We start from the raw sequence: 72,089 nt of genomic DNA, 5'->3' as shown, positions 1-72,089 counted from the left end.
GTTACCTGACGTGGTACTTTTGATGGTATTGAAGGCGAGACAATTAAATTTAGAACTTCCACGGTAATTTATCTGTTCTTTTTTTGGGAACTTCTCTGAGTGAGTTGATTACCGGATCGGATGTTATTAAAAGAATATGTAGTAAATCTATATTCGTGCCTATACATGACTGCTTTCTGGTGTGGTGTTCGCGAAATCTACGGCTTACTACGGGCCTCTTGAGATTCCTCCGAGAGTTGCCCGATTGGAAGAATACAAGTTCTAATTATCTCCGTACTATGTACCAGGATTTTGTGCACGGTGACTGGCATATAGTACCACGAATATAAATTAAGATAAAGGGTTCTGGTTTTGGAACAAAGATTTTCGAATTTATTGCAATTAATATCGTAGCCGGAAGATAGCGTTCTCAATAAAATGCTAAAATTTTTAATTAGATTAGTATCCAATCCGGTAATCTCTCCACTCAGTTGCGGATTCATAAAGAACCGCATGGCCGTATTCCCATCATTAGAGTTCCCATATCCAGGTTTCTGTGTGTCTACTATAAGTCCCATCTGGTTTTTAAACTTTTGCCTTACTTCTTCCGAACGCTGTTTTACACTAGTCTTTTCTATATCGCTTTTAGCTTGCTACTTTTTTATGTCCAAACGATAACAAATGTGTAACATGCATTTAAAGGAACGAATCCAGGCGTGCAAAGTAAACAAACCGAAACTGTAATGCTCTTTTTTAACCACTACGTCTTTTAATTCGCCATTCATCAGTTTGGGAGTAGCACCACAGATGTAACATTTTTGTGAAGAAAGTGTACCAGTGAAAGCATTACATACTTTTCCGTCTGCCATTGTAAGTAAAAGATTATGTTTTACCGAAATTTGAGAACCGCGATTATCACAAAGTGTTGGAAGAAGTAGAGATACTTCTTCCAAAACCTTGTTAGTTTTTGATGTAGTAAAATCAGTTGTTTCCTTTGAAAAAAATCAGCTTAATTGGGCGACAATATAGTGTGGACGAAGGCCGCGGATTTTGCCATAAAATATTTTGGCTGGCATCGTCACTCAATCTCAATGGAACAATAGCATAAACAAACAGATACACATCAGTAGCATCGCAGTTCTCAAATTTCTGTTTATAAGCGCTATGGCCGGAGCTCCCGTCACATCCCCATTTGCTGATTAGTGTGAATGACGAATTAGAAAATATATTTTCTTTGAAAACTTCACTTTGCGCTTCAATTAAACGTTTAGCGGTTTTATCGAAAATGGCTTGAAGTTTAATTTCGGTGCGCGTTTCTGTTACCAAGATATGCTCATCTGCAGGGTAACACAAATTTTTAGACTTACGTAAACTGAAATAGGATGGAAAAATTTTATGTTCCGCCTTCAATGATCATTTTCGCGTCTTAGAACGACATAATAAGCTAATGCCTGATCACTTGTCAATTGCCTGCCTACGCATGTAGTATTACCAGACTTCTTTTTTTCTGTAGATTTCAAACTTTCTCTAATCGAAGTAGCTATGTTTCTATTACTCTCCAAGCGACTTGCTTTTCGTTTTAAAAGACGACTCTTAAAATTTTTTTTTGGTCTACCTTGAGGTCGATTGCTTCCAGTTGATGAGGTAGGACAGGGACGTTCCATTTGTAGGTGAAATTGTAAATCTGCTCCTTTTAACCAACTGCGATTTTTGTTTAAAAAACGTTCAATCATCATATTTGCTTCAGTCCATTTTTTGGAAAATTTTGACGAAACACTCGAAATTTTAAACTTTATATCCTTCTGTGTATCAGGCGTTACATCCATAGTACTAAATTTTGTCGAAACATAATCCATTAACCGGGAATTTCGCTCTATTTTACATTTTCGCCATTCTTCAAATAACTCCATTTTTGAAATAGAGCAAACTCGATCTGAAAAAAAAAATAATTAAAAATTATTGGGGAAAGATGTAATACTCGATCAAAGGTCATTGTATAGCTTAAGGTTGCCGTTATGTAATATTCAAACATTAGCTTGGATATATATGTTGCATACGTTAAAAACTTGAAAATAAAAAAAACACAAACATTTTTATATGAGTTTTCAAAACCCCGTACAACGTATTAGCTAAACGCAAACCAAGTATTAAATTGCATAAAATATACATACATATCATGTGTGTGTGTGTTATCATATAATTTATGTTGCATGGTTTGGGATTACTTTCAAGTGCACAAGTGCATGCGTATTGCATATAAATGCATGCATATTTATGTGTATATTTGTGAACGTTTTGTACTGCATCTGTCTTATCTAATATATGTGGAATGTATAAATTATTTACAATAGTAAGAATATTTATTATCCTATTTAACATTGGTGAAATATATAAAAGGTTTAAATATAATATTGTTGTCCGTCCTTTGGTAGCAACGAACATGTTCAATTTTGAACAGTAACAGCAGCTGTATGAATTGAAAAATACTATTTTTTCTGTTTTAGATATCGTATCTAAATGTTGAATCGACTGGAGAGGAACAATTTCCTCGAAATGCAACCTTAATTACATGTAGCTGCAATGACTTTTTCCATAAAATCTGCTGAAAGGCACCATATGATATCGTCTATTGGTTTCGAATTCGGGTAGTGAAGATCCTAGTTCTTTGGAAGGAACTTATTCTTTTAAAATATAACATATAAGTTACTACAACATAGCATAAAATTACATAACCGTAGGGAAAAGACTGTCATTAAAAGACAAATCCATAAATACTTTACTTGTATCTCATTGTTTTAATTCTTTAAAACATTGTAATATTACTGTGCCTCTAAGTTTCTGTACATTAAATATAACCGAATCACAGCAAGAAACTTCAACATCGCTATCAAAGCTATCACCATTTAATTGATTCTTTGCCGACATTAAATATACTGTTATCTCCTCATTCTGGAGATTTCACCTTAGGAACTTTCTCTTCTATTGAATTCATTGCTTTCAAAACACAATAGAAATATCGTAATAGAAATGGAAAAAAACTCGATAATTATATTTTTTTGAAACTATGTTAAAGCCAAAACTGATGGAAAGTGTCCTACAAAAACAAACGCCGCAATTCGTGCAACAGTTGGGGACAACTTATGAGGAAGGCCTCCACACTTTCGTGTCACTATTAAATTTTTTTGTTTATTTATTTTATTTATGAGAAATTTTATATATTTTATGCGGCATGCAAAGACGATGTTAACGCCAAAACTGATTGAAAGTGTCCTACAAAAACAAACGCCGCAATTCGTGCAACAGTTGGGGACAACTTATGAGGATGGCCTCCACTCTTTCGTGTCACTATTCAATTTTTTTGTTTATTTATTTTATGCGGCATGCAAAGACGTGATTAGTGTCGTGCGACGACTCATTGTATGCAGAACATAATTTGGGTACATCTATTCTGGATAAGTAGGAGTTGTATGTCGTCGACGTGGCGGTTCCTTTTCAGGCACGTGACTGTAGGGATGGTTTTTACGAAAACATCTGAGCCATAATTGCTTGGAGAGAAGAGAGTTATGCTCCTTTACCGGTAGCAAACAGACCCCTGTTATTGTCTGGAGTGTGGTATTTTGGCAGGTTTGTATCTTTCCTATCTGTGACCTGCTGTATCAAGGCCACTATATAGAGGCGGCCGTTCGGAGTGATGGAGTGCAGACTGTCGAATCGAATTCTGACTCCATCACCTTTTGAACACATTCCAAGTGTTTTAACTTCAGCATATTTATACCGTCTGAGCCGATGAATTTAGTTGTCATAGTTCCATGAAAACAAGTGGTGCGCAGTCTTTTGGCATTTTGCCCAGCCGTCGAGTAACTCATCTTTTCGCCTTGACCAGCGAATGGTTATCGTCGTGTCTTCGCGGATTGGACAGGAATTTGACAGTATTCCAAAGCATAAATAAATGACGCACTGGCATCGTAGGGTAGTATCCGTGTACTCGTGTCAAGCAGAATTAAGGCTATGTCATCACTACCATCTGTCTCGCGATATTTACCGAAAGCCTTAAAACCTGCACTTCTCAAAATATCTGAGCGACTGTTAAGCTTGATTTCTTAGATCGCAGCTATCGATATGCCCTCCCGGCTCATAAACTGCACTATCTGTTGTTGTTGTTGTAGCGGCAGAATTCTGCCGAGTTGACAGTCCTTGGCCGGATAAAAATCCGGGTCCGTTCCGGTTACGTAGACTGCACTATCTCTTCGATCTTGCTTGAAAGCCCGTTGCAGTTCAGTTGTAGAAGTTGTGTACAGTTGGTTGTTATTGCAGCTATATTACCCTCAGGGGCGCTGTCACACTTGGGTGTGATTTGAGGACGTCATGGATGGTTTCTGTGGGGGTAGACTCCTAGAACAAGGGCAACGTATGACACACTTCACTAACGTGACACCAGCCAGAGCAACAGAATTGTACATGACTGAGGTAATTTTCCGACGTATTACGGTCTGACACACAGAACAGGCGGTGCAAGGAACCAAAAGTTGTCTTGTGGCCCTCGTACAGGGATCGGATCCGTCTGAACAGTTAGACTCAATGCCAGCACAGCTCAGGAGATATGGAGCAATCCTGCTAGTTTTGCGCTAATAATGACAGTGTGAAAATATTAATTACCGATCCAAACAGCGTTAAATCGTCGAAATAAGAGCCGTTGGGCGGATAAAATCCAGGTAATTCCAGTATCGTAGAACCGGCAGTCTTGGGATATGGGTGTAGGCAGTAATTAGCCTCAGGATTCCGATGAGTTTTACTTAAATTTTAGTTGAATCATGTCAATCTTGATGTCTCAAGGGATAACGTAAAAAAAGGGTGTTATTTTTAAAAAGTACTGCAGAGAAACGAATTTTGTTAAAATATTGTGTTAAGAACATTCGCAAATAATTATAAAATAAAGTAAACAAAAAAATATCTGCTTTACATAAACTCCAAAAAAAATAGTGTTGGCAACTGCTCAACATTAGTTTCCTGATATTTTCATATAAATAATAACGAATGCTAACACAGTTGCCTGGGTAAGTATTTTATATTCAGTCATACAAGGTTTGTCCTCAAAATAACCAAACTTTTTGGACCATGTGAAACAAAATGCGCACTGACCTTCCTTTTACCGAAATCGTTAGTTAGAATCTCTTCCTCGCATTTAATTCCTCAGCCAATATTCTCGTAGTAAAATTTGTATTAATACCAATAATTTCAGGCACTTTTTGCACCACGTCAGCACGGCAACATGCTCTTGGACGACCTGCCTTTTGGTCGTCTTTTAAATTGTCACGACCATTTTCAAATCGTGTAAACCACGTATAAACTTGAGTACGACTTATACAATCATCTCCATGAATTTTTTCATTAATTCGTAAATCTCAGTGAATTTTTATACTTTCGCAACAATGTTGCTAAGGAGAGTATTACATATAGTTTTGTTCACATAACAGAGGTTGTTTGTAAGTCCTAAAAGTAAATGTCATGAACCAATCTAACGTTTCAAATAAAGAACCGATGAGATTTTGCAAATTTTATGCGTTTTTTTTTTTAAAAAAGTTATCAAGCTCTTAAAAAATCACCCGATACAATCATCTCCATGAACTTTTTCATTAATTCGTAAGTCTCAGTGAATTTTTATACTCTCGCAACAATGTTGCTAAGGAGAGTATTATAGTTTTGTTCACATAACGGTTGTTTGTAAGTCCTAAAACTAAAAGAGTCAGATATAGGGTTATATAAACCAAAGTGATGAGGGTGACGAGTAGAGTCGTAATCTGTCTGTCCGTCCGTCCGTGCAAGCTGTAGCTTGAGTAAAAATTGAGATATCATGATGAAACTTGGTACACGTATTCCTTGGCCCCATAAGAAGGTTAAGTTCGAAAATGGGCAAAATCGGCCCACTGCCACGCCCACAAAATGGCGGAAACCGAAAACCTATAAAGTGTCATAACTAAGCCATAAATAAAGATATTAAAGTGAAATTTGGCACAAAGGATCGCATTAGGGAGGGGCATATTTGGACGTAATTTTTTTGGAAAAGTGGGTGTGGCCCCGCCCCCTACTAAGTTTTTTGTACATATCTCGGAAACTACTATAGCTATGTCAACCAACCTCTATAGAGTCGTTTTCTTCAGGCATTTCCATATACAGTTCAAAAATGGAAGAAATCGGATAATAACCACGCCCACCTCCCATACAAAGGTTATGTTGAAAATCACTAAAAGTGCGTTTACCGACTAACAAAAAACGTCAGAAACACTAAATTTTACGAAAGAAATTGCAGAAGGAAGCTGCACCCAGGCCTTTTTTAAACATTGAAAATGGGCGTGGCCTCGCCCACTTATGGACCAAAAACTATATCTCAGGAACTACTAGACCGATTTCAATGAAATTCGGTATATAATATTTTCTTAACGCCCTGATGACATGTACGAAATATGGGTGAAATCGGTTCACAACCACGCCTTCTTCCAATATAACGCTATTTTGAATTCCATCTGATGCCTTTTCTGTATAATACGAGTATATACATTAGGAACCAATGATAATAGCGGAATAAAACTTTACAAAAATACGGTATTTGAAAAATATGTAAATGACGTAAAATGAAATCTCGATTATCAATTTATCATGCGAGAGTATAAAATGTTCGGTGACACCCGAACTTAGCCCTTCCTTACTTGTTATTTCTTTAATACACAATTTTACATACATACATATGTACATGCTGTCATACGTTTCCATGTAATTAGGTGTATGAAAGATTATGAATATCTTTTTAATTCTGCCAGTTTTCTATAGATAACTCTGTATGGCGTTTAGAAATATAAAAAGTCTGTTATTTTCGAGACATACCTTGTTATTTGTATTTTGGCATATGCTTGTAAACGGTAACTATATCCTATATATACTATATATTATAGATACATATACATATATAGTAAATACAATGATGTGTTAGTATGGATTTAGCGATGTGCATTTTGGGTATTAAAGTTAATGCGAAAGTGTGGCAAATATGTTAGTTCCAGCAGAATTTCACAGTTCTTGAAATTCGGAAGCAACACGGTGTCTGATTTTTAACAGACTAAAGGGCAATAACTCGGCAACATAGGACTGAAAAGTAGGCTACAATAACAGCGCGACCTTCAGAGCGGACCCGATTTGGGTGATCACACTCGTTTAATTCAAGAAACGCCACAGGTTGGTGTACAATTTCTTATTACTCATTGAAAGTGGGAAATGGAAGAGGATGTTTAGGTGATGTTTATCGACCAGGATGTCTCGGCTGCTGACAAGCATAGGTATTATAAAAATTTTTAATATAATTTCAGAATTAACCTTGCAAACAACGTTTTCATCGGGTTGATATAATTATTTTTTATTTATTAATTTGATTGATATAAAATAATCAACAAACAAACAAATAAACTAAACGTAATTTTTATTGTTTCAGCATGCTCCTGGTATTCCAAAAGTATTAGTTGGGAATAGACTACACCTTGCTTTTAAAAGACAAGTATTAGCTAAACACGCAGAGCTTTATGCTTCTCGTAATAATATGTCATGCTTTGAAATATCCCCACTTTGTGATTTTAATATCAGAGAGTCTTTTTGTGAACTCGCTCGAATGGCGCTGCACAGAAATGGTATGGAACGGATCTGGCGTAATAATAAAGGTAAATGAAAGTTTATTATTTTTATTATAGTTTTGTTCACCTAACGATTGTACATATCACCTAAACTAATCGAGATAGATATAGGGTTTATACATATATATATATAAATGATCAGGGTGACGGAAGAAGTTGAAATCCGGTTGACTGTCTGTCTGTGGGATGGGCGTAATCGGACCACTGCCACGTCCACATATCATTAACAGGAAACATAGAAAGTGCCATAACTTAGCGCTAAATTAAGATAAAGCTGTATGGTACAGAGGATCGCTGTAGCAATGGGCACCTGCGGCAAAAATTAAAAAAAAAGTGTGCGTGGCCCCGCCCTCTAATAAGTTTAATGTATATATCTCCTAAACCACTTAAGATACAGCATCCAAATTCGTCTAACACTAATATTATAGGAGTTCCTACCAACAGTGTGAAATTTGAAATCGGATGAAAACCCTGTTCACTACCCATATAACGGTACTGTTAAAAACTACTAAAAGCGCGATAAATCTATAACTAAATGCGTCAGAAACATCAAAATTTGCTCCCGGGATGGTATGAGACAGTTTTATGGGAGCCGGTGTGAAACTTTTTGTTGAAATCCCATATCGGGATCCTACTTACCGATTTCGACAAAATTTGAAACGTGGCATTCGTTTCATATTCCTATGTTACTCTGTGAAAATGAGCGAAATCGAACAACAAACACGCCTACTTCTCGTATAGCACAATTTTAAATTCCACTTGATTCCTTCAGTTTTCAGTACACAAATCAAGAAGCAATTTATATAACGGGATTAAACTTTGCACGAATAATACCTTTAGTATATGCCACCTTATGTCAAAAATTGTTCAAATCCGACAAAAACTGTTCACGCCCCTACCGAATATTTAGACCCCGGTACCTATCATGTGTGAGTTATTTCAAATAAGATTAGCTACCGTGTTTTATTGTGTATCTGCGTGCCAAAAATAAATAAATTTGAGCGAAAACTTGACTTACCCTCCATATAACTAATATCAGGATTTTCGAACATCCGGTTGACTTTGCTCTCTATGATTGCGTTTTTGGTAAGTGACATTGTATGTGGTATTAAAAAAAATAGATAAAATCTTTTCGTTACTACCCCAACTGCCTTATGCTACTTATAATGGTTTTCGTTTTTCTAATAAACCTTATGTGTCTGTCAGCATATGAGTTATATATAGTATATGTATATATAAAATTGCTTGGATTTCGAACCTCAGGTTGACGTTTTACATCTTAAGGTATTTCCCTCGCTTTGATTCCTGCAAGTTGCAAGGGTAATTTATGTTCGGTTACACCCGAACTTAGCACTTCCTTACTTGTTTCTATTAATATTTTTCTGTATGAAAATTGTTTTACATAAAACAAGTTTGTTTGAATTAACTTATAATTAGAACAATCATAGATAAATAATAAAGTATACCAGTCAATAGTAAGTATGAACATAGTATTGTGAAAAAATAAAAACTAACCAAGTCCACATAAAATCTTTTATTTTATTCCAGTTGGTAACAATTTAACCCAGTGATGTAACAATTAGCTAAACTTGTTGATGAAAATATAGAGTTCATAAAGCTCAGAATAATAGTCGCCTCTCTAGTTTTTAGTAGAATTTACCGAATTTTCTGGAAGAATTTTTTTTTTTCAATTAACCTCATATAGTCCAGTCATTATAGTAAGTTCACCTCGGAATTCGATATACCCATTTATATGTCTCTAAATACTTGTATTTACAAGTCAATAATATTTACAAGTATTTACAGACATATAAATAGGTATATCGAATTCCGAGATTCTTACCTAATTTAAGCTTAAATGACTGGACTATATATGATAGTAATATTAGGATTTCTCGTTTATTGTGCAGAATGTCGCATTGTCTATAAAACCACACAAATCTAGCTCAGGAACTGAGGGAACTTTTATCGCACTACCGATCCCTACGGTTATAATCGTTGGTGACCTCAATTCCGCAAGGTAATCGTTATTGCTACTGATAGCTTTGTTACGGCTGCAGATTCCCAGCCGAATCAGCAGTTTTTGTGATCTCTGGGCAAGGGATCTCTATGCGGAGATTCAACAACTGACAAACTATGATAAGCGGATAAATTGTGTGGAGCATTTAAAGTCTTGTAACATCTCGGTCTGTGTGGTCAGGTTCTTGTCCAATCCGATTTCAATTCGGTTGTCACGCATCCTTCAACCCACATAAAATGCGCGAGCAATTTTAGTCGGCAGGTTCCGTTTCATCTTTTAATTGACAAGGCCAAAGCGAAGTCGTCAAGATGACTTCGATGATTGTTAAGTTATAACTTGCCACCTAATCAGGGTCTGCATATCGTTACTATAAAAAAAAACCGATCAAAACTTTGGGAAATTATATTCACCAAATTTGGCAAAGATTATTGTCCAAGGCAACGTTGCAATCTTTGTTCATATTATTCAGATCGGACCCCTACACTCCTATATATTCGGTGCAGCCGAAGTTAACGATTTTTTTTATAAATTAAAACTGTATCTTTACGAGCTTAATTTATGTATTTTAAAAACTTTATATTTGTAGTTTTGTCTTTGCAAGAGCTATGCTGCCGGACAATTGTTAGATGCACAACTGTATACGCAATTGATTCCTTAAGTTTACCAACATCAGTGAAGTCCACACTAAAATCATATGCTCTAACAACATCTCAGAGTATTCACAACATCAATCATGGCTCCAGATTTAAATATCAATGTAAATATCCATTGAATCATAATCGAAATAGTTGTGCTATTTCATGATTAAATATGTAAATATTTTCACCATTATTATATAAGTTTATATTGTAATTTCAAAGAAGAAAAAAAAACGAGTCTTGTTATTATATTTAATTTATTCTGAATTTGTATCTTGAATAAATGAGTTTTGAAACAATATGTGCATCCGAATGGGAATCTAACGTTTAAGGTCGACGCTTGTTGATTTTTTAATTTTGTTTAACAAAATTTAAATATTTTTACGATTCTATGCATTTTTTGTTGATTGAGTAATGCGACCTGCACTATATTGTTTACGTGTCATATGGCTGCGATATAAGGTATTCTGACTTTTACGACGCTTCATATAGTGATAAATGAACCACACTGCACATGATGGAGGAAGGAAACGTGATCACGTCTCAATGCATGAGAGATATCACTGACAAAATCCAATTGGCCCTTCTACCTAGAGAAAAAGTTACCAGATTTTTCGAATTCATTGTGGATAAAGATCTTTTTATTTTATGTACACAATATTTTACATGTGTATAAAAATAAAACCCTATTTCGTTATGTGCCATGCCATATTAACGTCCGAAGCTTAGCACGTAATGAAGTGAAAGTTTTTTCCTGCAGAAGTTCCTAATGAAAGGATTTGACTTTGCAAAATATGTATATATTTAAACATAGGCTACTTTTAATCGTTTTATGTTAAAAGTGAAAACAATTTATGCATAAAAAAAATTATATTACAAATCATATTAATGTAAGAATCATTTCAATTTTTTTTCACTTCAAAAAAAAAAATAAATAAATAATGATAGTATCACACAGCTACTGGCAGGGTACAGTAATTTTTTGTTTACATAGGTATGTATGGGGATAATTAACGTTGTTACTGAAGAAGAAGAAGTTTAATCATAATTTGAGATGAGTGCATAATACCTTTCAAATAATGCTGAAGCATTGCACGGAACAATGCAATATTTAAATTATGTTGAACAAAACATTACTATATGATTAGTCATAGGGCGTGAGACGATCCCTCTTCTGCTCCACTCTGACACTGTTATCCACTATAACAAGAAGCATACGTATGTGTAACGATATACGATGCAGTATTATGCGGAAACTGTGACATATTTTAAGTACTATTTATTTCAAATGGTAAGTTATTTCTGAAAATGTTACATCATACGTCATCATCATCTTAGTGAAATAGCACTCCACCCTGTGGGCAACTTCCTATTGCGCCGAGACGAATCTTAGAAATCCCCTACAGAGGTTTCAATTATCTTAGTACCTCAGTACGGCTTCAATCCATATCCGTATCAGTGCTATCACATTCCTTTTCTCCAGTGCTATTGCTACGCTTTCGTGAAAGAATTTTGGCGTTATTTTTACGCTAATATGGTATTTGTATTAAGCTCCAGTGCAGATAACCACACCAACAAGTCTCTGTAGGTCATCTTCGTTATGCAGTCAATATATATGCAAGTGATGCAGTGCAGACGACCAGCCACCTCAAGAATCTAGGCCTTACTATAGGCATGGTATTTACTCGGTCTTATTGCAGAACTCTGACTAGATTGACAATTTGACCGAGTAAAGTTAAACCAATGAGAATTCTTATCAGTAAAGAAGGAAGGAACAATAGCAGTTTGGTCCACAGTATCAATGATGAAATCTTTGCATTCACCGATGAATCAAAGGGTGAACAGGAACAAGAGCAGTAGCAATCCTTCCATAAAAGGGCAGCCGATAATGCTATTCCCTCAAGCTGTTCTAGACAATTCAACCCCTTCAAGACTTGTGCGAAGCATTGGACTTTAGAGCGGCATCTCATATCTTAAACATCAGCAACACGGATAGACTAAAAAGCTGTTAAGAGAGAACTTAGTAACATTGTAATATTAATGACGGGGTTATTAACCTCTAAGGTCCACTTAAAATAAAAACTTGGTAATATATTATCGGTAAGAATGCAGACCAATGTGAACATGACAGCTTAATGTGCCCAGTGATGGCGTTACTGCGGCTGTCAGTGGTCAGACGCTGATGTGAAAATTACAAAGGTTTTAAAGAATAAAGCAAGATGGACAATAAGGCAATTTTTTCTCCACTATACCTATGTTTCCCTAGATAGATGTTAAAATACCTTCTGCGAATCTAGCAAATTGGTTGTAAGTGATATTAGCCAAGAAAAAAAATTGTGTTATTCTCACAATTCTTATCAGTAAAGAGGGACTTATCATAGCCGTTTCATCCTTATTAAGGAGTTCTTGAAAGAACTAATGGACACAGCCATGCGACCGGATGAGTCGGGTAACCTAACATACAATGTTGAAATAAACTAAATGCGTATTAATTCAATGTAGGTTAATGTTCATCTCTGATGCTCTCTTGGCTCAAGAATTAATTTTGAAATTAGAAGATAAAGAATAATAAAAAAATAATATTAGTTCTCTAGAAAGCTCCTTTTTTTACGAACATTAATAATTAACCAAAGAATCCAGCACGTTTTGGAATGTGTCGGCTTGGAGTAGCAGCCTTGAGTCATACCATCGTAGTAGGTGCCGTCAGAAGTGTGCAACGTACAGAACGTGTTCGACATCTTTGTGTAAATAACCGCTCCATAAGCGTGTGGACTACGACGCTGTTGTTTATGAAATTGTCGTCATGTCAGTGCCTAAGAGTTATGCATTTTAATTGGTTTTCGTCGCCAAGGTTAGTTTACGATATGGCAGCGGTGACTGACTATGAGTTACTAAAACGTTGAGATGGTAGCAGAAAGTGTATGTGATTTTTGTTAAAGCAATTCATTCATATTTTGACGTTGTTCCTATCAAAAATTCTTAAAGCAATACTGTCCACATTACGAGTACTATTCAATGCAATTCACCATACTACAAGTGTAATGAAAAAAGTAAAGGACAGCAAAAAGAAATATCAATAAATACATTAGCTAATGCTTTACTATAATTCTGCAATCAAAGGCCGCTAAAAAAAACCTTCTCAAAAGCAACGTACTATTAAAAGGAGCACACCCACAACATTGAACTTGTCTTGTTCGTGTCAATTAACACCCAGTTTATTGTTTTGTTAGTGTAAAAGCAACAAGATGTACTGCGAATTTGCAATTGCAAATATGCAAGACCATTTTCACCAGATTGTGAATTGCCCTAGTATACTTTGATCGAATACGATATTCGACGTGGCTAATGCGGAAGGGACCATACATTTTCCGCAGAACCTTTCTCTCGATAACTCGTAACGTCGACTCATCAGATGCTGTCATCGTCCATGCCTCTGCACTCAATTGCCTACTAAGTCCGAAGTAGCAGCTGTTGGCAAGAGTAATTCTGCGTTTGATTTTGAGTTAACATTAATGTTGGTGTTGGTATCGGTTTCAAGATAGATGAAATTATCTACGATTTCGAAGTCATGACTGTCAACAGTGCCGTGGGAGCCTAGACACGAATGCGACTACTGTTTGTTTGATGACAGGAGATGATTCGTCTGGTCATCGTCTGGTAGAGTACGATTTGCTTCTCTTCTTTATTCATTCTGGAGAAAGCAGAACTAACAATGCGGTTGTTGAGGCCAATGATATCAATATCATCGGCATACATCAGCAGTTGTACACTCTTATAGAAGATAGTACCTTCTCTATTTAGTTCTCCAGCTTGAATATTTTCTCCAAGAGCAGATTGAAGAAGTTGCACGATAGGGAGTCGCCTAGTCTGAAACCTCGTTTGGTATCGAGGTGAGGTCCTTCCAGATTCTAACGGAGTTTTGGTATTGCTCAACGTCAGTTTACACAGCCGTATTAGTTTTGCATGGATACCAAATGCAGACATCGCGACATAGAGGCAGCTCCTTTTCGTGCTGTCAAAATCGGCTTCAAAATCGACGAAGAGGTGGTCTGTGCCGTTCCTCTTTTCATATCTGGTCAGTTATTGATTTTCCAGGCCTAAAGTCACACTGATAAGGTCCATTCAGTTGGTTGACGATGGGATTTAATCTTTCACACAATATGCTCGATAGAACCTTATACGCGATGTTGAGGAGGCTTATCGCACGGTAGTTAGCGCAGATTGTGGGATCTCCGTTTTTATGGATTGGGCAGAGCACACTTAAATTCCAATCATTGGGCATGCTCTCGTCGGACCATATTTTACAAAGAAGCTGATGCATGCTCCTTACTATTTCTTCCCCGCCGTGTTTAAATAGCTCAGCCGGCAATCCATCGGCCCCGCTGCTTTGTTGTTCTTCAGACGGGTGATTGCTAATCGAACTTCTTCATGGTCGGGCAATGGGACTTCTGCTCCATCGTAATCGATTGAGGAATCGGGTTCGCCTTCTCCTGGTGTTTTACTTTCACTGCCATTCAGCAGGCTGGAGAAGTGTTCCCTCCATAATTTTATCGTACCAGCTGTTACGTTGCATTTTCCGAAAACCAATGGTTTTGGTTGCAGCTTATACTCAGTTGTTGACGAGTGCTCTCAGAGAGCAGGAGTGCAAGTCAAATAGGAAATCGTTCGGCGGTCTGTTGTGATTACAGCTTCTCGACGTCGAATCATCCTTGTGTTGGTTGACATGCCTTTTTGTTACACAAAAGCGGGTGCGTATCTTAACTGCAACAAGATATTGGTTCAAGTCGATGTTAGGACCTCGGAGAGTATGCACTTCTTAAACACTGCAGATGTGTCTTCCACTCTTTTATATGGCCACTATAGTAAATGCCACAAGGACCTACTTGTCTCAGGCTTTGTCCCGTCCATTGCCCTTCTTGGACGGCGGTGATGTCAGCATTTATTTTCACGAGGACATAAAGCAGCTGGGCAGCGGCACCTTCCCAATTAAAGGACGGGATATTCCCATTGCATGACCTCGAATCGTAATCCGTTAATGCGTTTGCCGTGTTCCTCATGAAAAGGGCGTCTCTCGCCCAAGGCTGTTGTTTAGCTTTCATTGGGAGCGTTATTTACTTGGCGATTTCCAAACCCAGCGCACAACCCTGTGAAGGGGATTTTTCGCCTTCAAACAGGTGTTCTTTGGCTACCCAGCGGATACTTGGTCTAATACCGGAAGTCGTGAGCTTTTTGAGCCGTACGCAAAAGAATCGTTTTTGGCCAATTCCAAGTGAATGGCGATCAGAGAACTTTCTTTACTTGCGTGGCTAATTAAATCGAGGCAAATGTAGTAATGAAAGAAAGTGTTACTATCATACTAATATTATGCGAATGTAAGTTTGTTTGTTACGCTTTCACGCAAAAACTACTAAACGGATCATTGTGAAACTTTGTACATATACTCCTGAAGGTATTAAAAGTAAAATGGGGTACTTTATATTACCCTTTCTTTAAGAAAGATAAAAAATTGTTTCTCAAAAAATGATCGTTTAGCTACATCAACGCCATCTAGCATTACAGTAATGAAGTTTCAACTAAGAATACTATAATACCGTCCCACTGTATTACCGGCGGGGACGACAATATCTAATTCAATAGAATATATATAGTTTCAACTGTTTCTTATTTTTCTAAATTTATTGTTATTTTCTTCTGTCGTTACATGCCGTATAAAACTATTAAAATTTCTGAGGTAATCCGTAATTTTTCTTGTTAGCTGTCACTTTATTATTTTAGATCTTACTCGCTGATGTTAATTCTTACTATGCTTTTCTTAGAAAATGCCTCGGAAGCGGAAATCTGTTATATCCAAATCATACTCATACTAATATTATAAATGTGAAAATGAAGTTTCAACAATGAATGCTGTAATACCGTCGCACTAAATTACCGTCAAGCTTAGCTTTGCTGTTACATAAAAAAGTCACAAGGACAAACATTACAGGGGGCAGGAGTGCATTTAGAAAACCCATGCTTCTCTCATAGTCAACTTTATGTAGCCTGTTAACGTCTATCTAATGTACAGAATTTACACATAGTTGCACCCGACGGGAAAACTTATAACATTGTCTACAAAAATATCCTAGATTAATACTTTGTATTTTGTTTTTTTAAAATGTTAGAATTCAGAATTATTTATTTTTGTTACGGTGAAATGTATTTTAACATTTGTTGTTGCATTTAAATACGCTTATTTTAAGGTGTTGAAACTTCATTGTCTGTAGTAATTTTTCAAAATTGTTGATCTCAGCCAAGCAATAAAATTTAGTTTTCATTTTGACTCATTTCTATTATTATATCCTTACCCTTTATCTCTCATACTTATTTAATGACTCCACTGCAGGCGAAGCCGCGGGTAAAAAGCTAGTAGGTCATAAATATGATTGCAGTCCTTGATAACACCTAAATGGCGTATATTCCCGAATGGTGTAATAAATTTACCTAAAGCAGGAAATAAGAACTATTCACTGGCTAAATCTATTAGTCCATTTGGTCTTACTCTTGTTACGATAAAAAATATGGAAAGATTGTAAATAATGAAGTAATTGTAAGCTTAGAAGCATAGAAGTATACTTTCAACGTTGAAACTAAAAAATATTGATAAAAACCAGTTTTATTATAGAGTATTATGAGGTTTTCAATTTTCTCTTCTATAGGAAACATTGCTTTTTAGACATAGCGTCAGTTATACTGAAACAGCGCATAAGAAGTCAGCTATTTCTTAATATTTGAGAAAGCACGGAAGCGTGAATCATCCATGAGAGTATCAGAACAGAAGCTCTTATGTGAAATGTCACAAAGCATTGTGCAAGCAAGTCATGAGGTGGTTTGGTAATCAAAATGCAAACCTAATAAGACTGATACTTTATGTGACAGTGCTCATGTGTGGCAATATTTTGATACGTTCAACCATGTACATGCTTAATTTCTACTTAGTTATGTTCTACATGGGTTCAACCCACATGTACGAGTATAGACAGTTTTTTACAGTAAGTTTAATGGTTTACTCGGCTGAGAGATACCCATTTTCTTTATATAGGTCAGTGGTCGGCATGCGAGGATCTGTCACTGTGTTGGTGAGCACGAAAAAAAAGTAGTCCAGTGAGAAATTGGAATTAAAATAAAGCAAATTTTATAAATAATTAAGAGTATAATGAAAATTAACAAAATGTCTTTTAAGGATTATTCCCTATTATCTTTAAAAGACTTGGAACATAAAAGGCATTGTATGGCACCAAAGGCATTTAGAATCATAAAATATTTCTTGCATGATGTTAATTCGTTGCTGGCTCGACAACGACTGAACGGTAGAGCGTAAGCGTACGTGTGAAGTTAGTATGCACAATTGTGCTAAGAAATGCCGACCACTGATATAGGTAAACCTGTTAAGTCGGATGCATAAACGACTTTAGATTTAAGATGAACGTCAAATCAGCTGTTTTTTTGTGCCGGTGTATATATTACAAACAGTTTTTTTTTTTTTATGCCAAATAAAGTCTCGGACAGACGAACGATTTTCCAATTCGAACTTAGGAAGCAATTGAGAAGCAAAATCCATTCTCGACGAATTAAGATCAAATTCCCCAAGTCACTCATCATCCCCGTTTTTAAAACTGGTAAATGAGCATTATACACAAATTATTTTAGTCCAGAATAATTTAATAATTTAAATCTTATTTTTCAAAAGACTTTTAAAATATCTCGTAAACTAGAAGTTTCCTGCGGCTATAACACTATATATTCTTGATCTGCATAACCTCCTCTTTCTGACTATACCTATTTTATTCCCGAAATTCTAAAATTAAACCTACAATTTACTCAGAATAATAACTTTTTGCACTATTTAACTTTTTGTCAATTATTTTCGTTCACACAATAACAAAAGTGGGCACGATTCCGATTACTTTGGCGGAGGGGTAAAAAAACCGAATTTCCGTATAAATGGGGTATGTGCGGATTGGGGAGCTTCTCCAGAGAAGAAATATCGAAAAATAATATAAAACTAACTTTTATTTTTTAAAATATTCACGATTAAATGTTCAAAAATTTGCACTAATAACACATGGTATTTCTCTATGTTTCACTAATTTTTTTCACGTTTTTCACTCTGTATATTTAAATATACACTCTAAACATTGAAATAAGTTCACATTTCATTTTTATTTTACTATATTTTACCTAAATTTATTAATTTAAAAATCACTTAGCACTCTCATCGTTGAAAAGGTTATATGGTTTACAATTATGAAGAAAACGAGCCTTGCCACATCTTAAACAGCAAATATGTAGGACTTTTAACAATTTTTCTTTGTTTGCTTTTTCGCGTGATTCTTTTTTCTATATTAACTATAATAAAAATACTTCCTACATATGTATATGTGTAATATGTGATTTATGTTACTGAAGTACTTTCGCGTAGTACTCCATTCTGAGTTGGCGGCCTTTGGCCGCGCTTTAAAAAAATAACCCTGGTCGAGCGAATACCCGGGGTGACCGTAGTACTTCCGGATAGTACTCCTTTCTGCGTTTAAATAATAAACAAAATATATTGAGTTTCGTTATAAAGTGGTTATATTTTTTGGTTATCTTTCACTGATATTGAAACAAAATTTGAATTTTCGTCATAAAATGGTTAAATTTTGGTTATTAAATCTGTCAGCGCTTTCCATTTATTTTTGATAATACGATGTTTTGTATATTCGTTGACAATAATAATATTAATAATATTATTATATAATATTACTTATTTGTTTATTAAATTAAATAAAGAAGATATCCACATGAATGGATAGAGGAATTTTTGGGAAAAAAAGGCATTTCAGCGAATTTCCTTATTATCACATGGCAGCGCTCCATTTCGTCGTAATTTTTAGCACACACATGATGTTCATTACGAGTGTAAAATATAATTTTTAAAATAAAGATTTCTTCGGTAAAAAGACTGTTAAAAGTGTAAAATGTGGATTTATTTAAAAGTTTATAGTTTAATTTAATTAATTTGAAATGAAAAATGTGAGTAAAGTGTGTTTAATGTGGTAAAATAGCTTGTTGAAATGTTCGAATTTTGGGAATTTTTGAACTTTAAGGTCGAATATCTCGTAAACTAAGCGTTTGCGGTACCTATAACCCTATATATTTTTTAATCAGGAGGACTTCCTTTTTCCAACGATAACTTTGCCCATAAGTGTTGCATCCTAACTAATAATCACTGTTACCTTACGTACATATTTTACCGAAGAACGAAAAGAAATCTGAAATCGGGGATCCTATTCTAAAATTTACGAAATATTTTTACCAACAGAAATATACATATATATATTTCACAGTATACAATTTTTTATTGTATGTGTACGTTGAAACATTTCGATAGCAATTACTTGATCGTGTAACATTCAGGTTAAGGTTTTTTTGGAAAAATTAGCAAATAATGTACATTGGCATCCCTTTTCGAAATTTGTTTTGGCGCAAGAGTTGTGCAAATGTTTGAATGGTGATCACATTTTCGAGCTAGTAAGCAGAAAAAGAAATGGATAAGTTGAAGTGTTGTAAACAAAGTCCAGAGGCATTTTTAGGACCAATGGAGGATTTGTGGACTCCTTATAAACATCTAAATACTATAATTCAACGAAACCTGTGTAATCCAACAGAACAGTCTTTGATTGAATTGGAAAGTCATTTTAAGAAATATAAACAAAGTTTTACATCGTTGCTCCTGTACCCGGTAGGTTCTAACAAATGGTCATTATTGCGGTAAATATTAGTAACAATTTTGGTTGTTATTGAGCGGAATATTCGCAATCAATTTTCAGGAATACTGCCGAGTGGACATTCATTGGCCCGATGTAATACAGGTCCGTTCCGGTTAGTTAGAACTGACTAACATGGGAAGAGGGTTATTCAATGACACTGGCTTTTTATCTGAAAATTTTAAAAGCGTGTTTTAAGAAAAGTACGAACTTTGAAAAAGATCCAAAAGTTATTTAGCCTCCGCAGGAATAAAAGAGCAAGGTGTAGCGATGTGAATTAATCATCGTATATTAAGATAGACACCTCGATGATCTTCCTACGACAGACACTAAATAACCGGAACGGACCAGGATTATCATCCGGCTAAAGACTGTCAACTCGGCACCAATCCTAGGAATAAATTCAAGAAAGTTTTCTGCCGCTACAATATTTGAAGTTTATTTGGAATTTGTTATAAGTTCGTAATAAGGAGGTCCAAATAAAAGAATAGCTTGAATAAAGTGTTATATAGAAAAAATAATTTCCGCTGAGCTTTTTGAAGCTCTTTCATTAGACAACAATAGCGTAAATTTTAGAATAGCTTCCCCCTATTTTGGGGTTAAAATGGGTATGTATGGATAGAGGAGGTCCACAGATTAAGAAAATAGGCTGCGATTTAGAATAACATCCCACGATTTCGGGGTTAAAATGGGTATGTACGGATAGAGAGCATCCTCAAGATGAAGAAAATATATATATATAGTTGCTGCTGACTTATGGTTTTTGAGATATTAGCATTTAAAATTCAAAAATTCAACTATTTAAAACGAGTGTTTTCTGATTTATAATGAATTTTATACTTAAATTTTTAACTTTTATATCCACTAACACTTCACTAATTCGTTTCTAACCATTTATTTTATATTATATAGTGCAAAAATAACTTTAATTCAATATTGATCAATCACATAATAACAAAAGGGTTGCATTCTAACTGATAATCAGTGTTACCCCAATGACAGGAAATCTAATCCTTTCTGCATTGGTGGTCTTTGGCCACGCTTCAAAAAAATAACCCTCAGTGTTTTGCTTTGTACTCCTTTTTGCGTAGGCGGCCTTCGGCCGCGCTTCAAAAAAATAACCCTCGGTCGGACCAACACCTAGGCATGCTCAGTTCCTTTGCGGTCAACTCCTTTTGCGTGCGTTGGCGCTTGAAAAAAAAAATAACCCTGGCCGATCCAACGGCGGGATTTATCAAGGTAATGAGAATTCTGAAAGATTTTACATTACTCATCACACGATAATGAATTTAGTTACGACGTCATAATCTTTCTGTTTTCTTATTTTTACTCCATTACAAAATATGGTAACACGAAGTTTTTGCTTGTTTACATCCATTTTCTTATTTTATGAATAAATAGGATTTTAACTAAAGTTTGATTATATATAATAATAAAATAATTTTCAACGTCGGAGTCTACAAGGTCAGACAATTTTTCTGAATCAGAAGAGAATTGCATTTGGCATTTTGTTTTTAAACCGTTTTTTTTTTTCTTGGAAGTATTCTCTGTTAATTTATTTTTGAACAATGGTTACTAATAGTTAAAACAATAGCCTTTTATTTTTTCCCGCACATGTTATCGCACCAACCTGGAAAAGATAAGTGGCGATGTACCATCAGCCCTCCTCCCGAGGGACAGCACTACCAAAATAGTTAACTTTAAGAGAAAGTTTAAGGTCACCCTCGGCACCAAGGATGAGTGGAATGAGTCCAACCTCGAACTGATGCTGAGGAATAGTACGCTAAGGTGGTACACCGACGGATCAAAAATGTCGGAGGGGATCGGTGCGGGGATTGCTGGCCCACGCACTAAGCTCTCCATACCCATGGGAGAGTTCCCGAGCATTTTCCAGGCAGAAGTTTATGCCATAAGTCGGTGTTTAGAAATAAACCTCCACCGCAACTATCGCAATGAGAGAATAGCCATTCTCAGTGATAGCCAAGCGGCGCTAAAAGCGATCACTTCCTACGAAATCAAATCGCTATTAGTGCAGGAGTGCAGGGAGAGGCTGAATAGCCTTGCAGAACGTAACCAGGTACACCTAATCTGGGTGCCCGGTCACAGAGGTATAGCCGGCAATGAACTGGCGGATGAGCTAGCCCGCTCCGCAGCCTCCACCAAGATGGTGGGACCGGAACCCTTTATTGGGGTAGGTCCACACACCATAAAGGAGCTACTTCGTAGGGAAGAAGGAGTGGGCAGAGAGGAGCATTGGCGGCAAACGCGTGGTATGAGACATGCCAAACTGCTAATGTGAGGATACAATCTAAGCAGGTTCAAGGTTATAATAAACCTTCCCAGGAACAAACTCAGGCTGCTGGTCGCATGGTATACCGGCCACTGTAAGCTGAATAGGCACCTGTATAACATGGGCCTATCCTCTTGCATCAACTGCCGGTTCTGCGACCTGGAGCCTGAAACCCCGGAGCACCTGCTGATTGACTGCGCAGCAGTCTGTAGACGCAGGACTAAGGCCCTCGGAGCAGTGCTTCCGGATAGGGATAGCATAGCCTCACTAGCGCCCAGAAGGCTACTGAACTTCATCGATGCGCTGGGGCTAGGTGAGTCTATGTAAGTTAGGAGAGGGCACAATAGACCAAAGGTCGCAGTGCATTCCTCATATTAATAAATCAATCAATCAACCTGGCTTTTTTCTTTGAATGTACCTTTGAAGAATCTATGAAGCCAACCCAAGAACATTGCTTGAGGAGAGAAAACTTGTTTGGCACATGTTTTTTCAGCCAAATGAAACCCAAAGGAACATCGCCTATTGTAAGATCTCAAAGACATCATTTCTAAAGAATATTGTACTAACTCTTTCTCATTTCCTGGTATTTATTTCTCACAGAATAATAGTTATATAGTACAGTGAATTTTAAATAACTTACGCAATAGGAATTAAAGTGTAAGGTTTTTCTTTTGCCTTTACAAACAATACTCTCTTAAAAACTCACCGCATAGCTATTATTATGTGAGTAATAAATAAAGGTTATAAAATAATCCTTATACTTTGGTAAGCGAAGAAATAAAAGTCGAAATATAACAATTATTTTGTGAAGAAAAATATCAGACCTTTTTAATAATTCTTTTAGTCAAAAATTATAAAATAACAGAATATAACAACTCTCAAAAATTATTATTGCCTCTCAAAATTATTTATTTTTGTCGACAGCCCATAAGCAAAAAAATACAAATAAAATAACTCACAAGTAGGCATACAGTGCAGGCATCTTAAAAGGAAATTACCCGGTTTTACTCTACTTAAAATCGTTCAGGTTTTATAAAGGAATATTATTAAAAAATATATTAAATTATAAAAAGCAAAATAAATATTTTTTCACAATTTATTAATTTTAATTATTAAATATATGTTTGTTAAGCAAAAAAATGATAAACATCGGCAACTATTAAAAAATGGCCTAATAGATGGTGTGCCAATATCGAAATATACTAGAAGTGTAGCAATTTCCAAGGAATTGCTGGATGAAGCCGTTATAATATCGGATATGTTCAATGTGGATGAAATAATGGCATTGGAACTTCTTTGCACTGCGCAACGAGAAATGATCAAACACCCTGGGCTATCAAGAGGATTAGTTGCCGTTTTACTTTACTATGATGGGAAAAAAGCTTTAGTGCAATCGCTTAGAGATCTTTTTCGAGCAACTAATGGCATTTCATGGGTAACTGAAATTCCCAAAGAGGTACGTTTATATATTTTTCTTCTTCAAATAATAGTTTGATTATTTTATTATTTTTATTTATAGATATCCAATTTGATTACTTCTTTCACCCAGAACTTGGTTAATCAGTACAACATCCTCGAAAGAATTGTTGGCCTATTAGATGAGCTTGATATATCGAAAGAGGTAAGTAATTTTTATAATTAAACGTTTTCCGCTATTTTCAATTTCTAAATGTAAATATTTTTGACTTTTACAAACTTTGTATTTGATTTTTTCCATCCATGGTAAGTCGGTATACTTATACTTGTATTATTTTTATATTTCCTCAAAGCAGTTTAATATTTAAGTAGCTGTAGTATTAAAATGTATGTAGTATTCCACTTAAATAGTAGTTATAAACCTTTAAAAGCGATGTATTAATCAGAATCGACTGTTTATACTTAAGTTTCATTGGAAACCTGAAATGATTTTAAAGTGTTTGGTTTTATTTTTACATTTTACCATGTTTCTTTACGAAAGATTTAAATTTCTTATTTTGTCAAGTGACATTCACTTCCCGTTTTTACTCACTATCACAGATTTTCAAAATCCTATAAAATTATAACTAAATTCGGTTCCCAATATTGCCATCCCTTCCAGAAAAGAGTGGGAAGGAGTGAGGTAGACAGGGACGCAGGGATTAGCACGCTTGGGTCCAAACTAAATGGAGTAAATCCTTGACTTGCGCAACAAGCATGCAAACGTGACATGAATGGAGCAAGGGCCGCGCATGCCGACTATTAAAATTCAATAGGAATGATATAAGAACTCTGGTAGGGGTGCTAATAGGTCACTATCTAACGCAGGTTAGGCGCATGATGCAGCAATTACTATTGTAGAAGCTGTCAGAACGTTGAAGAAAGGAAAGACAGTAAACATCATTCAGAGAGGAGACCATATAGACCGATTGTCTTGTATGTTGCCCACAACGTTTCTTTGTCTTATCCCCATGTGCTGCCGGCTAACGACTTGAGGATTTTGTTGCGACTCTGTACCTTGGCGATAATAGCGATCGTATGGGGAGTGAAAGAGCATTACACTATCAAAAGTTACACCTAAAATCTTAGAATTACTTTCGAACAAATGAATCCGATCCCATTGCCCGTCGTAAATATTGTGTTATCATCAGCGTAGGAGGTTATAGAAACTCCCTCTGGTGCCTGTGGTAGTTTCGAGATGTAGAAGTTAAACGGTAGCGGAGAGGACACCACGCTGCGAAACCCTCTGTTAAATTTTTCTCAGTTTAGATGTTTCACCTCGAAATAGTGCGGATGATTGTCGACCGCTCAGGTAGTTCATGGTCCACCTCTTCAGTCCTGAAGGAAGTGTAGTTTTTTCGATGTCGTGCAGTATCGTTGTGAGATTGACTGTGTCGAAAGCTTTTGACAAGTCCAAAGCTACGAGGATCGTTCTCTCACAGGGTGGTTTTTGGTTGAGGCCACGAACTATCTGAGCGTTCATAACGCTAAGTGCTATGGTGGTGCTGTGCACTTTTCGGAATCCATGCTGATAGTTGGCTAGGCTCAAGTGGTGACTGAAGGCGCGAGTACCAAGACCTCAAGTGTCTTCACTACTGGGGAGAGGAGAGTTATCTTTTCTAGGCCTAAAGTCACACTGAATTGACTTTCAGTTTGTTGACGGTGGGCTTTCATCTTTTACACAATACGCTCGATAGAACCGTATATGCGATGTTGAGGAGACTTATCCTACGTTAGTTGGCGCAGATTGTGGGGTCTGCCTTTTTGTAGATTGGGCAGAGTCCGACCATATTCTACAAAGAAGCTGATGCATGCTCCTTATCAGTTCTTCGCCGCCGTGTTTGAATAGTTCGACCGGCAATCCATGGCCCCGCCGCTTTGTTGTTTTTCAGACGGGTAATTGCCATTCAAACTTCTTCATGGTCATGCAATGGAAGGTCTGCTCCATCGTATTCGATTGGGGGATGGGGTTCGCCTTCTCCTGATGTTATACTTTCACTGCCATAATTTTAGTCAGTCACTAGATCATCTCTGGGGGTTCTATAAGAGTATGCTCCGGTCTTGAACCTTCTGTTAATCGCCGCATTTTTATAGAATTTTCGAGCAATACCCCTTTCGGCCAGCTTGTCAGCTCTTCATACCACGCATTTCGGCTTCACACTTTTTTGTCTGCAAATGCGTCCCTCTTCAACTCTCGGTATCTATCCCTAAATTCGGATAATGAGTAGCAAAGCGTTAAGTTGTTCGGATTAGAATAAAAGGTAAGTCGGTAGCCATTATATTTGGACATTTATACAATAATCCAGTCATAGAACTTAAGAGTGTGTTACCAGGTAGACAATTTATCGAGAAATCCGTTAAAATATTTATCTCTAATTGACTGCTTAAGTTATAAACAAAATATGCTTTATTTCTTCTAGCTCATTATCTTAACGAAAAATCGAGCACTGGGATCAAAAAAACACCAAAACCAAGTTCAGCAAATTTACAATGATATTCGAATGGGATTAGCAACGGCATTATTTTATTGGTCAGCGCAAAGAGGACTTTCCAAGGACATAGTTATTAAGCTAATTAAAAATATATCAAATTGCGCCCAAATTCAATCATCAGGAATAGTAGATGATATTACATTAAAAGTTATTTTTTCATTGATGTACGCCTGTGATACTAGTGTTTTGATGAAATATGAAGCTGTTAGCAATATTTGGCAGAACATTCCTATATTTTCCCAAGGGGATTTTTTACAAACTGTTTATGACGTATTAATTCCCACTCAACAGGATGGTCTAATTGGAACCATCAAACTTGCTTTTGGATTAGCATTAACTGGTTTCCGACACGCATCTATGCAAGTACCGAATTCTTCATCGAAAATTATAGCATATGATGAACAACTTATTGATGCTGCGATCAACAGCAAAGTGTTTGAGTTTTTATATTACTATGTTTTAGAAAACAAAGATTTATATCGGTAAGGAATTCCTTACATAATTAGGAAAGTATTTAATTATTATTTTTGGATATTTAGGCACGAATTTTTCTATCGTCGTATTCATATGCTATTAACGGACTTTATAGAATTTATGCATTCCAAAGTAACTGAGTTACGAGGAAAGGCAGATGAAACTGCGAGAACCGTTATGGGATTTATAAAGGAAGGACTGGAGCCGCCATTTAACTTAGACCATAGTTTTGAAATGTTGATGTTATGTATATCTAAATTTTATAAAGATAATAGAGCAGGATTAGCATTGTGCGTTGAATTTTGGGAACCACTCGATTCAACGTTCACTTCTGTGAAAGCCACCACTCGCTCAGTTTCACTATTTAAATTTATTCGCTTGGCTGGAGAATTATTGCCATCTACTTTGTTTGTATCATATTTAAAAATGATTGCTGGTTTGACTAGTTGTGAAAAGTCTGCGCGTAATACATTCAATCTTCTGAAGCAAGCTTCAGGATTAACTGGAAGTACAACTCTATCTTGGGAACATTTTTTCGGATCTTTGATTCAATACTACTCGTAAGTAGAGTAACGTATTACATTTATATACAAAAAAGCTTAGTAATAATACGTCTTCTATATTTATAATAATAATTTCAAGTGCTGGACATTTTTTATAAGAATATCTTATTAAGCCAAAAATACGTCTAGTCAATACTACAAATAGCTGCCATAAACCTAGTTTCATTTCCTTTTAGAAATTTGCGCCAAGAACATGGTGTAGGTAGTGAAATATCTTACAAAACGCATTTAAACAGAAGTATTAACCCTCAAGAGATTGAAGCTCTTCAGTCAGTACTCGAAGTGATAAGAGCCGTGGCTACTTATGATGAATTATCAAGAATAGCAATTTGTGAAAACCCAAATTGGGCCCCATTACAAATACTTCTAGGTAATTAAATTTGCTACTATGTACTATTTTCAAAATGTAATTTTTGTCATATTTTCAAGCAATATCTTTGTGTTCATATTTTAATTTTGTGACATTTATATTTTAGGTTTATTGAGCTGTCCGGTACCACTCATGTTAAAAGGAAATATATTGCAAACGTTAGCTGCGCTAACCAAGTCTAAAGAAACAGCAACCATTTTTTGGAACATCCTTGAGACTTCTCAAATTATTCCAACATTACCTGTTATAAGTTCTAATAGTAAGTATTACATCAAATAGTACAATTCACTCTCCCTTTGATTTAACATTTAACATATTATTTTAAATAATTTTAAATAGAAAGTGGGGGAAGGAAGGTTATAATACTTGTAAAGTTGGTTTTAATACAATATAGAAGAGATGACGAAATTTAAATAAAATTAAAGTACATTGATATCAGAATAAAAAAAAAAATTAGTTTATAGCTTTTTATTTTTTTAATTCTCGAAACATTTCTTCGATCATCGCTGAAAGTTTGGCAAAAAAATGATTTTTTTTACTTTTTATGCGTGTTTAAGACCGTCCCTCAATTTACTATTTGACTAATTTAGAGTATTATCCTTCTTGTGCACATTTCCCCATAAGCAACAGAAGTGTATGCTCGACTTTTATGCCAATTACTATTATCTATTATATAGTTATATTACAACTTCTTTTTATTCTAGAATCATGCAACCTTCTAACGGAAATATCGCAAAATGAATCTCGTCTAGAATGTTATCCCCTTTCTCAAGGGATCTTAGACTTGATATTTTCTTTATTAAAAGCGTGTATGCCTAAAAACTTAGGAGCGGACAACCGAAAACCAGGACTACAACCTTATATAACTTTTGTTGTTGAAGAAATTTTCTTCAAATTCTATGATCGGTAAAATGGCTAATATATTCAGCTAAAGCATACTTTATTCTTGCTCAAAAATTGAATCAATTCGATTTGCTTTACAATTTTACAAATTTTAATATTAACATTAACAACAAGTATTCTATTTTTTATCTCTCTAACAGACAGTATAAAAATTTGACAGAAAAATGGGAAATCTGTTTGAAATGTTTGAAAATATTGAATTATTTAGTTCAAACATATGAACCTGCGCCAAAAGATTTTGAAGAGATCCAAGACCAAAGTTCGCCTATGGGATATTATATAATGCTGCAGCTGCATAAAAAATCTCACTTTTTAAATTTGCTTCTTCTAATAATTGATGATGCACGACAAAAGCTTGATGAATACGAACAATTCAATGAAAGAGAGATGCTTGAAGAAAGTGCCCTTCTCTGCCTCTTAATAATAGAAGAAGGATTAATTAAACAAAAAGAGTTTTTGAATTCTCATAACATTGCGAATACATCAAATATTATTTTTGGTTTAAGCAAAATAATTTTAGATGTCAATCCACGCAGCCAACGTCCGGATCATCTTTTGAACATAACAAAATTTGTCATGTACTGCAGTTGGCTACCCAATCACTCCTTTGCTGCTGTAAATATTCTTAACATGGTTTCGAAGATGCCTAATATTTCAAACCAAATCTTGGATGTGTTTATTTCAAACGGATATATATATGATGAAATTCGTCAAGGGTTTGTGGATTGTCTAGATATGGATATAAACGCAACTAATTTCTATGGAAAATCTATCGAGTTTCCAAAATCACATAAAATTTATTTAAAAATTAAAACCTCTATATTAGAGTTTCTTCGAAATTGTATATCACAGCCTTATCCAAATATTGGGTATTATCTTCTCGGATTTGAATATTCTACTGATTCTATCGAAAAACGAAAACTTAATATTGCAGATTCTACCAATCATTGTTTAAAAGCAATAATAGCTTTACTGGATGAACATTTAGAGGTGAGAGTTTTTTATATAAATAATATATTAACTTAGCTAATATATTTTACCACTGGATAGGCAATGAAAATTTCAAACACTTACGATGCAGATTTGGAGCAAATTAACAAGAGCTCATATTTCATCTTATATTTGTTGTGTTCAAATACGCGTACGTCCGAAGGAATTTTGCGATATTTACGAGCATCAAATGATTTTATTTGCCGCCACTTACATGAACTGCCATTTAAAAACATTAAATACTCCCATATTCTGTATCAGACAAGTTACTTGTTAGAATGCACTGCCATAGAATTAAAACTAGCAAGTTCTTATTGTCAAATAAGTAGAGTTCAGCAAATTTGTGAAATTTTGTTGGGTACTGCTACTAACAAGGCTGATGATCAAATTTCTATTAATTCTACTCTTTTCTTCTCTCACTCATCGCCGGTTTTAAATGAGCATTTCATCAAACCGAAATCTGAAAAAGTGCCAAATTTTTTGCTTAGTAACATTCTGGATTTTTTAGAGTTTGAGGTTAAAGAAGTAATTACCTTTAAATGGGATTTCTTCGATATCTCTTTATCTAAACAAATATTCGATGAGTGTGAATCCATAACAGAGGAGGGCCATTCCTTAATTAATTTGCAAAAATTGCACAGAATACTTCACGATGAGCTTTGCAATGTACAAGGCACTATAGCCGGCGGACAACGAAAATTAATTTTGCAGGAAATTGAGTCCATATTGATATATGCTCTCAAAATAAATGAAATGCGAAATAAAAACAAGGGAACAATAAAAGTGATGGATGCCTGGGCACAGGTATTGTATTCATTTGTATAACTTTTTTGGATTCTAGATAATTATATTGAAATTTTAGGTTTCTGAAATTATATTTATATACGCTTCGGAAAATACTCTACCATACACTATCAAACAAGAACTTTTATTTGAAATGTTACAAAAACTTCTTAACAAAGCTGTATCCATACAACCTCCTCTGGAAATATCAATTTTAACATCTGAAGCAATTTTTATACTCATTGTTTGCTTACGACAATGTTTCTCCCGAAATCTAGAAAACATGGGTAAGTCATTTAATTACTTCAAATACTTATATACAAAATATTTAGTTTATCCTAAACATAGTATAGAATATCTGGTCACTAAATTACGAACGAGCTAAATTTCGTAGGAATTAAAGTTCCAAGTATTAAAAAACAGTGACATGACAAATCTTTGATTGCTGTTTAAATTATTAAAATAGTCTGACCAATCAATGACTATTTTAATAATTTAAAAAATAAAAACAAAATACCTTCAACGAAAAACACCTGTTTTCCAAATTAGCCATTAAAGTTTTGAAAATATTAGTTCATTATCGTATGTATATCCTCGGTTTGAATTCATGCAACAGTCCCTACCTTCTTTGAAATGAAAATGTTGTTTTTTGAACGTGATGGTACAAAATTCAGAAGCTTTTTAAGCTGAAGTTAGTCAGTTCTAGATAAAGTCTTTCTGATGTTTTTACAATTTCGACTTTTATTATTATGGATTTTTAATCCTTTACTGGAAACATATGCAAAGCTTACTATACATTTTTTATTTCAAGAGCATTGTCAAAGAAAAGAGATAGTATAGAAATAAATTTGCTCGTAATTCGATCAGTAACTATTAAAATAATTTTTAAGTCTTATCAAGTATGCTGTACCGTATTTAATATTATCTTACTGCACAATTACAGGAAACGACAAAACTAACGCTGCATACTACGGAAATATGAAAACTATTAATATTGTAAGCTCAGATTCGAACATATTAAATCTAAAGTCAATATTGAAGCGACTTTTAGAGTGGATTGTTGTAAGCGATGTTAAGTCTCAAAAGCTTCGAATAAACTTATACGCTGCAACACTGAGTTGTCTCAGAATGTTAAATGGGCATCTCTTAGAAAAAATAACATCCCGTAATTATGAAACGTATGTATATCGAATATTTTTAGTTCTACAAATTGAGTTTAACTTAAATTGAATGTTATTTAGTTTTAGTAGGATTCATTGTTCATGCTATTAGAATGAAGAATTTATTATTGAAATCTTACATTTGAGTTGGTAACATGGTAAAAGGAGTTTTTGTTTTCGATAATCGTATGTGAGTGTAGTGGAAATCACTCTTCCTGTTGTTTACTTGGGGTCCTGAGTTATATGAAAAACTGTTTAGGTGGAAATGAAGAAATTATAAATTGATGCCGACTTAAAATTCAAAGTTTGATAGTTACTCATTAGCTCTTCAAAGTTTAGAAAGTAACTTTTAATGTAAACAAATTCATTCATACTCTGTTATAGGTTCTGCAATATTTGGGTATTTTGTATTGTAGTTTGTCTAGTACCATTTTGAACTTTTTGATAGAATGGTCAGGCACATTCAGTGTCAGTATAATTTCTGATCACAAAGCCAATTATCTTCTTTTCTAAAGCATAAAGCTTAAGTTCTTGTCAGAAGTCTTTCATCGATCAAGTAGTTTTGTTTTAACATCTAAACCCCTATTATTATCCGACTGCATTTTGGTATTATCGATATCAACTGAATTCGTAAAAAACGGTTGAAGTGTTGTCAAGCTTCAACTTTTTTGTGGTGCTATGGTTTTCAATACTGTACGCTAGGGTAGTTGTGGTTGAACATTCTTGTGATTATTGAGAAAAAATATTAATAGAAAACGAAAAACGGGTAAATAAACGCAACGTAAAGCTAACACAACCTTTTTTACAACTTTTCGGGTAATGTTCTCATACTTTGATTAAAAAACGAGAATTCAGCGCAACTCGTAATACAATTTTCAATAATTACAGATCGTCATGCATGAGGAACGACACTCTTCTGAAATCTCCACATAATAATATAGTTTTTAGAGAAAAAATCATTTGTTTTGTGAATCGTCACATAAGTTTTTCAATAACGTATCAATACATTTTATCACTTGGTACGGACACAAAAGCTCATCAATGATGAATAATGCCGCGGAATTAATAAATCTGGCATAACTACTATTTTTTTCTACAATTTTGACATTTTTTACATAACATTTTCAAAATGTGAGCATGGGGCAAAACTCTTTTTTGAAATTCGATTGTATAAATAAGAGCCTCAACGTTGCCAAAAACACCTTTATTCTAAATTTCAGATATGAATTCTTTTAACTTCGATTTAGATACACTCCCAACTATTTCAGCCTAAAATGAGCCGATTCATTTGTATCAATATTACTTACAATCTCCGACCAATTCGGATTGCATGTTATTGTAACACAAAGCGATGACTTGCCGAAGTGCTGAACAATTAGCATTCAGCAAAATCACTACGAACTAATTTAACATATCCTACTTGATTCGTTTGCAAATAATCAGTAATAATGGCATACGCATTTGCCCTCAAATTCACTTGATTCTGTCTTATAAATGCAGTCGACATCCTTCTATTCTCACATACATATCAACAATATACTGCAAAAATAGTTTTTGGGATTTAAATTCATCCTTTTTGCAAATCTGAAACATGCAAATTATAACATGGTCGTTATGCGATATATTAACGTACCAACCAAAATCCCCATTTGGGAATAGTAAAAGATATGCCAATGGGTACAAAGCAGATACTGATACATTCTTAATCACACCATTTGTTGTTTTGAAAAAGATATCATGTTTCTTTTTTATTATTTTATAAAAATATATCGTGAATTTTGAAATGATAAATTTGTTTTAAAACTGTGTCAGAAATATTAGCTTCCGAACTGACCCTAAATTAGGCCGAATATCGTGTAAATAGTTTGGATTTTTTCTTATGTTTCTATTATTTCATGTGAGACCGTATAAGATGAAGGAAGATGGACTTTACCCATATGACAACACATAGCAAAATACTTAGCAATAAAGCCAAGTTCATAGAACCAATTTGATAGGAATCAAAATTAGGCAGTATTTCAACCAATGCACATTGGAACGGACCTTGCAAAGGAACTGAATTATTATCAACATTATCATAAACTTCAATTAAATTTAAATTAGTGGTATTAATAAAATTTCGTATTGGATTCAATTGCATATTTTCTCTATTTCTCTATACTCCCCTGTAAGTGGTTTACGCGCAAGTTTAAATAGATGTACATATGTGTGCGCATCGACGATACTACACTTAAAAAAAAAATAATTAAAACTTTTTGGTTAGCGTAATTATATATAGATTTTCATTATAACTCGACATAAAATTTCACTTTCATCTATCAGAATTTTAAGTTTCTACCATTTGGTAAACAGCCTAACTTCAATTCAAGTGAGTAGACTTGAAACCAGTAATAGGTGTATTAATGTTACCTATTTGCTTAGTTTTTCATTTTTTCTAGTGCTACTTTAACTAAAATGGTTTTTTTTTCAATCATCATATTTTTATTTTCTTATTGGTATATATATTTATTATTAAATTTTTTTTATATTTCAGATTTGTTTCTCGTTTAGATAAAAATCTCGCACCTTCGGCAAACTCCGTCGTATCGCAAGTCCCAGTGGAATTATTTTCGCTATTTGGAGATAAATTGATTGATATAATGTGTCGTGATTGTGTTATTGGGCATGATATATGTAAAATGCTTGCTATGTCGTGTTTTGTTTCAGCGTTAGAATTTAATAATATTCCGAGTGTTCTGCAATTGTTTGCAAATAGGGGTTATTTAGCTAATGTCATCGAAAATTTAGAACAATCCGATCAAGATTTGTGCCTTATCGTAAGTGATTCAATTAAAAATATAAAAGCGTTGTATGTTTACGAATCACACATGGCACTACTGTTCAGATTTGCTAATTGTTCTACGGGTGCTGAAATGCTGTTATCAGCTAAACTATTAAGTGTTTTATCAAAAATGAGGGTGTTTGATTTGCATCCAAATTTCCAAGGGTTTGTAAATAGTCAAAATACCGTATCGGAGTTTCTGCCTGCAGTGGATAATCGCTTTCGTCAGATATTTTTCCCAGCTATACAGCTATGTAATGCTATTATAACAACTCTTGGAACGGACAATCTGTCAGCTATTTCCCACATAGCGAATTTTTTATTTTCGCATTTTGAAATCATCGAGTTCATACTAAGAACCGGATTGTCCCATTCGGATATAGGTATAATGAATGAACTTTCTGTGGTTACCGGTATTATTGCGCGAGTTATGCGAAAGGTACAATATTTACATGAACAATTTTGACTGCTGATTTATGGTGTCTTCTTTTTCAGGATATATACTTACCAGATGATGTAAAAACGAATCAATATAAAATCTACTCTCACAAAATTAATAGATATATGTTGCATATATTCTGTTATTTTGTATTAAATAACGATATTTTGAAGCGAAACACAAAAATGGATGCTCAAATTAACGAATTTTCTGAACCTAATTGCATCAAACACTTCGTGGACATCGCCGCAAATGTTACCATTTTCTTCCGATACAAATTTACAAATACAATAAACTTGAGTGATATCCTATTCACACCGAAAAAAAATACATCACTTAAAAGGTAATTTTATAATTTTTAACACATTTCTATATTTTTTAATTTCCGTGCAAATTCCGTAAAAAAAGATACCACTTTATAGCTCAATAGTTGCCAAATGGTGCCAGGATTGAGCAGTCAAAACACAAATATAAAACATCTACATACAAAATCTTTCAAAAAAGTAAGGATTAAGTATTTTAATGTTTTTCCTTATAAGCGCGCGAATTTATCGAAAAACAGGAAAATACGTTTAATTCGGCTGCAACGAAGTTATATTATTCATTGGTGCATTTTTTTTTAGGATTAAAGGGTCTGTTTATATCAATTTTGATCGTTAAATGTACACTCTTTGCTATTGTGGTTCGATCTGAACAATATGTTTGGAGATTGTAGTGCGCCTTAGATTATACTCTATGCCAAATTTCTTGAAGATTCCTTGTCAAATAAAAAAGTTTTCCATACAAGGACTTGATTTTGTCCTTATAAAAGGTAGATCATTTAATTGATTACTCATCGTCGATGATGCGAAATACCATAGTATACAAATCGAAGACTGAAACACGTGGACGACGTCCGGCAATGGCTTATAAATTAGCAAAGCTCATAGTAAGATACGCAAAGCATAATCTATTATTTTACAATTGTACCTAGTACACTGCTGGTCAATAGGTTAGACGCACGTTTACTTGCATTACAATTGTTTAAATATTTATTATTTTAATGATGATTGAAAAAAAGTTGAAATGCAATAACATGGATAAATTAATGATAATTTAAATATAATATTCAAATATTTATTAAAACTTAACAAAATTGTGTTTTTCAAACATTTTCTTAAAGCTATTCAAAAAAGGTGACTTTTTCTTGGTCATTAGAATAGACGCTTTTAAATTTTTTATAAGAAAAGAAATGTTTTTTTTTAAGTTAAATTTTTAGTTCGTATAACTATTTGATTTATTAGAAAAAAAAAACAATTATTTCAGTAATGAGTACTTCCTCCTTTGTTAGTAATAACTTCATATATCCGGTCATTCATAGAATGATACAGGGAATCTATGTATGTAGCTCAAGGAAATTTCCCTCCAAGCATCTTTAATAGCTGCAGTTAATGTTTCCTTATCTCCGTATTGCTTTCCTCCTTATATACCTTCCGTGTTAGCCAGCCCCAAACATTTTCAATTATGTTAAGATCTGGAGAGTATGGTGGCCAGGTCATGACATTAACGTTTTGACTCGAAATAAACGACTTTACTACCCGGGTGTTATGAATGGGAGCATTGTCTTGTTGAAAAATCCAAGGAATTGGTCCAGATAGATCTCTTAATTGTGGAAATACGGACTCCAACAATGTTTTGAAGCGAGAGCCGTCCATCTTCTGATCGAAAAAAACCAAGTCAATCGTTCCATAAAACGTGATGGCACCCCATACCATGACTCCACCTTCTCGGCTGTGGTGGCGACTTAAATATAACTCATCTTTTCGCAAATCGTGATAATAGTATTGAAAGCCATCAGGACTATCTAAATTAAAACGTTTTTCATCAGTAAAGACCGCTGAACGCCAATCATTAAGTCGCGTGCCAGATTGAACAGTCCACATCATGTATTATTTCGCGAATCGAAGCCGTTTTTCTTTGCGTAGTTCATTCAGAGAGGTTTTTTTCTTGATTTTTAAACGCTTTAGGTGTTTTGCATTTCTGATTGTACGCTGAACAGTTGAAAGGCTTGTTTTTACTCCGGCCAATTCCTTAATCTTAGCTACAGACTTAGTCGAATTTGAAGCAATTCTAACAATTTTGCGTACTGATTGTTCAGAGAGAGCTTTCTTTTTTCCTTTAAAGTTTTTTCCATATTCTTCTGGATCCTTTAAATATCTATCAACGGTACTGGAGCTGCGCTTTATCTGCTTGGCGATGTTTCGATTGGATAGTCCTTGGGAGTGAAAAAAGTCTACTTTTTCACGTTCTAATAAGCTCCGAATAGTAGCTTTTCCCATTATTACTTTATATGTAGCTCGAAAACAATTTATTTGTTTATTTTAGTACTTTCTCAATAAAAAAACCTGCACTTGTTTACGCAAGACAAAGAAATGTAAAGTGCGTCTATTTCAATGACCAACCGCAAGTGCACGTGATTGCCATAGACATTTCTGGAATCTTCGAATGTACAGTTATTTTTTCGCAAATCAACTATGAGCAAATATTTTTCGGACAAGAAGCGTGATTATAAATATAACAATTTATTAAAAAAAACGTTGGTGCGTCTAACCTAAGACTAGCAGTGTATATAAAAATAAAATACTAACAATTCTAGTCTAATTAATTAGGAGAAATACAATTTGCTGCTACTGTTGTCTTACTAGGTCGGAAGGCTTCTTGCGTTTCCACCGGATTTCTCGAGCAGCAGTTTCGAAGAGTCTGGAGGCTTCCTCATTAATAGCCCTGACAGACGAGCAAAATTAATGCGCCTTAAGCAACGCTAATGCGCATTGCTATTTTATGGTGACAGACGGCAGACTTGTGCATTTAGACAGCTGATAGTGAAATTTGTTTATTTATTAAAAAAAAAAAAGTGAAATAAAAGTGTGCGAAAAAGTTAAGAATTTTGGAAAAATGGATAACAAACTGTGCGTTGTTTATTTTCTGCCATCTAAAAATATTAAAATTTGTTTTTGTTAATATACTTGCACATAATTTAATTAGTAATATAAAAACTGTTTACCTCTGAAGCTGTAAACACAAACAAGGTGGCAGATTTCAAGCGACATCTGTCAAAAATAGCAGAAACTTTTGTGCTTTACTAACTTGCATTAACATGGGTCAAATGCGCAAGTAAATGTAAATTAAGCCCGCTAATGCATATTAGCGCTCTCGTCTGTCAGGGCTATAACGTGCTGTCTAAGCCTCAGTTTGTGAGACTTTGGAGAATTCGTTTACCACTGAATTCACACCTAGATCACGGTGCAGGTCAGCAGGACTAGCGTACCAAAGAGCTAAAGTCCTTAGTACCTTACTTTAAAAGCGTTGAATGCCGACGATACAGCTTTGACTAGAGCAACCCCATAGTTGGGCTACGTAGGCTCAAACTGGCTTTAGAACTTGATTCTATATTAACAGTTTGTTTTGAATTGATAGAGTGGATGTGCTGCCAACTAGGTGGTAAAGTTTAGCAAATTTGATATCAAGCTCACTCCTTTTTTTTGACATGCTCTTTCCACCGTAGTGTATCATCTAAAGTGATACCTAGGTACTTGGCACTGTTATGATGTGATATAGGAATATTATTTATATAAATCGAACGATAGTCGACTTTTTCAAGGCAAAGTCGCGTGAATTTATTTGGTGTCGTTTAATTTGATGCGCCACTTAGTAATAGCGTTGACTGCTGTCTGTACTCGTCGAGTAGATACTGAAGTTGACTCTCCAGTTGCTAACAAAGTTGTGTCATCGCTGTCGCTGTCATATATGAAAGTCAGATGGGAGGTCACTGGTAAAAAGCAAATAAAGCATTGGCCCCAACACGCTTGACTGGCGAACACCCGCTTCTATCGGTTGTAAATTTGAGTTTTTTAAGTAGGAAGCATTTATTTCGCAATATTGTTTGGGTAGCATGTATTTCAATTTGAGCAGCAGACCCGAATGTCAACTTTGTTAAAAGCTTGAGGCGTGTTCAAGAAGGCGGCCGTACAAACGTTCTTTTTATCAATTGTATTTTCAACGAAAATACCAATTCGGTGTACCTGGTCAATGAATGAATGAACTGCTAAATGGTGGTCACGGAAGCCAAATTGATGCGTTGGTATGAGGTGTTTATGAGCGATTATTGATTTGAGCATATTTATGAGTACATTCTCAAAGATTTTAGATAAAGCTGGCAGCAGCGAAATTGGTCTATATGATTTAACATCGTGTACTGGTTTACCTGGCTTAGGTATCATTATGACATTAGATACTTTCCAAAACGGTATAACGTATCTTAGGCATAATGTAGTGTTTATAATGTTTACAAGTTTTTTTTATATAATTCTTTGGTAAATTGCATAATATTTCTCCGGTTATTAAATCGTACCCAGGTGCTTTTTTGAGTCTTGTGTTCCTGATAAGATTTTTAATTTCTTTAATAGTAACATGAGAAATGCTGATGTGTGGATCCAACCAACCACGTTTATCTCATATCCATCGATAGGCGTAAATGTGTTTCTCAAATGATTTGCAAACACGGCAGCATGTAGTTTCATTTAGTTTTAATGGTACGACATGTTTCATTTGTTTATTAATATTTCTTGCAGCTTTCCAGAGTGAATAGTGAGTGGATTTAGTAGTTTAGTCAGATAAGCTTTGAAGAAAAAATTTTTAAACTGTTTAATTTGTGTTCTTAGTTTCGCTGTACATTTATTAAGCTTAGTTTTGAGAGCAGAGCACCTAGTTTGCTGCCATCCCCGTGTTGTTGTTGTTTTAACGGTTTATCAGTCTCCGTTAGGATGGTAAGGGTTATCTATGTTGTCATCGACGGCATCTAACGGGAGGCCCAGGGAACGTGCTGTTTCGAGGGGGTCGGACCAAAGGGAAAGGGTGTTAGATGGGTGGGGTTGTTAGAGCATGCAAAGAGGTGGTCAGTGTCATGCGGAGACTCGTTGCATGCAGGACATACGTTGGGTATGTTCTGGATAGGTAGGAGTTTAACCTGCTATAATATCCAGAACGAAGCTACGCTAAAGTCACTCGCGTTTCTCGCGGCAACTCCAGCTCTTCGTCTACGATGGGTGGTGGTTTGACTCCAAGAACGCCATTCACGGGAAGGGAGTCGGTGAAGGTGTTAATGGCTCCACCGTGATTGGCGGTCAGTACCTGTCGGAAATCAGTTGCGTCCGAAGTCCGGGTGGCGTACTGTACGACGTCGTCGACGTAATCTAGGAAGGACCTTTTGATGCTCCGAGGAGGCGGTTTCTCTCCAAGCAGATGGCTGCAAGGATGATTTCTGCGAAAACATCCCAGCAGGAACTGCTTGGAGAGAAGTTCATTATGCTCCTTAACCGGGAGCATAAGCGCCTCTCTGTGTAGGTGTTCGATAGGAGACATCCCCGTCGTGGTCCGGAGTGCAGTATTCTGGCAGGTCTGGAGTTTCCTCATCTGCGTATCACTGCATCCAGGCGACCATATACATAGGTGTTGCGTAGTTGAGGACCGGCTGGCCGATTGCCTTGTATGTTGCCAGCAACGTTTCTTTGTCTTTTCCCCATGTACTGCCGGCTAGCGACTTGAGGATTTTGTTGCGGCTCTGTACCTTGGCAATAATCGCGATCGTATGGGGAGTGAAGGAGCATAGACTATCGCAAGTTACACCTCAAATATTAGGGTTATTTACAGTCGGAATTTTAACGCCATCGACTTCAATATTAACCTCAAGTCTCTACTCTTTCGTCCAGTTCGTAAAAATGGTCGCTGTGTTTATTTGGTGGGGGAAAGTGTGAGGTTCCGTGCAGTGAGAAAACGAGAAAGGTCGGTGATGTAGTTGTTTACTTTTTAACACACTGTACGTTAATATCGTACAATCATCTGAGTACGAGGTTATGGAAACCTCCTCTGGTGGCTGCGGGAATTTCGATATGTAAAAATTAAAAAGTAGCGGGGAGAGGACACCACCCTGCAGAACCCCCTGTTTAATTCTTCTCAGTTTGGATGTTTCACCTCGAAATAGTACGGATGATTGAAGCTTTTGACAAGTCCAACGCTACGAGGTCCGAACTATCTGTGGTTGAGGTCACGAACTATCTGAGCGTTTATGACGCTAAGTGCAGTGGTGGTGCTGTGCACTTTTCGGAATCCATGCTGGTGGCTGGCTAGGCTCAGGTGGTGAGTGAAGGTCGGGAGTAGCAAGACCTCAAGTGTCTTCACTACTGGGGAGAGGAGAGTTATCGGTCGATAAGATTCCTCTTTGTTGGCGGGTTTCCCAGGTTTCAGTAGTGGAACCACTCTTCCGACTTTTCTTGATGAGATAGCCTACTCCCGTCGGGCCTAGATGCTTTAGCATTAGCATGTTGATTCCATCAGGGCCAATGGATTTGGAAGATTTTGCTTTGTTGATGACACCCTGAACCTCCTCATCGGTGAAAGTAAGTGGCGCGCGCAGTGGTTTGGCATTTCGCGCAGCCGTTGGTTAACACACCTCTTGGTTTTGTCTACCGAAGGGTGCAGTGTAAACTGCCGGCTAAAGTAGCTCGCGCACTTCTTCAGGTCCGAAGAGGCATGACCATTGAATTGAACCTCAACTCGGTCGTCGTGTCTCTTCGGACCACCGCTAGCAGTGGTAATATCGGGCGAGCTATTGCAGGTGCCCATGACTCTGGTGGGGGCTTCGTCATTCATTGTGCAGAATGTCGAATCTCAATCTGTTCCGCCAGCTCCATCCCCCTATGATCATTTGACAGGCAGAAATGCCAAAGATCGTGGTGCGCGTTAAAGTCGCCTAGTACCAAACGGTTTTCACTACGAAGAAGCGCTCCTATATTCGGCTGATATCCTGTAGGGCAACATGTAACTGGGGGGATGTATGTATTAAATATTTCGAGCTCGGCATCGCCTGACCGGATAGCTATACCCTGACATTATAGGATAGTATCCCTGCGGTCGATGTCCTCATCGATTAGACGATACTGCACGGTGTTGTGCAATATGAAGGCTAGGCCACCACCATTATCTCGCTCGCGATCTTTACGAATTACGTTGAAACCTCCACAACTCAGAGTTACGTGGCCCCATGTTGCTTGCGCAATACTACGACACCAGCCTCTACGGCTGTGCAATCTGCACATTGTTCGCGCGCTGCGCCGCCGTTCACCCTGAGTGGCCAACAGAGGACTTCCACAGGCCCCAGGAGCTCACACAGGCAACATAGCTCCCACTTACTTAGGTGGACAATACAGAGCAATAAGATACAAATGGTGATTGTGCATTTTTACTGAAAATGTTGTAGCTTTAATTTCTTCGCCTTAATCTGATCTTCCTCGCAGTGTTCAATATTGCTTTTGATTAATATAGCGCTGCCTCCTCGTGCTGAGTTTGTCGGGTGTGGTATGTAATAAAATTCATAATTATACCCTAAACAGGGTATATTAAGTATATCACGAAGTTTGTAATACTCCGAAGGAAGCGTCGGAGACACTATTAAGTATATATGTATATAAATGATCAGTATGTTGAGCTGAGTCGATTTCCGTCCGTCTGTCAGTCTGTCTGTATATGTACGAACTAGTCCCTCATAAACGTCATTTTCTCTTCAAGATGCTGTTAATTTGTCGGAACTGCCGATATCGGACCACTATAACATATAGCTGCCATACAAACAGAACGATCGGAATCAAGTTCTTGTATGGAAAACTTTCACATTTGCCATGTATCTTCACAAAAGTTGGCACAGGTTATTTTCTAAGATAATAACGTAATATACGAAGAAATTGTTCAGATCGGCTTACCATAGCATATATCTGCTATACTAACTGAACGATCGGAATCTAGGTATGGAAAACTTTTGCATTTGACAAGATATATTCACGAAATTTGGTATGGAATATTTTCTAAGGCAACAATGTAATCCCCGAAGAAATTGTTCAGATCGGTTAACTATAGCATATACAAACTGAATGACCGGAATCAAATGCTTGCATGTGAAACTTCCTCATTTGACGATATATCTTCACGAAATTCGGTATGAGTTATTGTTCTAATGTAATGTTATTGTTGTAATGTAATATCGGAACAAATAGTTCAGATCGGCTCACTATAGCATATAGTTGCCATACAAACCGAACGATCGGAATTAAGGGAAACTTTCGCGATTTGACATGGTAGAATAACTTTTAATTCATTTTTACTTTTGGAAATACCATTAGCGTTCCATAGCATTATTCTCAAAGAGTAACTGCTTATCAATTTTTTTACTAATCTACTTTTTTTTGACCGCCTTTGTATCTAAAACCTTTCAAAAATTTGAAATTTTAACAACATACGTTATCTTTTAGGATACTTCTAAATAAAATACATACTTCAAAAACCGTAGTTACGTATTTCGGTATCAAAGTTTTGAAAAATGATACTCCGATTTTTAGTTGCAAAGTTTTACTATTTCGATATTTTCATTGATGCTTTATTTTTGTGGGATCGCCCATTGAACGAAACGTACTTGTTAATTAAATTACTTGTTTTGCTATTTCAAAGTTTATAGGTTTTCTTGTTACGCGCGCAGTGACAGTGCTTATGTCCCACAATCGGTCATCCTGCGCTTTAATTCTACCCGAATGAAGAAATCCATTTTTTCATGAATTCCGCAACGGTGGTAGTACGTCAGGGTCGTTCGTGGTCTCCAACTTTCGCTGCTTAATGATCTTGTACGGTTCACGATATTTTGGTTGCAGCTTCAGCCCAGATCCATACTGTGTACGTTTAAATTGCTACCAATTGTTAATATTGTATTCAATTTCAGCTTTGCGGCAAGCATTAAAAGTTTTTCGATTTTCCTCTTTTAGTCGAGCTACGTTCTCTTTCCATTGAAGGCGGCTTTTCTCACGCTCTGAATCGATGAATCGATCTTCTGTAGCCAGGTTATTTAAAAGCTCTTGCAGATTCGGCATTTCAGGCACTGGCATTTCTAATCCAGTTAATAATATCTTAAACGGCGATAACGAGGTGGTGTGTAATTTATCGTCTGTTGTACGCGTTCTACTTGCTTATACCAAACACCTATACTTTCGGTGCATAATTTCGATATCATAGGTCATGATTTTGTATACTCGCTCAACATGTCCGTCCCCCCTTGAAATACCCGTGGCAATTGCCCTTCCTTTTTTCCTACTTTATTTTCGTTCACCAAACATTCGTTACAGCTTTCTACTACGCGAGATGCTTATCTGTGTGGCATACCCACCTCTCGTATACTGGCTCTTCGTCTTTCAATATAATTTTCATCTCCAAAGGTAATTTCACTTTCTTCATTGGTCGATACTCCCTTATAAACTTATTTATCTTCACTACATGTGTAATACTGATATGCTTAAAATCGTTGTGTGGTGTTTCATTTATACTAGAAGCCAGATAAATATCTCCAAATTCTCCGATCAACTCACCGATACGATTCTTATTTTGTTCCATACTGGTCTCATTAACGGCCACTCCGTCTATATCGACATTTCCGTATAACGACTTTGATGCCTCGCCACACTTCATGGTGTCAGCCCGTTGGGCTCGCTAATGTACCCATGGTTACTAATTCGCTGCTGCCTATGTCAACTAAACTTTTTCTTTCCTTACTTAATTCAATATCAGACCGTAGCTTTGACAAAGCATCATTCCAAATCAAATACATGTCGGAACCAGTATCGATTCATGCTGACATCGTTTGCGGCATCATACAATATTAGGTGCCGTAAGAATCAAATCTTTAAATAGTAAACGGACAATATTAGTCTTCACGCAAATCTTCACTCTACAGTTTACGTCGATTTCTCAATGTCCGATGTACATCAATTGCCGAAACGATGGTACCGAACTTGCCCTTCAATGCTGATTTTAGCGAACTCCAGTTACAAATTAATGTTTGACTTCGAACATACATCTTTGCCGTGTCCTTTATATATTATATATGAAATAGCTTATCTTTTTGTTAATAGTATATTTTGCGTTATTAGTGCTAGTGCAGATTTTTAGTTATAACCTGTTACAATCGATGTATTCACACTACCGTCGTCATCGGTCTCATCATCGCTTACATTCAGGCCGAAGTGTTCCAGCAATCTGTCCTGCAATACGGCTTTCCGCCCACCAACTCCTAACCCCAAATATTCCCTAAGTCCGTCCACTGTCAATGCTAAAGTCTGTTCACGGTCCATTGTTTTACAACGCTCTTACAAATTCAATGTCAATACAAAAAACTATTAAATATTCTTCTTCTTATTAATTGGCGTAGACACCGCTTACGCGATTATAGCCGAGTTAACAACAGCGCGCCAGTCGTTTCTTCTTTTCGCAATGTGGAGCCAATTGGAGATTCCAAGCGAAGCTAGGTCCTTCTCCCCCTGGTCTTTCCAACGGAGTGGAGGTCTTCCCTTCTTCTGCTTCCCCGGCGGGTACTGCGTCGAACACTTTCAGAGCTGGAGTGTTTTCGTCCATTCGGACAACATGACCTAGCCAGTGTAGCCGCTGTCTTTTAATTCGCTGAACTATGTCAATGTCGTCGTATATCTCGTACAGCTCATCGTTACATCGAATGCAATATTCGCCGTGGCCAATGCGCACAGGGCCATAAATCTTTCGCAGAACCTCTCTCGAAAACTCGTAACGTCGATTATTAAATATTATAATGCAAAAATTGCAAAATTTTAATTTTATATACGTTTATTAAAGACAAAATTTAGAAAACTCTTTTGAAATATTTCAAGACGAATGTGATTACAAAATAAACTAAAAGTCGATGGAATTATATTAGCATATAATGAATATAAAGTTATGCGGCCTTATTTTCTTTGCCTCAATTGTACCGTCTAAAATTATGTAACAATTGTCTTTTTTTTGGTTACCGCAACTGTACTATAATAAGATTTTGAGCATCATAGCGGAATCACTTATATATAACTTATGTGCTAAATAAATATCGCTAGGTGCGACGCCTGTTACTCGCGTTCTTACTGCTACTCTACGCTTTGCTGCTACAGTGACTGTTTTCACCGGTTGCTTTGCTTTATAAAAATTTTATAGAAAAGAAGACTTTTTGATGCACGTTTTTATAAATCTATTTTACTGAAGAGTTTTTTATACTCTTGCAAACAGTTGCTAGAGAATTATATATGTATATATAAGGATAACGAGAAAAGTTGAATCCGGTAGGAATGTCTGTCCGTGCATGTTGTAACTTGAGTAAAAATTGAGATATCTCGATGAAACTTGGTATGTGGGTTCCTTAGTACAAAAAAATGTCGAGTTCGTAGATGGGCGTAATCGGAGGATAACCCCGCTCACTCCCCATATAACGGTACTGTTAAAAACTACTAAAAGCGCGATAAATCAATAAATAAATACGCCAGTGCCAAAGCCTTATGAGAGCCAGTGTGAAAATTGGACCATGGTCGTGGCGCCGCCAAAATTGAAATGAAATGAAATTCCATATCTCGGGACCCGACAGACCGATTTCGACAAAATTAAGTGCGTGGTATTCTTATTATATTATGTCACATTGTGTAAATGGACGAAATCGGACAACAACCACGCCTACTTCCCTTATAACACAATTTTAATTTTCTCTTGATTCGTTCAGTTTCCAGTACACAAATCAAGAAGCAATTAATATAACGGGAAAAAACTTTGCACGATTAACGTATTTAGTGTGTGCCACCTTCTGACCAAAAATTGTTCAAATCCAATAAAACTGTTCAAGCCCCTAGGTACCGAATTTTTAGACCCCGGTAATTATAGTTGACTTGTGATCGAAAATTTCAGTGATAGTGTGATATATAGAACTAAAATTAAAGGATATTACTTCTCTTATAATGGTATGTCTGTAATGTCAAAAAAAATCGGACTTTCCCTTAGCCCCCATATACTCAATATACTATAAAGATTTTCGAACTTCCAGGTGACTTTGTACCGCATATATCGACCAATATGTGAGTTATCCCAATGAAAATAAGATAGCGTATTTTACTCATAACAGTGTATCTATGTGCCTAAACTAGATAAATTTGAGCGAAGACTTGGACTAACCCCTATATATAATAACTAATATCAAGATTTCCAAACATCCGGCTATACTACTCTACTCTATATGATTAGTTTTACACCTTAAAGTATTTCCCTGGCTTTGATTCTTGCAAGAGTATAAAACGTTCGGTTGTATCCGAATTTAGCCCTTCCTTACTTGTTTTTTTTTTTACGTTTATTTACGTTTCCTTCAAAAAAGTCTTTAATTAGTTTACTTCACACACACTGCGCACTTTCCTTTCCAGATTTAAATTGGCAAATTTTGTTAAAATATGTTTTCTCTAAGTTTTTCGCGGGGATACCATAACTGTTATGGGATGTTAATTAAATTAATTGTTTTATTATTTCAAAGTTTATAGGCTTTCTTGTTACAATTAATCCGTTCGCTTAAATAAGTGCGTGGCGCGAGTTAATACTTTAAGCTTTAACCACAACCTTATGTTTCAGTAAACATTAAAGAAAAATCATCAAAACAACTTTATCTTAGAACAATAGAAGCGCACTATCAGTACAACAAACAATAACAACCCAAATAGTTATTTACTAGTAAACAACCAGCATCTCAATAGTATGAGCAACGATAAGCATAGCCTATGTAAGCAACTGGAACAATAGCCTCGAGGCCACTATCATTATCGACTGCCGAGTAACAAGTTAGCACTTGTAACACTTGTACAGTTAAAGTGTAATATATTCAATATTGAAGTACATGTGTATACGGTGAAATATTATACAAATAAAGGATCAGTCAGAACCAATCTCATTGGCTGACTTAAAATTATATATTTATTTTATTCCTAACGAGTAAATAAATTAACTCGCGCAATTACTGTTTGAAGACTGCGTACGTCATTAGTAAGTGTGTCTACTACTACGTTTTGTCTTGTCATCGCTTCCCACATTTATACATTACATTATACATTATACAAAACTAAATAAAAAGTGGGCTTCTTTCTTTTCACAGTAATGGCTACTAGTTTTCCCAGGGGTTGTACCAAATTTAAAGTTTTTTTTTAGTGTGGTTTTATTCGCTTAGATATCTCAATAATATCGTGCAAATAAGAAGAGGAACTTATCCTATCGAACTAATTCAAATTATAATTTTGTATACTCAGATTCAAAGCGCTATAAAACGGTATACTCGGGTTTTTCTTAAAATTTTTACAAATAATTTTGACAGTTTTAGGATAAATTTCTGACTTTCTTGATTTATAATAAAAAAATATATGTATATAAATATACATATATGTAAGTATAAAATGAAATATCTTTTACTAAAAATTATTTAGTCATAATAATCAAAGATATGTGCAAAATAAAATATTTTCTAGTAATCGAGGCAGTATACTATATATGTATGTATATATAAAGATTACAATAATTTTTTCAGAATAGATAAATTGGAGAGAAGTGTAAATGAATCGCTTGATTTCACGACTGTGCTGAATCACCTACAAGGATCGGTAGAATATTTAGAGATGCAAAAACGAATTACTGACAATATAGTTTCCCGCAGATCTTACATGGCTGATGCTAGCATTGATAACTCTGGTAAGTAATATGATTTTTTAGCTTCATAAAAAGCAATGTTATTTTTGTCACGTCGTTTGCCGCACATAAGGAATTGCGTAACGACTTGAGAAAGCTGAAAACCTTCAAAACAAAGAACTTTTTTTATGTCAGCAGTTATTATTTTGTAAGCACATAGCCTAATTATTGTGAAATTAACCCGTTATGGGAACTTATTATTGTTCAAATTGTAAAGCTAATAAAGGAGCAATGTCATATTAGGAACGCAGATGTTAGCTTCAATCTCAACGGCCAACTTTCTTAGATGATAATATAGTATAATGAAATCTTAAAAGGTTACCTCAGCGAGTTTCCAGAACTTAGTCAATTGACGCGAATTTAAAACACATTTTTTGAGTTATTCATTAAAACGCCTCGTAAAAGCAGAAATATAAAAGATATATGAAGACATTTCGCACTTCGTAAAAATAAAACATGTAGTATAGCATAGTATCCAGCTCTCAAGAAATGTGAAAACTTCATACAAAAAAACGCTTAAGAAACGGTCAAGAAAATTTCCTGCAATTTCTATGCAATTTTTTCCTGCGGTAAATTTTCTTGTGCTAGTATGCAGCTCTAAAGAAATCTAGTATTAATTTGTAATAAATTTTTTCAATAAAATGCGTATTTGGCAATCCTGGTTTTGCGAAGTTTAATCAAGAATTGTTTCTTGAAGGAAATTCAAAGTAATCACTCGTCATCCTAAATAAGTTGAAATCAATATTATGAAGTATAGTTACTTTTGAAATGTTGTATAAAACGACAATCCTTAAATCGCAATGGAAATGTTATTACACACATACATACATATTACACACAAAGTTTATTTTCTTTATTTACTCTCTCTTGCTCTTCTAATGTGAATCATTCATAATGCGTAACCAGCTGTCAAAATTACTTGAAGAAATATTGTACTTTTTTTGAGCAATTACTTACGAGCTGGATACGGACCATATGTATGTATCTATTTAAATGAATCGTGGTGTAGTTTGTATTCTACTAATCCAAGACTTTATGAGTTGTATTTATGAACTCGTTTTACTATCCTACGTTCATATTTATTTGTTTGTAAATTTATATTATTTAACGCTTAATTTATAAATTATAAAAAATTTTGCATATTTTTTTTATTTCAGCTCGTCTCTCCAATATCGAGTGGGCTAAACAGTATGAAAACAGACAAAAGGAGCTTTCGTTATACGTTTTTATCATCGAACAAACTTTGTATTTATTGTGGTTACACTTGGACTTTTACGTGAGATCGACTGCTAGTGCAACTGGACAGGGTTTAGCACTTACCATTGAAGGTAATGATAACACATAATAATATACTATATATATTTTCTCTCTAACTTGAATTTTTCAAAAGTAGATCGCAACAAGAAAAATGATAACTTCAGTAGCTAAAATACCCTTCACAAATAAAAAGTTTCAGAATTTGATTTTGACCGTTCTGTTTGTATGGCACCTATTTGATATAATGGTTCGAACTGGAAAATTTATTCGAAGATTGAAATGTTTCTTTAGATAAAATTTTTTGAAGATATCTTGTCAAATAAAAACAGTTTTCCATACCGGAACTTTACTTTGATCGTTCGGTTCGTATGCAAAATTTCAGCACAATATTCAAAAACAATTCGCGATACAGACAAACGGACATGGCTAAATCAATTCAGCTCATCACACTGATCATTTATATAATGGGTTTTCAAAAAAGACTTGCGGTATTTTTATTGATTTTTTTTTTTATTGAAATTGAAATGAGTTTTTGATGACTCATGCCCATCTCTTGACCGATGCTACGGCTGCTACTATGCCGGTCTCTTTCGACCAATTCAGCGATTTTATCGCAATTTTCGACGACAGGCCTTCCGGGGTGTGGCGCATCTTCGACCACCTCTACACCAGAATGAAAACGTTGAAACCATCGTTGTGCGGTGGAAATGGAAACTGTATCGGGTCCAAAAACTGCACAAATTTTATTGGCGGCTTGAGATGCATTTTTGCCTTTATCGTAGTAGTACTGTAAAATATGCCGTATTTTCTCATTATTTGTTCCATGTTTGCGACGCTATAACTCACGAACGACTTAAAAGAAACGACAATCAATCAAACACGTGTTAGCGCATGAAATAAGCTTTCCAAAAAGGTATAGCATGACCCGATGCGACGAATAAAACTAGAACTACGCGCTTTCAGCGCCAACTAGCGAAAATACTTTTTTGACAACCTATTATTACTTAATATACTCCGTCCAGGGTGTAAAAGTTAAAGATACCTCGAAAATTGTTTAAAGACATTTAACATTTGTTGAAAAATAGTTTAATATAAGATCGTAGTAGGTTTGATATCTATGCAATTTTTTGTTTGAAATATCTGTTGGAAAAATAAAAAGAGCTAGGAATAATATCGAGCTTATACATATATGGGCGAAATCTCGTTTACCGATTTTCACTATAAAATATAATCACAAAAAACTCTTGAGCAAAATTGTAATAATAAATTTACACATTTACAGAATATCTTCCGAATGCCACAACCATTGAGGATTTCGGCTTATTGAAGCAGAATATGATTTCAGTGTTCAATGAGACATTTTGCAACCATCTCTCATCGGCTTCTGGTTCGGATTCTGCGAATTACTTTAATTGCACATTAGTACGACGGATAAAGTCATTAATTCAGCTCCTTCCAGGTGTTTAAAGTAAGGTTTTGTACTAATTATAAGCACGTACGTGAGAATATAAAAATAAATGACTGAAAATTAAATACAAATAATGTGTACTTCAGTAATATTATAATAACTACATTGTCGAACAAAAAAATAGGAACCAGTACCAGTAATATTCGATTAAAATTATTGTTCAGCGGTATAGTTTTTTTTTAATTTTTTGTTTGAATATGAGGGTGTATTTTATGTGCAAAAATTTGGTTTTCACCTCCGCAGCTAAACCTTTTTGAGAATTCCTCGACTGACGGTGAAGCGTACAATAAAATAAGAACAGAAGAAAAATCGATTATTTACTGTAGAGTATGGCCAAATTTATTTGTTATTTCTATCGTTTTAATTGAAATGAAGTAAAGAAAATTTAATAGCTTAAGTACATATCGTCACCTGAAACGCAAAATAACGTATCATCAAAAAATTCGAAATTGAGTGTCTTCTTAATTACGCTTCACTACTTCAAATTACATATATAATATTACATATGTTCAACATTTTCAGGTTCTGCGGTCAGATATAAACCAGTTTTAACCAATATTAAAATTTTGTTTCACTCATGTTCCATTTTATTTCGTGTTTCATTCATGCCACTGTAAATTTCCGAAAATGTTGTTACGTTATTTTGCATTTCAGGTGACGATATAATTTCACACTTTAGGAAGTGCGAAATAATGCAACACGGAAGAGTGAGAAATAGTAAACAAATGAAAATTGAGGTATTCGGCAATTGCAAGACTTATTGAGATGAACTTCCACATTTGGCCACCAAACTCTATTATCACAAAAAAACTACCAGCGCAGATGGAAATTTCATGAGAATTATATTGTGGGATCAATCAGTTACTGCAATTCTGGTAGAAAATAAACTTCATGGAAGAACAGTTCGTATAGTGTCGAAGTGGACACAGTGCCATCGAAGCTGCCGCATCGAGTTCGCTAAAGCTTATGTCCAATGGAATGGCTTGACAATTCAAAAAATTGCGGAAGTACTATGAACAAACGAAAACAATGTACATTTAGTTAGAAGTGATGGACCCGCTTTAATGTACAAAAAACACATTTGTACCTGAAATATGATAATGAAAATACTGCTGATTACAAAAACCGTAATTTACGGAGACCTACTATTTTAATTTTATTTTAAATATTGGATTTTGATTAGAAACAATCATTTAACATCTAAATTCAATAAAACAAACCAATTTCAACTCAAAAAAATAGGTACATTTGTAAAAATAAAGTGGAATAAAACTTAGTATTTTGTGGCAAAGCCATTACTTTCAATAAGTGCTTTGTATTACCGCCGTATTGACGTTATAAGATTATCCACTATCGTTTGGAGAAAATTTCTCCAGAAAAAACAGAGCAGCATTTGCCACATTACCAAAATTTTCTATGGAGTTAAGGTCCACTTTGTTCCTCAGGAATCAAGATTTTAGGACCTTTGCATGCTCACGTCAATACTTTATACCAAATTAAATTTGGACTCATCACAGAAACTAACAGTTTTTTTTGCTATTAGGCCATTCTATATAATCTTAATCGAACTGCAATCGTCTTAGTTGGTTATGTTTGCTAATAAGCGGTTTCTCCATATCGGCCTCCACGATGCACTATTTCGACCGTTTTGTTACTAATATAGCTCGAAATGATTGGTGGGATAGAAGAGGATCATCAAATAAAAACGGGGCTTGGAAAAAAATTCAACGTAAAAATTATGCTAAGTAAATGTTTCAATTTCGGAGGATGGAGACATGTGTAGAAGTTCACGCAAGTGAGGAAAGTTCTCTGATCGCCATTCACTTGGGAGTGGCCACAAACGATTCTTTTACACATGGCTTAAGCAGCTCACAACTTCCGGTCTTTAACCAAGTATCCTCTGGGTAGCCTAAGAACATCCGTAGGTGAAACATCCCCTACGTAGGGTTGTGCGCTGGACTTGGGACCCGCCACGTAAAAAGTCCCCCCAATGAAAGATTACCAACTGCCTCGGATGAGAGACACCCCTTTTGATGACGACCATGGCAAATGAAATAAGGACTACGATATAAGGGCATGCACCTGGAATGTCCGGACCCTTAATTTGGAAGGTGCCGCTGCCCAGCTGGTTGATGTCCTCCAAAAATAAAGGCTGTCATCACCGCCGTCCAAGAAATGCGATGGACGGGACAAGACACAGAGACGAATAGGTCCTTGTGACATTTACTACAGTGGCCATATGAAGGAGCGCAAGTTTGGTGTTGGATTCGTGGTGGGAGAGAGACTCCGTCGCCGAGTACTATCATTCACTCCGGTGAATGAACGTCTAGCCACAATCCGCATCAAAGCGAGGTTCTTCAACATATCGCTGATTTGCGCCCACGCCCCGACGGAAGAGAAGGAGATGTGACCAAAGGTGCCTTCTATGAGCGCTTGGAACGCGCTTATGAGAGCTGCCCCCGCCACGATGTCAAAATCGTGCTTGGCGACTTTAACGCCAGAGTGGGCAAAGAAGGTATCTTTGGCACTACGGCCGGTAAATTCAGCCTCCACGACGAAACATCCCCAAATGGGTTGAGGCTGATTCACTTCGCCGGGGCCCAAAATATGGTTATTTGTAGTACTAGATTCCAGCACAAAAAGACACATCAAGCTACCTGGCTGTCTCCGGATCGAAAGGCCACCAACCAGATCGATCATGTTTTGATAGACGGAAGACACGTCTCCAGTGTTCTAGACGTGCGTAAGCTCCGAGGTCCTAACATCGACTCGGACCACTATCTTGTTGCAGCCAAGATTCGCACCCGCCTCTGTGCAGCAAAAAAGGCACGTCAACAAACACAAGGAAGGTTCGACGTCGAAAAGCTGCAATCACAACAGACAGCTGAACGATTTACTACTCGGCTTGCACTCCTGCTCTCTGAGAGCACTCGTCAACAACTCGGTATAAGGGAACTGTGGGACGGCATTTCAAACTCCTTACGTACAGCTGCATCCGAAACTATTAGTTTTCGGAAAGTGTAAAAGAACAGCTGGTACGACGAGGAGTGACGTGTCGCAGCGGAAAGAAAACAGACTGCCTACCTCGCAACGTTACGATCGACCACAACACTCGCGGGATGGGATAGATACCGAGAGTTCGAAGAGGGAAGCGAGACGCATCTGCAGACAGAAAAAGAAAGAGGCCGAAATGCGTGAGTACGAAGAGCTTGATGAGCTGGCCGACAAGGGTAATGCTCGAAAATTCTACGAAAAAATGCGGCGGCTTACAGAAGGTTTCAAAACCGGAGCATACTCTTGTAGAACCCCCAAAGGTGATCTAGTCACCGATGCCCAGAGCATACTAAAATTATGGAGGAAACACTTCTCCACCCTGCTGAATGGCAGTGAAAGTACAACACCAGGAGAAGGCGAACTCTATTTCCCAATCGATGAGGATGGAGCAGACATTCCATTGCCCGACCATGAAGAAGTTCGAATAGCAACTGCCCGCCTGAAGAACAACAAAGCGGCAGGGGCCGACGGATTGCCGGCCGAGCTATTCAAACACGGCGGCGATGCACTGAAACTTTGTAAAATATGGTCGGACGAAAGCATGCCCAACGATTGGAATTTAAGTGTGCTATGCCCAATCCATAAAAAAGGAGACCCCACAATCTGCGCCAACTACCGTGGGATTAGCCTCCTCAACATCGCATATAGGTTCTATCGAGCGTATTGTGTGAAAGATTAAAGCCCACCGTCAACAAACTGATTGGACCTTATCAGTGTGGCTTTAGACCTGGAAAATCAATAACCAACCAGATATTCACCATGCGCCAAATCTTGGAAAAGACCCGTGAAAGGAGAATCGACACACACCACCTCTTCGTCGATTTCCAAGCTGCTTTCGGCAGCACGAAAAGGAGCTGCCTTATGCCGCCATATCTGAATTTGGTATCCCCGCAAAACTAATACGGCTGTGTAAACTGACGTTGAGCAACACGAAAAGCTCTGTCAGGATCGGGAAGGAACTCTCCGAGCCGTTCGATACCAAACGAGGTTTCAGACAAGGCGACTCCCTATCGTGCGACTTTTTCAACCTGCTTCTGGAGAAAATAGTTCGAGCTGCAGAACTCAATAGAGAAGGTACCATCTTCTATAAGAGTGTGCAGCTGCTGGCGTATGCCGATGATATTGATGTCATCGGCCTCAACACCCGCGCCGTTAGTTCTGCTTTCTCCAGGCTGGACAAGGAAGCACAGAAAATGGGTCTGGCAGTGAACGAGGGCAAGACGAAATATCTCCTGTCATCAAACAAACAGTCGTCGCACTCGCGACTTGGCTCTCACGTCACTGTTGACAGTCATAACTTTCAAGTTGTAGATAATTTCGTCTATTTAGGAACCAGTATTAACACCACTAACAATGTCAGCCTGGAAATCCAACGCAGGATTGCTCTTGCCAACAGGTGCTACTTCGGACTAGGTAGGCAATTGAAAAGTAAAGTCCTCTCTCGACGAACAAAAGCCAAACTCTATAAGTCGCTCATAATCCCCGTCCTGCTATATGGTGCAGAGGCTTAGACGATGACAACAACCGATGAGTCGACGTTACGAGTTTTCGAGAGAGAGGTTCTGCGAAAGATTTATGGTCCTTTGCGCATTGGCCACGGCGAATATTGCATTCGATGTAACGATGAGCTGTACGAGATATACGACGACATTGTCATAGTTCAGCGAATTAAAAGACAGCGGCTACGCTGGCTAGGTCATGTCCGGATGGACGAAAACACTCCAGCTCTGAAAGTATTTGACGCAGTACCGCCGGGGGAAGCAGAGGAAGAGGAAGACCTCTACTCCGTTGGAAGGACCAAGTGGAGAAGAACCTGGCTTCGCTTGGAATATCCAATTGAAGAAGAAGAAGAAATGTTTCAATAAACACAAACTCAGTTCAATTAGGAAAATAAAGTGTTTTACGGTTATATGGCAGAGTTACAATTGTTCTGTCGCGACGGGTTGCTATACATTTGAAACAAAAAATAATTCGAAATAAATCGGAGTTGTAATAAAAACAAACTCGACAACTTCGCTCTAGTTGCAATTGCTTTATCGGATACCTATATGTACATTTTGGTGATAAGATAAATCAGTTTTTGTGTTTAATGCAAAAATAATGTTAATTGGGGCTTTTCGAACCCCATCAGTTCGAAAATAGCAAATATGACGTCTTTATCAAAATTAAAAGTTCGATAAAAATGTCTGTTAGAAATTCGCGCCAAAACGCGGAAAACTGACGACTTCTGAAAAATTATATAGAAACCATCTGTAATTAGTTTAAATGTCAATGCAATTGATTTATTGATTTTGACCAATCTGAAGCCGTATAAATACCGGAATTCTGTACTGTGATACAGTCACAAGTCTACATTTTTTGTAATTTTAAATTAGAGACAAATTTCGTGACTTGAGACGATTTTGCACAAAAATCTCTCAATTCAAAACGAACAGGTTTAAGTAGCTATTACACTTCGTTATTTAGAGAAGTATAATATATAAACTGGAATGAAAATAAATATGCGATAACAAATATTAAATTTTCTATATCACAGTCAAAATGCATAATTACCAATTTTAACTTTTTCGTGTTAGAGTTGCTTACAAAATATAAAAAAACGACAATCGATTAATATCTATGATGATCTCTATTCAGTATATTCAAAATGGCAAAGAAGAGTTATTTTTAGTTTTGTGACCTGCTAACTATCAGGCCGCAAATTAGAGACAATATTTTGTGACTTAGCGTGAAGTACAGTTGATAAAATTAAGTTCTGAATATAACAGCATCCAAATGGCCTTCATGACTTTTGCAGGAACGAATTCGATGAACCCAATTTTCGAATACTTTTTCCACTAAATCAAGTCGTCTACGGTGGTCCAATGGCTGAGTGAGAACAATTTTATACGAATGCAATCCAAAATCCTTTCTCAAAATCCGCCAGGTTGTGATTAGAAACAGTCCCCATTTTTGAGAACATCTTAAAATCGACAAATTAAGTCTTCAAGCAAAACAGGCACAGTGACCCAGCCCACATATTCTGCATGACAAATTAAGTTGCACGCCCCATAGTTTTTCACATTCCTCTCGTTGCAGTTTTCAGTTCGAACACAAAATATTATTTCCATGAATTGTTTTGCACAAGTAGCAAGTATTCGGTTTTTTATTGTTATTAATATTGTTTTTTCTTTGAAATTTTGAATTTGATTTTTTGTGTTAAATTTATTGGTTAAATCAACGACGATATATATGTACATATGTATTAAAAAAAAGTAAAGAAAAATTAAATGTCATATACTTATTTTACTTTGTTGAATACACTTTGAGATAGACGAAGAAGAGATTGCGTCAAGTGCTCCACTTATAAGATACCGCCGTTTGAATTTAAAGCTATATGCAATTAATAAATTTCTTATTTTTATACGAATCATTCTCCTGTTGTAGTTTTCTAATAGAAATAATTTTTGGTATTCAAACTATCAGTGAGAATTACACGGTTATTATTATTAGATGTAAAATAGTAATACAATTATTATTTTACATTTTGATTGGAAAGAAGCACTAGCTACTGGGGCTTTCGGCTTAAGTTTACACGGTTATAGCCGAGTTAACAACAGCGCGCCTATCGTTTCTTCTTTTCGCAAGGTGCCGCCAATTGGAAATTCAAAGCGAAACCAGGTTCTTCTCCATCTGGTCCTTCTAAGGGAGTGGAGGTCTTCCCCCGGCGGGTACTGCGTCGAATACTTCTCTCTGAAGCTGTAGTGTTTTCGTCCATTCGGATGACATAACCCAACAAGCGTAGCCGCTGTCATTTAATTCGCTGAACTATGTCAATGTCGTATATCTCATACAGCTCATCGTTACAACGAATACGATATTCGGTGTCGCCAACGCGCAAAGGACCATACATTTTTCGCAGAACTTTTCTCTTGAAAACTCGCAAAGTCAACTCATCAGATGTTGCCCATGACTCTGCACCATATAGCAGGACGGGAATTATGAGTGACTTATAGAATTTGGTTTTTGTTCGTCGAGAGAGGACCTTACTTCTCAATTGCCTACTTAGTCTGAAGTAGCACCTGTTGGCAAGAGATATTCTGTTGGTGTTGATTCTGGTTCCAAGATAGAAGAAATTATCTACAACTTCGAAGTTATGACTGTCAACAGTGAAGTGGGTGCCTAGTCGCGAGTGCGAGACCTGTTTGTTTGATGACGAAATATCTCCGTCTTGCCCTCGTTCACCACCAGACCCATTTGCTTTGCCTCATCCATTCTGGAGAAAGCAGAACTAACGGCGCGGTTGTTAATGCCAATGATATCAATATCTTCAGTATACGCCAACAGTTGTATACTTTCTCGGTTTAGTACTGCTGCTCCAATTATTTTCCCCAGTAGTAAGTTGAGGAAGTCACACGAATCCTCATTTGGTATCCAATGGCTCGGAGAAGTCCTTCCCGATCCTGACGGATCGAAATGAGTGTCGATTCTCTTTTCACGGGCCTTTTCCAAGATTAGGCGCATGGTTAATCTGGTTCCCGATTCTGACAGAGCATTTTGTGTTGCTCAACGTCAGTTTACACAGCCATATTAGTTTTACGGCGATACAAAATTCAGACATCGCGGCATAAAGGCAGCTCCTTTTCGTGCTGTCGAAAGCAGATTTGAAATCGACGAAGAAGTGGTGTGTGTCCTTTCACGGGTCTTTTCCAAAATTTGGCGCGTGGTGAATTTCTGGTCGGTTGTTGATTTGCCAGGTCTAAAGCCACACTGATAAGGTCCAATACCTTATACGCGATGTTGAGGGGGTTTATCTCAAGGTAGTTGGCGCAGATTGTGGGGTCTCCCTTTTTGTGGATTGGGCAGAGCACACTTGAATTCCAATCTTTGGGCATGCTTTCGTCCGACCATATTCCACAAAGCATCGGATGCATGCTCCTTATCAGTTTTGCTTGTTGTTTTGTTTGTTGTTTTTCAGACGGGTAATTGCTATTCAAACTTCTTCATGGACGTGCAATGGAACGTCTGCTCCATCGTAATCGATTAGGGGATCGGGTTCGCCTTCTTCTGATGTTATACTTTCCCTACCATTCAGCAAGCTGGAGAAGTGTTCCCTCCATAATTTTAGTCAGTCACTTGATCACCTCTGGGGGTTCTACAAGAGTATGCTATGGTCTTGAAACCTTCTGTTAGTCGCCGCATCTTTTCAAAGAATTTTCGAGCATCATCGGCGAAGTAGATCAGATTCAGCCCATTTGGGGATGTTTCCTCTTGAAGGCTGAATTTACCGAGTGTTGCGCCAAAGATACCTTCCTTACCCACCCTATCGTTAAAGTCGCCAAGCACGATTTTGACACCGTGGCAAGGACAGCTCTCACAGATGAGCTTCGAGCGTGGGCGCAAATCAGCGATATGTTGAAGAACCTCGCTTTGATGCGGATTGTGGCTAGACGTTCATCCACTGGAGTGAATGATAGTACACGGAGACGGAGTCCCCTTCCACCACGAATCCCACACCATACTTGCGCTCCTTTATATGGCCACTGTAGCAAATGCCGCAAGGCTCGCCTCAGTCCTTGTCCCGTCCATCGCATTTCTTGGACGGCGGTGCTGTCAGCCTTCACTCTAACGAGGACATCAACCAGCTGGGCAGCGGCACCTTCCCAATTAAGGGTCCGGGCATTCCAGGTGCATGCCCTCAAATCGTAGTCCTTATTCCGTTTGCCATGGTCGTCATCAAAAGGGGGGTCTCTCATCCGAGGCTGTTTCAACTTTTTCATTGGTATTATTTTTTACGTGCCGGGTCCCAAACCCAGCGCACAACCCTATGTAGGGAATGTTTCGCCTTCTCACATTAGCTCGCCTTCGAACGGATATTCTTAGGCTACCCAGAGGATACTTGGTTAAAGACCGGAAGTAGTGAGCTGCTTGAGCCATGTGTAAAAGAATCGTTTCTGGCCACTCCCAAGTGAATGGCGATCAGAGAACTTTCCTCACTTGCGTGAACTTCTACATATGACTCCATCGTCCCAGTGAGAATTTTAATAGGGAATATTTCGTGCATTTTTTTGTTTGAAAATACAAATTTTAAATTTTCAGTTTTTAACAGATTTGTTAAGGTATCATCAACCAGCATAAAGTCAGCAAAGCAAATTGCGCAGAGTCGCTAGTATTTTCTGCATTACCGGAAAAGCCCATATCCATCAAGAGTTAAGGATTTTTTTCTGCCGCCAGGGTAGTCGAAAAGCGATGACAACATCGGTGGTGGTGGCGTGCTACTACCAGGAGGGGTGCTAGTTTTCAAAATTTTCTTAAAACATTTACCATAGTAGCCAGATCGGACAAAATAAAAATTTTTAGACACTTAAATTAAAACCCCCCACATTTATATAGAAATTTAGAATAACGAATCACTTATTTTAGTTACACTTATTTCCACTTTTAAATTCTTTATTTATAAATAGCATAATTGCGATAATACAACGCTCACTTTAAACTTTACAATTTAAATAATTAAATTTGAATAATTAAATTCTCTTTAAACTGAAACGGATTGCCTTTCGCGAGGCGGCACGTCTTAACACTATTTTTGAAGACAATTTGTTTGTATTTATAGCAGTGGTCGGCATGAGAGGATCTGTCACTGTGTTGGTGAGCACGAAAAAAAAGTAGCCCAGTGAGAAATTGGAATTGAAATTAAGCATCTAATCTAAATAATTAATAGTATAATGAAAATTAATAAAAATGTCTTTTAAGGATATATTCCCTATTATCTTTAAAAGACTTGGAACATAAAAGGCATTGCATGGTACCAAAGGCATTTAGAATCATAAAATATTTCTCGCAAGGCATATTTGGTTTTGCGCTATAATACTGCGTGATGTTAATTCGTTGCTGGCTCGACAACGACTGAACGATAGAGCGTAAGCGTACGTGTGAAGTTAGTTTGCACAATTGTGCTAAGAAATGCCGACCACTGATTTATAGTTATTTTAATCTGCAAGCTGCATAAACCTAAACGTATGAGGATAGACTTAAAATACCGAAGCTCAAGATGCCGACCCATCAAAATTCTGACAATATTCATAAGTATATGCAGCTAAATAAAACAGCGACAAATCAGAATATGAAAAGTCATAGTACCGACAATCCAAAATGCCGATATATCAAAAATATTTTATTGTGTCCGCATTTTTTAATTTGTAAACATTTGTAAACAGAAAAAGGGGCGGGCCCCTATTTCTACCGATGCACAGAAAAATAATTCTTCTGATTACGTCTTATGATTCGGAACGTGTTCGTGGACAAAGGCCCTAGGCTTATAGTAAATGTTGAGTATCAAAAATGTTCTAATATATGTACATGGTACCTTTACGATGATGAGAAGACTGCAGTTGTACAGTGCTTATCACCAAAAATATTTATAATTTGAAGCCCAAATAAAAATAAATTATAACTAAATGTTTTATTTCGGTAGATTTTATTTATTGTTTTTTTTACATATTTTTGTGCCTATATTGCATTTTCCACACCACCATCAGGTATGCAACTAGGCGCATTACCGATTTTTTTGGGTGCTCGGTTCCCCCGGAGGCCTATTTGCACCTATATACCTTAAAACTAAATAACAACTATTTACAGTTGTTTACTTTGCTGCCCAAATTTGCATACAAAGGTGTTAATCACTTTAACAATTACATATGTAATAAAAAATGCACACAGGTTAAAAATTACAATCATTTAATATATAGTAATTTAATGTGTTCACAATCATTATTATTGTTATTAAATTCTTATACAAAATTATAAATTATTTGTATGTGGACGACGAATGTATGTAGGTGTCCGGAGCGGGGTGGATGTAAGTAGCACACCGGACCGATGAGGGATCGTAGCGCCGCGTATGATCGAAAAAGCCTTTATAAAAGGAACGAAGGTAGCTGACGAATGTTGAAAGCGAATATGTATACGAATTGAGCTGTCGAATTGTTTAGGACGAATTGTGCCTGCTTTCCCGTTGCTCATCCTTTTTGTTGAGTGGGTTGGCGTACAGATGTGTTGAGTTGTGCTGTAGTGTCATCAGCTGTGGTGAATTGCGATGTAGCATTAGGATGCGCCAGTTTTACCGAGTAGAGGGGGTGGATGCTTAACTCTTTTAAACATCAGTAAATAAATTTAAAAAAAAAAAATAAAAATTCATTTGTAAAAAAATACTTGTGCACATATATATGTATACCAACAGTGGAGATCTAACAAAAAGCCTGAAAAATTCCAAATGATATAGAGTGGGTCCTATCAATAAAAAGTGCGGAATGTATGGAATAGCAAGAATATATGAATGTGCATTTCTGTCGTAATATTTAATTGAGCACTTTCTAAATATCAAAATTAAATTATGTCAATAAATTTTAACTCGGACAACCAAAGACGATTTTTTCAGACAAACACCCGGAAAAAGGACTTTAGAAAATTTTACATGTGTGCAACACATACAAATTTCACATGCTTGAAAGCAGTTGTGCTTGTCTGTTTGATAAAAATTTTAGTTGAAAAATACATTCTTATCCTTATGAAAAGACATTTAAGAACGTCTGGTCACATTTATTCAAATAAACATTTTGAAACCCCGCGCGACAGCAAGAATCGAAATTGTCGCAAAATATTTCCTCTAATTTTTCGAGGAAGTAGAGTCTGAATATATTCTTTTACCATGGAGAAAAGAAAACGAGAATCAGTTTCTTCTTCAAAAAGGGGGTATCGGACTCATACAATTAAGAAGTTTTAAAAACTTTGAATACATATAACCGCAAAAATAAACAAAAGAATTTTGCTTCAGAAAAAACTTTCGTTCAAATCAATTTCCGCAATTTCAATATTTTGAAGTCGTTCTAAGGGCGGACTTGAAAAGTTTACCAAGAAATATCATTAACCAAAGCGTCGTTGCAAACGCTTTGAAGGGCGCTAGAACTAGAGCTTCCCTAGGCAAAGGTTCGAAAGTTCCGTTATTCACATAATTAACGGTCCTAAGGCCCTAGGATTTTCGGAAAAGACATGAGAACATGTACGGAGTAGTTCTCACGTTATTTCCTCCCTACGAATCTGTCCGAAATAATGCTCAAGTCTGTCTTGACAAAGATTTCTTGTCCACATTTATCGAATCCTTTGGTGGACAAGATCTTCAACAAATATTGTAAACCTTTTATGTGTAGAAGTCATCCCTTAATAAATGAAAATGTGATGTCATGACCTATACTATCATTGACTTTCAAGGACTTAAAAAATTTTGAGAAAGTTAATTTGTTCCGTACTACCGAAAAAAGGATCATTAAATTTTCGTAGTGCTCCAAGTCTACTACTATTAAATATATTAAAAATTTTATAAACAAGTAAGGAAGGGCTAAGTTCGGGTGTCACCGAACATTTTATACTCTCGCGTGATAAAGTGATAATCAAAATTGCATTATCCCCCATTTACATATTTTTCAAATATCGTATTTGTGTAAAGTTTTATTCCGCTATAATCATTGGTTCCTAATGTATATATTATACAGAGAAGGCATCAGATGGAATTCAAAATAGCGTTATATTGGAAGAAGGCGTGGTTGTGAACCGATTTCACCCATATTTCGTACATGTCATCAGGGTGTTAAGAAAATATTATGTACCAAATTTCATTGAAATCGGTCTAGTAGTTCCTGAGATATGGTTTTTGGTCCATAAGTGGGCGACGCCACGCCCATTTTCAATTTAAAAAAAAGCCTGGGTGCAGCTTCCTTCTGCCATTTCTTCCATAAAATTTAGTGTTTCTGACGTTTTTTGTTAGTCGGTTAACGCACTTTTAGTGATTTTCAACATAACCTTTGTATGGGAGGTGGGCGTGGTTACTATCTGATTTCTTCCATTTTTGAACTGTATATGGAGATGCCTAAAGGAAACGACTCTATAGAGTTTGGTTGACATAGCTATAGTAGTTTCTGAGATATGTAGAAAAAACTTAGTAGGGGGCGGGGCCACGGCCTCTTTTCCAAAAAAATTACGACAACATATGTCCCTCCTTAATGCGATCCTTTGTGCTAAATTTCACTTTAATATCTTTATTTATGGCTTAGTTATGACACATTATAGGTTTTCGATTTCCGCCATTTTGTGGGCGTGGCAGTGGGCCGATTTTGCCCATCTTCGAACTTAACCTTCTTATGGAGCCAAGTACCAAGTGTACTAAGTTTCATCATGATATCTCAATTTTTACTCAAGTTACAGCTTGCAGGGGCGGACGGGCGGACAGACAGACATCCGGATTTCAACTCTACTCGTCACCCTGATCCCTTTGGTATATATAACCCTATATCTGACACTTTTAGTTTGAGGACTTACAAACAACCGTTATGTGAACAAAACTATAATACTCTCCTTAGCAACTTTGTTGCGAGAGTATAAAAAAAAACAAATTCGGCGGCATCAAGGAAAGTTGGAAACTGTGAAATATTCAATTTCCCGGAGCTATATAATGCGAACATTGCACTAGCAACCGTGTTGCTGAAAACCTGTGTAGCTAAATGCACACTCATTTTTTTAAAAGTTGAGGGCCTTAGATGAGCCGAAGTTATCTTAGGCACACACCTAATACTTTGTTGAGCGTCTTGTTGATGGACACTCCATTTCACAAGGCGTCCATTAAAACTAACTAAGTTCTTGCTATTTTGCAAACAATTTCGGAGAATCGTAAAAAATTCGATTTCCTCTCCATTCACTATAAAAAATGGTCTGTCTTCTGTCACTCTAACAACCCGAGGACAATGCTCAAAATTTGGGGTGGAAATTTCAGAGGCGAAGACCTATCCCCTGAAGTTGTGTCACAACTTCAAATACATATTTGGGGTACTCACAACGTGTCATAAGGCATCGTAAAATCATAAAATCATAAATTTTTATACTAGTTTAAAAATTTGTTGTTGGATTGCATACTAAAATAAGTTTACGCAAATACAACTCTGACCGCTTTGGTTACGGATGGTTATAACTTAAAACTTTATGAGACTATGTGAAACCTCTAATTGTTTTAAAATATCTTCTTTGCATGATTTTTGCCCAAAAAAGTAAGCTAGTGGTTGAGACCAAGGCTCCCCACCTATTCCTTGAATCATAAGTGTTAAAACACTTGAACCAATTCTGGAGGTACGATTTTCATCATTTCTTTAAAGGCATTTCATCGCAGCAAATTGATACGTATTTCTGGTCACTCGTAAAGCCACGGCTTCGAAGTTTCAGAGTCTTTATGTTACGATACGTGCAACCAGGACTTTGTGGCCAACTTTGAATAAATTATCAAGGACGTAGCCAGGTAGGTGCAGGGGTGGGCTCACTATTATCACAAATATCTGTGACGTGTGAAAGCAGCCATCATAATAGAAAACATCTGTGTTTGTTTTGTTTTAAATCAATATTTTACATTTTTTAAAAAATTGAAAATTGACTGTTATAATTAGCATGGAGGAACTATTATTTGTATATGCGGCAATTGTTGAGGAGGAGGAATCGAGCGGTAGGAGGAAAGTGTTAAAGGTTTTGCGAGACAAAAGCGATTCTTTTAGTATGCAAGACGCAACATTTATTAATACATTTCGATTCCCAAAATCGCTATGTAAATTACTTATAAGTGAATTGGTGCCGCATGATGTTCAGAAGTCAAATATACCTTTTGATCTGCGTTTCCTGGCGTGTTTGTATTTTTACGGGCATAGCTTTTATCAAAAATGCGTTGGTAATAGTTATATGCTCTCTATGAGCCAGCCCTCTGTGTCTAGAGCTCTGCACTTTATTTCGAAATTAATTGTGGATATTAAGGGCAGTGAAATTTATTTCCCTTCAAGCGCGCAGGATGTTTCAGATACAAAGAAGGGGTAAGATAAATAAATAAAAATAAATTTAAATAAATAAATAAATTTTCTCTTAAAGATTTTGCAAGAAATTTGGGATCAAGGGCACAATCGGCGCAATCGATTGTACCCATATTGGGATTATTTCACCCTCAAGCACAGACGCATACATATCTTTATTATCCATTTGTGTTTTTGTTTGTTTATTTTTATTAAAACAGCTGTTTGACAGCAAAAAGCTTTTTGCCTCACGTGGTGACTTTTTTAAGCTTTTTTCTTAAGAGGTTTGAGCAAGAATATCCTCACAAAATATGTCTCACAAGAAATCTCTCAAATTTTTCCTCTCAACTCAGTTGAGAGGTTTTTTCAGAATAGGGCTGTAAGTTTACATGTTTACAAGTTTACAAGTGCAAAATTTATGGATATGAGAAATTTTCTTCAAAAAGGTAAGCATTTATAAATGGGTTATAAACTTTTGATTGTCTTCTATTGCTATTACTTTCGAGGTATCTCTTCTGTTAAGAGGAAACATGTTCGTGACAGCAGCAGTGGAAGTGAAGAAGCTGTTGTGAGCGCTTGTTCATCACAATCGGCTGTGCCTGTTGCTGAGGCGCAAGCAAATAAAGCTTATTCTGTGGAAATAGATGTCACTGAGGAAAGCCATGTAAATGATGTGGGCCGCTATGTTGGGCGAGCTTCGCAGCTGTCTGAAAAAAAAGGAGATTCTACTTCGTCCGTGGGTTCCAAATGCTGCTAATGATTTTAAAACTGATGCAAAAGCTTTGCAAAGAAAATTCAACCATGGGTGGTTGGATATATATGCGCCATGGTTGGTGCACTGTGTAAGTACTGTGTGCTGTTTCCGCCTGTTCCTGAATCGGTGCAAGGCGTATTGGGTTCATTCATGATCCGACCATTCACAAATTTAAAAAAAAAAATGCACAAGTTCTCCAAAAAGCATTCTCAAACAAGTCTCCAAAAGACAAAGACGGCAAAGAGCAGCTTTCAATTGGCTTGCGCTTTTTCGACGAACAAAAGGAAATAATAAGAGAAGAATTTGTGGGATTTATTGAGCTCTCAGCCCAAAATGCTTCTAACATTGCTGAAGAAATAGATAAGTTTTTGGTGTATCATGAACTCTTAAAAGAATCTTGTGTTGGGTTGGGCTTCGACGGCTGTTCTGCAATGGCAGGAAAAGAAGGTTGCAATTTTAAGAAGAAAATATACCCGCGCAGAATATTTTCATTGCTTCAGCCATAAACTGAACCTGGTTGTCAATGATACAAATGCAGTTCCAGAAATAAGAAATGCCATATCAACAACAAAGGACGTTATAAACTTTTTTCGCGAATCAACCACGCGAAGGAACTGTGCGCCTACTATACACGTTTGTGTGAAACCAGATGGTCGGAAAAATATAAGGCAGTAAGAAAGTTTTCTGAAAATTTTCCTGAAATTTTTGAAAGACTGGAAAAATTATCCATAGATGGAAACTATAGCAAAGAGTGCATACCAGCTTCATTCAGCGGTGACAAAATCGGTGTTTATCGTTTCCCTAATGACAATTGCAAAATATTCTGCATTACTGGAACCAACAGTAAATATTTTGCAAACGAAAGCAATTGATATGATTGCAGTAGGTGAGCATATTCAAATGAAATAACAAAATTATATTTGTAAAGTTGGAATATTTGCAGAATACTTATTTTTTGTTTGTTTAATAGGTGAGCATATTGAAAAAATTATTGAGGTAATTGAAAACGATCGTAACAATGCAGAGCAAGTAACGAATGAACTCCTTGCACAAGCGCGAAGAGTTGCAACTGCGCTAGATATAGAACTATCTTTACCGCGTTTAGATGTAAAACAAAAACATAAAAGCAATCCTCCATCAAACAACGAAGATGAGTACTGGCGACGCTGTATTGTGATTCCATATCTTGACTCCTTAACAGCTTCGTTTAAAATAAGATTTGCCCGTAAAAAACTCCAGCATTTGCGCTATCTCGGTTACATCCATTGTATGTGCTCAAAAGTTCAATTGAAGCCGTTTTTGAAAACTCGAAACTATTCGAAAAGCATTACAATTTAGATGTCAGCAATGAATTGAAACTTTGGTACAATTTATGGAAAAATAAAAATTTATCAGAAATGGAATTAAGAGAAATTGAAGTTGTTGAATTGATCAAACAGGCAGATGAATTTTACCCTTCAATTCGAAAAACTCCCAAAATATTATGTACATTACCATGCACTACAGCAACGGTGGAGCGTTCATTTAGTACGCTAAGGAGAGTTAAAACTTGGCTTCGGAGCACGATGGGAGAAGAGACACTGTCTGGATTATGTCTGATGAGCGTGCATCGCACATTTGTGAAAGAACATCAACAGCTCATTGAAGAAAAAATCATCAATAAATTTTCAGAAAATCCTCTATATATATATATTCGTCTACTATTTGCATAAAAATTTGTAAGTTAAAAAACAAAAATTTGAAATTAATACCTTGAAACTTTTCCATGAAATTCGCATGTTATTATCATATCTCGTAAATGAAAAGAGCTATAGAAAAAATGTACATGACAAACTTGTAGGAAATTTTACTTGCTACAAAAAACGTCCGCGCGCAAAATCTCTATCATTAATACTTCCAATAGAAGTAAAAAAAACACCCTACAGTACAAACATTTATATCCATCTTTTATCTAATATTATAATCCGTACTAATATATAATAATATAATATATAATAATATAATATTATAAATGGTATAGGAAGTATTTTTGTTACGCTTTCACGTCGAAACCAAGTGACAGTTCTCATAACCGGACAAATTTTATGAACACGTTTCTGTTGGTGTCCGATTATAAGAACTTTCACTGTATATGAGTGTTTGTTGAAAATTTTCAAAATAGTATATTGACTGATCCCATAATTTGTTGACATGTATTGAGTACAATCTATTAAGCTGAAAACTGTAATAACTGGACAGAAAGGCTGGTTGTCCGTGTCTGTTTATGACAGATTTCACTGTAGATATTTCTAAACATACGCATGCATTCACAATTCCCCTAAAAAATATAATACAGTTGAACTTCCATAACTCAATCTTCTATAATTCGAACTTCTCCATAACTTGGACTTGACTTAGCAATAGAAATCAAATTGCATACAAATTCCCTGCCATAACTCGAAGTTTCGAAAGTTCAACTGTAATTATAATTCTCAGTAAAATGGCCCTTAGCCCTCAGCCATTTTCTTAATGTCTGGTTAGCAGCCACTTGTCAGTAAAGTTCTGGTAAACTTAACCAAGATTCCTTCATTCGGTAAAGAATCTCGTTTTAACTAGAACTGACAGATCCTGTTAACCTAACTGATAAAACAGACTTAAATTCGTTATTTTTTCCATTAACATTTATTAGTATGAACATACTCAAAATTAAACCTCTAGAACAATTCCCTGGGTTCTTATACCAACATAAACGTTTTTGCCTCTATTCGTAAATGAATTTTTCACTGAATTGAATTGTTTATTATATGAATAACAGAACAAAATCAATACCACAGCAATGCGTGGCCGGACCCATTAGTCCTATATATAAAAATAAAATGCTATTTTGGCATGTCCGTGCGGAATGTCCAAACCGTAGCACGGAAAAATGTTAAAATTTGAACAATTATTCGTTTAATCCCATCGATTTTGCAATAACATTCGATGATGATATAAATAACACCATAAAATTAAATATTCTACTTACCTGGGCATTTCTCGCTCCCCAGGAAATTTGCGAAGGCGTAACGAGCCTTTGCAATCCAAGAAGCACTTGCGTGGCATTATCTTTCAGTAAAAAAATTTCAATTAGTATTTGGCAATAATTATAGAAAGTGATACTAACCTGTAGATCAATTGTGACGTGAAGAAATTGATCTATGAAAAATAAAAATTATATTAAAAAAATAATTAACTTACTTTTAAAATAATCCGTCCGTCCATTTGAAAAAAATATTCAAATATCAATATTCAAAAAATTGTGATTACAAAAATGTATACTTAAATTATAGGAAATATGAGTATTATATATATGTATCTCTATATCTACAATAAAAAATTATGTTTTACTGTTCAGACGGATTATTATGGCATGTAATACCGAATTTTGCTACAATAGTTATTTCTTCTGGTCCACTCATTATCAAATATAATTTTTAATTTGTTCATGAATAAGTTAACTTAAACGCTTTAAAATATACAGCATATTTTCATAATTTTTTTGATAACAGCTACATATAAACTTTACTCTATAACAAAAATTGAAAGTAGTATATATAAATGTTTGTATATAGTACTATAAAATATAATTAATAATTATAGCATTTTCGTTTTACCCAACCCGTTTTGACCTCTCACCACCCTTATTCACCAGAGGTGCCCATGATGTTTTTATTGTGAACGTACACTTGGGGGGCAGGTTAAGGACTGTGAATGGTCATTTTCCTTACTCCCTTGTACCATAGGCGTTAGAATCAGGAAAAATAGCCGTGTTTTATTTGACCATCATAAGCTAAAAGCTAAACCAGAGATAAAAAGATGTTTAAATCCTCTCTCACTGGAGGTGAGAGAACAATTGCTAAACGTCAAAACCACTTAAACTTTGAAAGTTGATCGAGTTCAGGATGTTTTGACGTTTTTCAATTGGAAACGAGCGATGGCCAGATTGAAATCTTACCAAAAAAATATGTAAACGAAGGGATTTGTTGCATCGTTCAAGACCACTTATAAAAAATGTAAAACAATGAAATTAAATAAATTTAAAGGTATTTGATGAAACGTTTTGCAATTTGAAGCATCATAGTTTTATTTTCAATGGAAAATGATTAAAAACATTTAATGATTGAGAGCTAACAAGCTTAAATCCTATTATTGGGTATTGAAAGGACAAAACAAAATAGTTTCTCCATATAATAAATAACCACTATTTAGTAGTTTTTATTCGTACTAAATGTTGGGTATTGGGTTGATAAATGCCCAAAAATTGTAATTTTGTTCAATCTGGCCATAATGGAATATGTTAGAAAAAACGCTAATTTTGAGGCGCTCTCACACTGCAATAAGTTTAACATCCCTTTATTCCTGGCTAAACTATGGACAAATAGAACGCTTATTTCATATTTTCGCTTAAAAACGAAGTGTGTTGGCAATGCGGGCGGGAACAGTCAGCTGATATTCGATTTGTTTCAAAATGTCTGATGTGGAGAAAAGGCTAGTTTGAATTCTTCCATTTGTAAACGGGATATTAAATTACTATAATATAGTTTATATTATAAATATATTTATTCTGTTCATTTGATGATATTATTATAATACAAAAAATTTTAACAAATGTTCATATTTGTATAAACTTTAACTTAAATAAAACACAAAATTTTGTAATTTTGGTTTGTTTACATTTTCATCTGTCAAAGTTCATTTTCGTTATTGCTAACTACTTTTTTTTTGAAAAATCATAGCTACTGTGAATGAAAAAAAGCGATGAACTGGCAATGCCTCTAGTTCAATATAAAGCTATGATAGCTTATGACAAGCCAACATAATTATGTTGGCTAAGTCTTCCATACAAAATAAGCTAACAGCTGGCCAAACAAAACACGCCTAATAATACTTTCCTCACTATGACGGACGCTAAGCCCTACCACCAACAAACTTCTTGTAATCCATTATTCGAATAAGTGATTGCCAACTGTTTAATAATTATGATAATTAAAATTCGAATATCAATTCGAATCCCACATTTATTACGATTGAAAATTACTATATAGAGGTCCTTTAATATATGGAGAAACTATTTAATTATTTGTATGCTATATTAAAGCAACTGACTTTTGAACATTCAACAATTAATAAGGGCATTAAGCGGGTTAGCTCTCAATTACAAGAAGTTTTTAAAAGTTTTGCATTGAAAATTAATACTATGATGCATCACAAAACAAAACTTTTCATCAAAT

At 36.0% G+C, this 72,089-nt stretch overlaps 3 protein-coding genes across 5 annotated transcripts in view; all 3 read left to right on the top strand.

Annotated features, from left to right (window-relative positions):
* LOC120774394 (ras-related protein Rab-40C) overlaps positions 1-10,614 on the top strand; it is a 20,132-nt gene extending 9,518 nt beyond the window's left edge. Inside the window, exons 4-5 of the mRNA XM_040104011.1 lie at positions 7,460-7,682; positions 10,262-10,614. Coding sequence (XP_039959945.1) covers positions 7,460-7,682; positions 10,262-10,479 — 441 coding nt within the window. The 3' untranslated portion in view covers positions 10,480-10,614. The remainder of the gene's footprint in view (positions 1-7,459; positions 7,683-10,261) is intronic.
* A 9,205-nt stretch (positions 10,615-19,819) lies between these two features.
* LOC120775430 (nuclear pore complex protein Nup205) lies at positions 19,820-51,248 on the top strand. Of its 3 annotated transcripts, XM_040105614.1 has the most exons (17): positions 19,879-20,073; positions 23,521-23,844; positions 23,908-24,009; positions 26,264-26,817; positions 26,875-27,369; positions 27,549-27,742; positions 27,849-28,001; positions 28,447-28,648; positions 28,786-29,635; positions 29,696-30,439; positions 30,498-30,705; positions 31,362-31,596; positions 34,112-34,838; positions 34,895-35,181; positions 48,295-48,455; positions 49,610-49,780; positions 50,992-51,248. In XM_040105614.1, exons 1-17 carry the CDS (start codon positions 19,879-19,881, stop codon positions 51,174-51,176), a joined length of 5,787 nt encoding a protein of 1,928 aa, XP_039961548.1. In that variant the 3' UTR covers positions 51,177-51,248. The 3 variants fall into 3 exon arrangements, with proteins under 3 accessions (XP_039961550.1, XP_039961549.1, XP_039961548.1); XM_040105616.1 differs by lacking the exons at positions 49,610-49,780; positions 50,992-51,248 and having other exon boundaries at positions 19,820-20,073; positions 48,300-48,387; XM_040105615.1 differs by lacking the exons at positions 49,610-49,780; positions 50,992-51,248 and having other exon boundaries at positions 19,820-20,073; positions 48,276-48,300.
* A 16,306-nt stretch (positions 51,249-67,554) lies between these two features.
* Positions 67,555-68,748, top strand: LOC120775433. Its single transcript, XM_040105618.1, has 2 exons — positions 67,555-67,726; positions 67,811-68,748. Exons 1-2 carry the CDS (start codon positions 67,573-67,575, stop codon positions 68,176-68,178), a joined length of 522 nt encoding a protein of 173 aa, XP_039961552.1. The 5' UTR covers positions 67,555-67,572; the 3' UTR covers positions 68,179-68,748.
* The last annotated feature ends 3,341 nt before the right edge of the window (positions 68,749-72,089 follow it).

Source organism: Bactrocera tryoni, chromosome 4 (genome assembly GCF_016617805.1).
Source record: "Bactrocera tryoni isolate S06 chromosome 4, CSIRO_BtryS06_freeze2, whole genome shotgun sequence".
Taxonomy (NCBI): domain Eukaryota; kingdom Metazoa; phylum Arthropoda; class Insecta; order Diptera; family Tephritidae; genus Bactrocera; species Bactrocera tryoni.
This window is presented reverse-complemented; position numbering and strand designations above follow the sequence as displayed.

What these genes read in the sequence shown, in the direction of transcription:
- LOC120775430 (XM_040105614.1), top strand. Translation starts at nt 19,879, where the DNA reads ATGGATAAGTTGAAGTGTTGTAAACAAAGTCCAGAGGCATTTTTAGGA. An exon ending in TTCTTCAAATTCTATGATCG is followed by an intron (nt 28,649 to 28,785) that starts GTAAAATGGCTA and finishes TCTCTCTAACAG; the next exon opens with ACAGTATAAAAATTTGACAG. An exon ending in TTTAGCACTTACCATTGAAG is followed by an intron (nt 49,781 to 50,991) that starts GTAATGATAACA and finishes ACACATTTACAG; the next exon opens with AATATCTTCCGAATGCCACA.
- LOC120775433 (XM_040105618.1), top strand. Translation starts at nt 67,573, where the DNA reads ATGGAAACTATAGCAAAGAGTGCATACCAGCTTCATTCAGCGGTGACA. An exon ending in AATTGATATGATTGCAGTAG is followed by an intron (nt 67,727 to 67,810) that starts GTGAGCATATTC and finishes TTTGTTTAATAG; the next exon opens with GTGAGCATATTGAAAAAATT.